The 72,089-nt window shown below is 39.8% G+C and overlaps 1 protein-coding gene across 1 annotated transcript; it reads left to right on the top strand.

Moving 5' to 3' along the window:
• The first annotated feature begins 18,060 nt into the window (after positions 1-18,060).
• Positions 18,061-57,528, top strand: ANKRD50 (ankyrin repeat domain 50). The gene is made up of 5 exons (XM_017829943.1): positions 18,061-18,135; positions 18,875-20,135; positions 41,518-41,747; positions 50,172-53,719; positions 56,032-57,528. Exons 2-4 carry the CDS (start codon positions 19,657-19,659, stop codon positions 53,714-53,716), a joined length of 4,254 nt encoding a protein of 1,417 aa, XP_017685432.1. The 5' UTR covers positions 18,061-18,135; positions 18,875-19,656; the 3' UTR covers positions 53,717-53,719; positions 56,032-57,528.
• The last annotated feature ends 14,561 nt before the right edge of the window (positions 57,529-72,089 follow it).

Raw genomic sequence — 72,089 nt, 5'->3', positions numbered from 1 at the left:
ACTTTATCGTGTTCTAGAAGTAGCTGACTGGTTTCCCAATTATTTTTTTCCACAATTATATAGGTTATAGCATGCTTTTTCGGAAAAAAAAATGGAGTTTTCTAACCTTAAATCTATGTCCAGTCAAATAACTCCTTCTTTCCAAGAACTAAATATACACTTGAACACTGAGCAGCCAACCAGACATATGAGTCAACAAAGAAATTGTGAGCAAATAGTGCCATACTGCTATCCCACGTAAGATACTACATGGTATAAAATCTTAAATATGGAAGTTACCCTCTTACCTAGAGATAAATACATGGTGATTTTTTTTTTCTTGGACACAACTACTTGCATGGGACAGGACTCCTTTTAGTGAGAAAGAGAAGGTTCATTTTCCTACAGATAGATTAATTTTTTAAGAATGCATCTAAGAACTTTACATGTTTAGAATACTTCCTGTTCATGAATGACCATAAATTTGCGCAGAGCTAGTAAGATTTTAAATGTACACATTTTTATAACCTTTCCTGACTCAAGGGTTTGTGTGGATAAATGAGATTTATCCCTCTATCCCCTACAATCTGTTCAGAAAGCACCTAACAACTTTCATTGCATCCTAGTAGAGACAATGGTCTGAGAAAACTGATGCTGCTCAGAGGTGGAGCTGTTCTCTCACGAAACCTAGAAAGAGGTATAAAGATCTTTGCGTTCCAGTCATAGTGGGTTTGAAATCTTGAGCATGTTGTTGTCCTAGTTCTGTTGCATTCACTGAACGTCTGCCATTCTCATTTCTACAACCTTAACCACCCAACTCTGATAGAATAAGGGTTTGTGTATCTCACAGGATCTGTCTAGTCTCCTGCTGTCATCGCCAGAACTATTTTGTCTTGTCTTAATCTCATCTGCCTCCCTCTCCAAAGCCTGTTTCTGTCATGGTTGGTCTCCTCAAGTCATGGACCACTGGCTACTTCTCATTGTGGTGTTGTCACATTATGCAAGGACAAGGCTCACGAAAAAATACTGAATAGAAATATAACTCCAAGAAACAGGGAGATGCAAAGCCTTGACTAGCAAATAACAAGCCTTCAAGGTGTTCCCTTTCCCACTGTTTACATGACAGGCATTTACAGATGTCATGGCCAAGAACCTGTTGTTTCAGAGTTTAAAAATAAATGCTTTTTTTAAGCTTTCCTGGAAAGACCCAGTGATGGTTTATTACCAAGAAATCTATTCAGATATGATTTCTGCATAAGGACAGTGAGCATACTTTCTCATCCTCTGGCAGACTCCCATTTCAGACCACTTACCACTAAAGTGGACTAAAATCTTTGGCTAAAGTCCAGGAAGCATGTTCCTGTTCATGTTTATGGATGTAAACTGCATGAAGAGTGTGTGTGTGTGTGTGTGTGTTTAAACTGCATAAAGATTTGGAAAAATGCTTTAATTGTGGCTAAGTATGTAAAAAGAGCAAGAGAATTAGTCTTCGCAGGGGAAAAAACTGTCCTAAATTTCCCAAAGTGGTGTCTTGAATTTTACCTGAATCAGACTATCAGTCTGTTTTCCTTCCAGCATCTCACTCCAGACCAGGGTAAAAAATAAACTCACCAAGATTTCTTTTAGACTTTTCTTGGATACCATGAAGTAACTTTAATTTTTTTTTTGTTGCCTTTGGGTTCACCATAAGGAGAAGTAGTCCCACTCGGCATCTGTCAAAGCATTTTCCTCTGAGAAATCTGCAGGGCTGTTACCCAAAATTCGCTTCACACATTTGCAGAGCTCTGCACTTGTCCTTGCCTCCAAGAAATAATGATTGATTTAGAGGGCCAGCTCTATGCTCTGTGTTTAATTAAAGCTTACCCTGCCCTCCTTTTTGCTATACTGTCTTTCATGTCCCAGAACTCTTTACAGAACACATAGTTGGTGTTGTAATTAAATTCCTCCATTCTGGGACCTTGTTTCTTACTACTAACCACTGGTTTTTTACCTTTAGAATGAAGTTTTGTTAATCCACTCATGTCCTTTAGTACAGACTTTACACTTTCCTATCAAGGTTTCCTAACTTCTCTCCCCTGCCAATTTTCTGACTGCAAAGATCTTTGGCATATCAATAGTCTTGGTACGCTGCTCTTGCTTGGGCACCCTTGTAACATGTCTGCTTGTGGGTTTTATGACCATAAAAAACAACTTTCCAAATATCCCTGTGTCTAGCATCTCCGGAACTCCTCAAAATGCTTGCCTAGACCCTTAATAGTCACAGCATTTCTAGTCATATGTTTCTTAAAGATGTCCTTGTTCTTGATGCTGTGCTGCTGCATCTTGCCTTACTGTAGGGCGTACCCACAGCATTTTCTACAGATAAATGTATTTATCAGCATCTATTTAACAAAGGTGTGTTGGTGTTCACTGAGTGCTGGTTCAGAAACATTTCTCAGTTTCACTGAGACATGGGTAAGTGAAGGGGTATTCATTCCTAACCAAAGAATTGCTAGTTAATAATAATTTCTTTTTTACCAAGCAGTTTGTAAAGTTGTCCTCTTCGTGTTGTAAATAGGCAAAGACAAACAAATTTGATATTCAGTGAAGTTTTAAAGGGTTCTACACTTCAAAGAAGACTCATAGTATTTTACATATGAGCATATTTAATATGTACAAATCTGAATATTTGCACATACTGAATACCAAAAGAAAAGCAATTTCAGAATCAAATTCTTAATAGGTGTCTGTCATCCATGGTATTTTGTCTTGAATAACCTGGGTTCTCATTGGCAGACTGACATCTGTGACGTAGATAAGCATGTCTGTATGCTAAATGTCTGTATGCTTCCTCTGGCAAAAATGTACACCTAAAATACACCAGTGGAAGTTTGAAACTTAGGTGAAGGTTACTTCAGGCTAATGCTGCCATTCTTCAAAATTAACTCCTCAAAGAGGGCTAAAAATGCTGATTTTAATATGAAACCTTTACTAAAAAATAGCATTTATAGTATTTATATATTATCAGACCCCCTCGCTGAGCACAATATGTGTAGCTTAATCCCCTTTTATCTTCATCCTCTGTAATCTGGCTCATTGCTTCAGTGTGGGAAAAATACTGGGAGTTAGAACATTGCCTTTGCTTCACCTTCTTCTCCAAATATTGAATCTGTTTAATTCTGCAAAAAGAGTAAAACTAATAATGGATGTAAATATTGACACATTTGAAATGCATCAGAAACCCTTCCTCTCAAAGTATCCTATAATTTTGAAAAACTAACTCTAAAAAGAATATACTGTGGGGATGACAATTTGGATTTTTCTCCCTAACTTGCTAAATGGGAGCTTTTCTAATTGCAATGAGTGTAGTTTAAATAATCTGAAAAAAGAAATTTGATTAAAACAAAAAATTGGTTTCATTTCACTAATTTAAATTAAGTATTTGAAGTACCAAAAGCTTAAACAGGAGAAAGCAGATTTAAATTAGCATAGATGCTATTAGTAATAGAATATAAATTTGCAACTCACTGACAATGAGGATCATGCTTAATTATTAACTCAGCAGGATTTAGTCCAATGTTGAACAACATTATTTGATGTGTGTGCTCACTATATCGACAACTTCAAGGTGTGATTTGAATAAAGTGAATTGTCATAACATTTTTCAAAAGAAATCCTGTTTATAATTCTGACATATAAGAATCTTCAGTGTCTCAAATTTTTTTATTAATGATGACTATTTCTCAAAAATAATGACTAAATGATTTTTTTTCTGGGTAAAGTAATCCAAAAATACCTGGCAACTGTGAGGGATGATATGACTGAGATTCCAGCTTTCCTGGGATTTTGCTTCTGTAGTGACAGTAATTAATAATTACGCAGTCATTAGGATTAAATGAAAATGTCACATTGATGTTATTATTAATGAAATAGGTTTTCCTGAAGGTGACACTGTGCCTTGCTTACAAACCAGTGTGATGACAGCCATTATACATTTTTGTGGCAACTGGTGTGGTCTAAATTTTCTACGCTCCTAGGAACAGCAGCAACATGTGTTTGAGTCATCTGGCTATATAATCAGAACATGAATATAATCATACACACACACACTCCTCTGACTCCATACCCACGAGGGCTGCTGCTGCTGCACTCTCCCTGCGGCATCCAGGGCCATCTCCCTGCTCCGACTGCACGCTGCTTCCCAGACAGGGAATGTTTTATGCTGGGGTCTTGCCCCATTGTGGAGCTGGAAACAGTTCCAGCTCAGCCATAAGCTAAGGAGAATCTGGGTCTAGGTTCCTAAAGTACTTGTGTTGCATTTTCCTGACTCTAATTGTGCTCATTATTCCTGCTCCCTCCTGCAAGCTGTTTATCAAAGCAGGCAGTGGATTCAGTGTATTTAGGAATCTGATCTCCTGAGTTGATTGCAATTCTGATATAGTTAATAATGCTCCTCAGAAAGTCAAATTACCCAACTAATTATTATACATTTCTAATGAGATAACATTGAAGCTGTCAGTCAGCAGCCAGTGATGCTGTATTTATTAAAAATTAATGCTGTTTTTGCACTCTTCTCCTTGGCTTAAAGTGGTGGCTGGTTTAGTTTCGTTTTGTTTTAACTGCACAGCTTCCACTAATCTACTTCTCATTAAAAGCACCAAGGCAAATCCTTTCTTTCTGCTTTGGCTGGCAGTTTCAGAATTGTCTGTACATCCAGTGCAAACAAATTTTACCTTATTAATACCAACCACCCACCTCCTGAGCACCTGATTAATCCGCCTAATCTGTGGCATTCAAAAAATACCTAATGCCGTGGCATAATTAAATTTCCCGATTAAATATAATTTGATTTCATTTGGAGGGAATTTTCACGGTGTGGGTGGATCTCGAGGAGGGTTTAGAAAAATCACGCAAGCTACTTAACAAGCTAGTAGGGGATTTAGTGGTTGTAACCCTCTGTTGAGAATGCAAAAGACTACAGAACATAACCAGCCCATGCACATGGTTAAGGTGTATGGCAGAAACAAGTAGAAAATGTAAGTATGAAACCATTGAAAAAATATCAATGGGAGAATAGAGCCTTGCTTGGAGAAGTGCTGTGGTCACCACCACACTTGCACATTGCTCACATCTGACTTTAGTTTATGTCAATAGGATTATGAAGCTGTTGATACACATGAATGCTATCACCTCCAGTAATAAGACGCTGAATTAGTAGTAAAACACTTAATCCTCTTCCACTGAATTTAATGCTGTGAATAAAGTGCAAGAGAAAACACAGATGAGTCTAAAATTCCTTGGAAACAGTCATTTAACTACTGACTTTCTTTAGAAGCTGTTGTAAAGTAGAAAGCCTCTACTTGACTTTCAGTGATTTCTGAGATCTGGAACACTTGTCAAAAGAGGGAAAAGACTTTCTCTATTATGGCAATGACACTAATAAGTGTCTTAATATGGGGAGTTAATATAGTGGTTTCATACAAGGCCACAATTTATCATTCTTGATTAGAAAATCATTGAGTTTATTTCCTATTTTTTCTGACAAAACCTGATAGAACTTCTGATAAACCTTGTTTTAATCAGTTTGGTTTGATTTACTGTAATGGCAATAGTGATTGCCCTCTTGAAAGGGGAAGAAAATAAAGAGTTGCTAAGAACTGCAGCAAAACACAGCAGATATGATAGTTCCAGCCACCAAATGGATTCTTACTGTTTGTGAAATACAGATTGATCTGCAAATAGTTGCAAAAGTATTTTAAAATGAGACTGAGCAATGAGATTGCAAAGCTGTTGATGTCATGGATACATACTGATTTATAGTGTGTGCCTATTTGCTGCATAGGGAGCTTCCTCAGGTTTTTTTCAGACTACTTTCAATCCTCTCCTTTATAGTAAGATTGTCTTTGCCATGGTGACTAATGACTTTTTCCTATGTATGTCAAGGTTGATTTTTCTGCTGCCCTTCTGTCTCACTTTAGTGAGTCTCTAGTGAGACTCTAAAGGTTCCCTCTTCTCACACTGAGAATTATTCCCCAGGCCTTGGATAATGTGTATATGGAGAGACATAGTTCCAAGCATTTCCACCACCGACTGTGTCACCTGAAGGGGAATTTTACTTACACTAGCAAACACAAAAATCCCTTTAGACCCTTCACTTCCCTGGTAATTCACACCTGACTACCACCCAGATAATTTAATCTGTGGAGGCTTTAGGACTCCATTTATCATCTCTCTCTCTTCTCATTTACTAGACAGCTAAAGTTATCTCCAGTTCCTTCTGCCTGGGTCTCATCACCCTCTTAATCCATTTAAATCCTTCTATTATTTTTTTTCCTCTGCTAAATCCTCAGCTTCAAGGTCCTGTGTGCCACCTCTTAAAGTCTCCAAGTATATCCAGAACTACAGTACTAGAGTGGTTTTGCCACGACTCAGCAGAGCCAGGAAAGACAATTTCTCTTTTGGCCTTTTGTCTACTGCTTATGACTAAAGACTTTGTGCTTTTTTCGAGTCTTCCTGCAGGTTCAGGACCACAGGAATTCACCTACAAGGAAGTGAATTATGGTTGGACTCAATGATCTTAAGGGTCTTTTCCAACCTAAACGATTCAATGAATAGGTCAGACTGGTAAATCTGTTTAGTTGAACACACCATTTTCAATAATAGACTGGTTTTTGTTTCTTTGTTTTTCCAGAGGAACTGTAACATTAAATTAGTGCTTTTTTCTCTTCAACTCTATTTGTATTTTTTAGATCTTTTTTATGAGACTTGTCTTCAAGAGAAAGCTAAAATGCGTCTTGCTCGATATCCAAATATCCTTTAATACTTTTGGGCAGTGTATTCTGTAGCCATAAAACAACCTCATAAACTATCTGCTTCATAATCCAAGCCTTTACCTCTTCTTACAGGTTCCATTTCAACTGTCTTCCTCATAAGAGTGTTAACAGGATTTTATGAAGATGGCACATGCATGGAAAACAGCCTGTACCCAAACCCTTTGATCTTAAGACGTGCTTAGATTTTGACTTCAGTTTGGATTTCTAGAGTGTGCTAATGCAATTCACAAAGGGGTACTGGGTAATGCAAGTTGAATGGTAGGAGATCAGTTAATAATGACTAAAATAGTGAGTAAAAGTAAGATATTCAGAAAAACATTTGTTTTCCAGGTTCCCAAGTGCAGTCCTTCATCAGGCATGAGCTTGTGTTGACCACAAGGAAGGGAAGAATGAACTGACTGTCAAACAGAGGGATAAGACTGAAATCATTCACATCACAGACAGCCCAGAAGGAAAGCGGCTGGGCAGGATAAGAGGATCCTATGTATACATTTAAAACAACCATGGATTGATTATGATTCTTTTAAAAGAAAGCAACAATTTCCTGCTGGAGCTGATGTGAAATTTGCAGAGTGACATGGAAGTGTATGATGATGTTGCAGAGCAGGGCATGATTATCAGTCCGTGCGGTGACCAGAGTGGAGCTGGAAGCATTCCCTCCTCCTCCTTCTGATCAAGAGATTTATGATGAAATTGATGATGAAGATCCTATAACTACCATGCCTTCTTCCACAAAGCAGTCTGGAAAAGATTGTGCAGAGGATGTGTATGACGATGTATTCTTCAGACTTCCCTCCGCCACCTCCTGATCCCACTGCACCAAAACTAGCAAGCTTTGGAAAATGTTAAATCGGATGAAAAAGAGGTACAAAAGCATAAGAAGACGGAAAGAGGAGAGAGAGTTCTGAAAAAAAGTTCAAATTTTTAGGTGACCTAAAAGTTCTATACCACCACAGTTCAGGATTTGCCCAAGAAAAAATGGAGATTTAAAGAATTACAAGTTAAACCAGGGGAGGCTCTCGATATTATAGAAAGTACATGGGACACCAAGGTCCTGTGCCGGCATGAAGAGGGAAAACATGGCAACGTCTTCAGAAACACAGAGGCTTTTCCAGAGGAACTGCCTGTATCTGGGAATTTTTTGCCAATTACTTTAAAAAGAAAAAGCAAAAAAGGGAATACGTGGGAGCTGTTACTGGTATTACTACCACTATTTAGGTTGCAGTGGCCTATGGCACACTGCATAGGCACAACAAAGAAGATTTTGTTGCCTCTGTGGTTGGAAACTGCCCATATTTTCCATTCCGTACTGCAGCTCTATGCGCATCTCCACTGCCTATCTGCAGGCATTGCCCTTCAGAGAACAGGGGGTATGTGGATTTCTACCAATACCATTTAATACCCAAAGTTAGAATCTGCCATGAATCAACTTTATGTACTTTCTGAATCTCTCCTGAGCTACGTTTAGCTTGCAAAGGGTAAGTAAACCCACAGCTTATGTGTTTGGTAGGTGCAGAAATAACTGATTTTACTATTATAACACACCAAACTACATTTTAGCCCATAAACCACCAATTTTTTCATGTTGGAAAATAGCAAGTGGAAGAGTTAGTTGCTTTGCTGCAAGTATGCCTCAACAGTTTTGAGTTATTGTGTTGTATGAGGAAACATAATTTGATTCCTTCCTTCTTATTCCCTTTAAAAGGAATTGTTTTGGATTTTTAAAATCCATTAGAACAGACAGTCTGGACGATGAAAAACAGAGTGAGTTTATTTAGGGAAAGGGAATGAAACTCTGCTTATCAAATGACACTCGTGACCAAACTAAATTCACTTCCACACAAAATGCACATGCTGTTTTTCAATCAACATTAATTTGTCTTTCTCATTTTATTTTCAAAGTCTAATGGGACATTTCTAAGAATATATTTTAGTTGCCTCTTCTAGATTCAGAAGATCTGCAATTACTCTAAGCAAACTTATCCAAAATATGCTCTAAAAATTCATCATCTCACTATGTATTTTCTCTGTGTTTAGAAATGTGTTAGAAGGGGACTAATCAAGTGGTTTCACAGATGCAGTGAAACAGATTAAAAAATCTTTTATCTTTACCCCTGTTGATTATGATTTGTCATGAATAATTTTATTTTCTGAGTGTCTACGACAGTTTAGTGGCCTCAGCCTGTAGAAAAATACAGTTTAAATTACAATTTTTTTTAGGATTATGCTGATTATTTTTATTTATTAACTTATGAAGCTCCTTGTAAGAAAGGAGGATCTGTATTTTCTATTTTAAGCATGCTTTATGCTAAGGAATAAAGATGGGCATGATTGCATTCTATATTATTTTCCAAAATGCTGATAACTCTGGAAGCTGAGCTTATAGATAAAAGCAAATTTGCATTTGATAGATGTAGTAGTCCTGCAGATAATGTCATGGATGGTAGAATGCTGACCCAGCTTCAGAGGAAGCTGGCTGCTCCCTGTTCAGGTGAAGTTTGTTTAAAGGCAAATTTAAATCCTTCTCACTTCTAAAATTATGATTTACAGAGCACCCACAAATTCAGAAGAACTGCAGAAGGGCAACAGTAAGTGCCTACTGACCTGGGGGATTCTGTGAAATGGGCAGCCTGCCTGCTTAAGGATTGCAGAATAGTGTTTAAAATGCATGAATTCACAAATAACACAAAACTGTCTTGAGACAGGGTAAACTAGATGGAGAGAAAATGAATTAAATTGACTCTTTATAGTGTATCAGTGTGACTTATTCTTGCATAAAAGCTTTTCAGCTACTACAGGCTTAGGGCAAAAGTTTGTAAGAGCAAAAAGGTATTTTGGTTATTTATTACTTCTGGTTTAGCCTGAAGAGTTCATGATGATTCAATAACACATCAGTCACACTTAGCTGGTTAGAGCAAGTTTATGGCTATCCTGCGTTACTGAAGTGGAATAAAATATTTTGGCAAATCCTGCTTTAGCTTGCCATTTAACCAGGCATAAGAAAGCAGATAAGAAACATTTATTATTGTACTGATGGAGAAATAGAAGCAAGTGAGGTGACATGAGTTGCTCAAGATGACAGAGCGGTCCGGGCAAGCATTCAGATACTGTCTGCAACACAAACTGATGAAAACAGTGAGGTTACGTGAGGAACATATGTGTATATATATAGATATATAGATATATAGATATATAGATATATATATATGCCTTGCCGATTTTCACCTGATGTATGGCCTTGAGGGTTTCTCCCAAAGTGGGGGCAGTGTCCAGTTCATACTTTACTGGTTGTTGTGTGATGGACTGAATTGCTGAGTCTTGGACTACACGGTTGGTACTGAAGAGAGTCTGAAAGTGTTCAGACCATCGATTCAGAATGGAGGTTTTATCTGTTAGAAGCGTTTGCCCATCTGCGCTGAGTAGAGGGCTTTGGACCTGGTATGTAGGCCCGTAAGCTGCTTTCAAGGCCTCATAGAAACCTTTGTGATCACCCATATCCGCGCATAATTGAGTTTTTTCAGCAAGATCGATCCACCACTTGTTCTGGATGTCACGGAGTTTCTGTTGGAGCTTGCTGCATGCAAGACGAAAGGCTGTTTTTCTTGTGTGACAGGATGGCAGTGCAAGGTGTGCTTGGTGGGCGGTTCTCTTCTTCCTCAACAAGTCTTGGATTTCTTGGTTGTTTTCGTCAAACCAGTCCTTGTTCTTCTTGAGGGAGAAACCTAAGGATTCTTCAGAGGATTGCAGGATGCTGTTTTTAATATGGTGCCAGATTGTTTCAGGAGAGGAATCTGCAGAAACTGTGGGAAGGTTTTCGAGCCTAGTTTGAAGGTTTGCCTGGAAACTGTCTCTTACTGTGGCTGATTGGAGATTGTTAACTTGGAGTCTTCTCCTTGGGATGCTGCCCCTTTTTGGTTTGAATTTGAGCTTGAAATTGAGTTTACAGCGCACAAGCCGATGGTCTGTTTGGCATTCTGTGCTGGGCATCACGCGGGTATGGTGGACATCATGGGCATCTCTCCGTCGCACCAAGAAGTAATCAATGAGGTGCCAATGCTTAGATCTGGGGTGCATCCAGGTTGTCTTCAGACTATCTTTCTGCTGATAGATAGTATTAGTGATGGTGAGCTGTTGCTCTGCACAGAATTCTAGCAGAAGTCGACCATTATTGTTGCAGTTTCCAACACCATGCTTGCCTAATACTCCTTTCCAGGCTTCAAAATTCTTGCCTACTCTGGCGTTGAAATCACCAAGGATAATGATCTTATCGCCTGCGGGAACCTTTCGGGTAAGGAGGCGCAGGTCAGTGTAAAATTTATCTTTTTCAGCAGGGTCAGCTTGGAGAGTTGGGGCATATATACTAAAGATGACAATATGTTGCTTGTTGTTTAGTGGAAGGTGTAGGGAGATAATGCTGTCAGAGTGACCTGTCGGCAGATTTTCGAGTTTAGGAACAATGGAGTTTTTGATCATGAAGCCGACTCCTGAGAGGTGTTTTTCGGTTCTGGGGCTGCCGCATGAGAGGAGCCCCGAAGAAAAGATACAAGGACTCCCTGAAACAACATCTCAGCCTTGGCCATATTGATCACCATAACTGGTCTACTCTGGCCTCAAATCGGGAGGCCTGGAGACACACCATCTATAACGCTGCTGTCTCCTTCGAGAACACACGCAGGATCACTCTCGAGGAGAAAAGACAACGCAGAAAGAACCGTGTATTGCAGAATACACCATCTAAGGAGTCTTTCTGCTGTGCCTTTTGCAATCGGATATGTCTGTCACGTATTGGCCTCATAAGCCACCAACGTGCCTGTAGCAAATGTGGATAGAGCCTTCCCAAATCTACGTTCGCGAAGCCTAGCCATGATATATATATATATACAGATAGATGTACTTAAGCTATTTCTACACAAGATTTCCCAGAGTTTACATCTTATTAATTTCTCACATAAATCAAATATTTTGTTAGATTTTACTGAGTTTATGCAAGATCCTGTGCCAGCATAAAATCTTCTGTTAGTGTAGTTATTTTGATTATTCACATAAGAATCAGTTGCCTAAGAATATAATAATTTCTTTCATACCTGGTCTGAGAGTGATACTTCCAAAATATACTTCTGGACCAACTCACATAAAAAAGTCACCTTCATGACTTAGTTTTCTCTTACTGCTGTGGATTTTTTTTTCTTTCCACTCCATAGACATTTTCATGTCATCATTTAATGCCATTTAAACTCTTCCCTTCCCAAGGAACAGATATGTTTTCATCCAACAGAACTAGTTATCAACTGCAGCACCTGTTTTCAAGAATTTCAGTGTTAATTTTGGTTGGCCTTATGCATTGTCAACTGTTATTAAATGGAATGGTGATGTTATACCATAATTTATATTGCACAAATACTGGTAACATGTTACTTCAATGTAGGAAGAAGCTAAAGCATATTCATGTTCCTGTGTACACAGTTATATTCAAGATCAGAATGACACAGGCTGGACAGAGTGTAGCACTCCAGAGCACTACAACAACATCTGTTTCTTGGATGCTAAAAGGAGTTGGTTTGAATTTTTTTGTTTCCTTATTTAGCTGTCTAAAAATTGTGATGTGTTTTCTAGACACCCAGCTAAACCCATGCCCAGTAAGTATCAGAAGTTGGGCATCAATTATTAATTAGAAGACTCATATCTTCCTAGTTCTGTGCAGAAGCATATTCGTGTCTTTGTATAGATATAGATAGATATACAGATATTAAAAATAAAAAAAGATGCTGCAGCAAATCTTGAAAGCCAATGGCTGGGGTTTTGCTCAAGAGACATAAAAGTGTCCCTAAGCCTATTGACTAAATTTAGTGTGCAATCCCACTGCTTACACTGGGAAGATGGTGCTCTCACATCAAGGCAGAGCAAGAAAAAAGCTGCTCCAGGAGCAATTCAAAGCATTTAAACTGGTCTCCTATTTTGAATAGAGATGGGGAGAAGTGTTTTCTTTGACAGCAGTGATGAGCAATTGTACTAATAGGATGACAGTACCACATAGCAGTAGATATAATCACAGTTATAATTACATGTGATACAAATGGTCTTTTCCAGATAGGGCAGACTTTTGAGTTTGTCTTCAATCTGTTTTAAAACTACAAAATGAACATCCACCATTGCTGGCTATTCGACACATGAGTGTATTTGTACAAAGGATGAAGATATGTGGTTGCAAACCTCCTCCCTTCCCTTTTCTGTGGCTACAGGACAGACTCTGCGACTTGTTTATCAAGAAATAGATAATTGCCTTTTCTAACCCAAAGCATAGTAGCCATTTTTCTACTAAAATGCAACTAGAATATGTTGTGGTGGCAGTTCTGTAATGACCTAGAAATGAATGCTGTCAGCCTGGAAGTGGGAACTATTTTCTTTTCAGGGAGAATGAGAATACAGCTCTTTCCTCTTGTGGCCAAGTGTTCCAGCCACCACATGATCCTATCCCAGATCTTTTGTTTAATTTTGCTTCAGCTCAATCATTCTTGTGTCCTTTGTTCACAGAGATCCAGTTTCAATAGATGGGATAGATAATACTCCTACCCAAATTACTGGGTAATGAGAAAGGGTGAGGAATGAGCTGAAAGGAACTATTATACTTCCTAGCTATATTCTTATGTAAAAGAACACTATTGCCTTCATTTACTGAAAATCACAAGGATAAGGGAAGACTCTGATAAGTAAGAAAAAAACCCCCAAACCAACCAGCATTATGTTCCTCTTTTAAAAAGGCAAGAAGGAGGATGCAGGGATGAAGTGGTCAGCCTCACCTCAGTTCCTGAGGACTTCACCCTCTTGGAATCCATTCTCAGGTATGTGACAAAGCGACCAGCACAACTCACTCACTCTCTGGAGGATCAGCAAATGGTGAATATGAAGTAATCAGACCATAGTGAGGCCTTTGACATCCCCCGTAGCATCATCATTTAGGAGCTGAGGGATTATGGCCTGGAGCAATGGATGACCAGGAGGACTTGAGACTGGCTGCACAGCTTGGTTCAGAGAACAATTAGTGCACAATATCCGTGTGGCAGCCAGTGACTGGTGGGGGGCTCCAAGATTCACACCAGGAGCTGATGTTTTCCGGCATATTCACCTGGATGGTGACACAGAGTGCAACTCAAGGGTACCGTGCTACACAGGAGATGTCTCTGACATGGCAAACAGCACACTCAGTCCAGAGGGAGCTTGCTGAATTTCAGAACTGGACTGGCAGCAACCTCGTAAAGCTCTACAAGGAGAGGTGCAGAGCTCTGTGTGTTGGACAGAGCAACCCCAGGCATCTCCCCGGGCTGAGACCAACCAGCCCTGCCAAACGGGACCCACAAACATGGCAGTGGATGCCAGGCTGAACACAGGCTGCCCATGTACAGAACTTCCAGGTGATTTTGTAGAGGCACCATATACTTACAGGCCCAAGAAGAAAGTGCATCTCATCCCAGACAGATTTTCGGACTAAGACCTGAAACATCAGTGTCAGTGAAATGCCTTTGCCTAAATACTTCATGTGATAAGACTTCCACTGTTCGCTTGGGAAATTATAAAATTTTTTAGGTTAATGTTCTTATGTTATCCTAAGTTTGCATTATCTTTATTTACCATCAACCTCACTAATTTTACCTGTCAGAGAATGAAAGTATCTGAATTAATACATAATTACGCATGAAAATCAGTGACTTAAAAGTTACAAAAGCAGTTAAAACAACTACTACTACGTGTTTAAGTAGATAATCACGCCTCAGGCCCACCCTTGCAAAACATTTATTTTTGGATGTGAATCACTGCCCTACCAAAAGCTTTACCAAAGACATTACAAGCTTGCAAGGATTTGCAGCTCCACTCCCTTTCCATGCAGAGCTGGCTCCGAATGGGCTGGGATGTGCGTGTGCCCTGACCACGAGACCCACAGCGGGTCTGAGTCACGGAACAAAACAGAGGCAAAATGGTAATAGTGCTACAAACTACACACAAAGCAAACAAAAGCTTATGTATGCATATGATGGCTCAGATTTGGATGACTTTAAGTATGCCTCATGCTGCCCTTCTCATTGTAATCTATTATGTCCCCTTGTCCATCCAGATTGCCTACTTTCATATCCAAATAACATCATATTGAAACTGTCAAAATAGTTGAAAAACACACAGTACTCTTTCCTAACACTGTGCAAAAGATATGGCAAATCATTTGGAAAGCATAAAAGGTCTTTGTTTAACCCACCCCATCAGGTTCTTCAGTGTTAGTACAGACCTCACAATGCTACAACTTTTTGTGCAGTCTTTTTACTAAAAGTTCCTTCTTTTCTTAGCCCTAACTAATATTTAAATAAGTATAAATCCATATGTAAAATCATGCATGACACAAACTTCCCATCAGCTTCAGACCACTGAACTAAATGTAGAGAGAGGGGGATTTTTTTCCGATAGGAAATTTTTCTCTGTTTCATCTTCTTTGTGCCTCTTTTAGGCCTTATCTGTCAGTCTTGCAGCCTGCAAGGTTGCAGCCAATTAGATCATGGCATTTGCTATCTGTGTCAAACTAAGTTATACAAAACCACAAAATAAAGTTTGGTTCTTCTCCTGATACTGTCTCATTAACTACAACATTGCACAATTGTATCAGAAATATCTGACCCTTAGCTATAATATTTCACTAAGCTGATGTCATCTAAGCTGTCACCTTAGGTATAGGAGGTACTATGCAAATAAACTTGATAACAAAATGCCTCACTTGCTTTTGAAGGTTGACTACAGGGTCTTAGTTTTTTGTGTACAAATGAAGGACCCTAGCCTAAGCGGCTGTGCCTCTTCATGACAATCTCAGGTTTTTAACCCTTTGAACTTGTTTTTAGGATTTATTTTTTTAAAAAAAGGATTTATCACTGAAAGTGTCTATATGCTTTTGCTTCCTAGTAGTAATATGGGGGGGTTCAGTGCAAGGCCACTCCCAATCTTCACCTTTAGGTTGTACAAAGAACTTTTTTGAAAGGTCATAATTTAGACTCTGCAATATTTTACCTAATTATACTGTAGGCCAGCCACACTTTTTTCCTACTGCTGTTCTTTTTCCCCTCCTTCTTCCCTTTTACATTCCCAAAAGTACTTCATACTGCTCATGTAAGCTGTAGAAGAGAAAGGGAAGCTTTGCTCAGATGCAGTGCCCACAGGTTAATTTTGGGGGGTTAGTGATTTTGTGTCCTCTGTAACATGCTGAAACATGCTGAAATCAAGTTATTGTCATCTGTTTGCTTGTAGAATTTATGTATTAGCATGGAAAGGTAAGTATTTTCACAATTATTATCTATAACTCCATCGTGATTATGTTTAAATATCTGATTTTAGCAAACCATGCTGTTACTCCACCTGCTTCAGAATACTCATATTGGATGTTGTGAAATCTGACGGTGCCTTTTCATCTAACTTCAGATTTTGTTTGTGCCGTGGTCAACAGGAAGACAGAAGTTTCACTTTCCCCCCAGTATCATAATTTTCCTCATCTTTTTTTTTTCCTGGATCATCTACCATTCTAATGTTTGTGCCTAAGATCTGTTTCTTAACGTGTTGAATCTGAAATTGTTTCTTGTGGGGTTTTTATAATTTTTTCTGTCAACCTCTGTTTTGCCTCCAGCCTGCTCCCCAGTCCAGAGCTGCAATCCAGACATTATCTATCCCTATTCCTTTATTGTTAAAAAAAAAAAATAAGGAAGAAGAAAATATTTTACAGTTCAAAGTCTCTTGAACTTGTATTAGCATTAGTTTTGGAAGTCTTGAGTTTCCACAACATTTTGAAATGGAAGGGTGGTGCAGCTGGGAAAAAAAAAAAAAACAAACCCAGAGAAGATTATTTGCCTAAAGTGTACGGTTAAAAAAATACAACCAAGTAAGAAAGGTTAAAAAAACCCAAAACAAAACAACCACAGAACGTTTTCTTTCTACTAATCTTATTTCTGTTTCTCCCTCACTCCCAATTGCTTTGCGAATTTGTAATTCACTACTTCCAAAGGTTCTTCAAACTTGTTCTACTGGTTTTCAGAAGCAGACAGACTTGTTTTTCTAAGCTCTTCAGCACACCAACTAAATTTATTTAATTTATCATTTTGCTCCTACAAAGAATCCTGGGACGCTCCTTGAAAGGTCCTAAATCACTCTGTTGTATCCTATGGATATATTCAGTATGTACTCCACGATACTTTAATTACCTGGTATATGAATCTGTGCTAAAATGAAGGCAATATTTAGCAATCGTGAAGACCTTGATCCAACAGCTAATGGAAAAGCACATTATCATAAATAATGCAGCCGGCTAGGAGGGGAGCAAATTTTAATGAAAATCCTTCCCTTGCTGTGTCACAAGACAAAATAAAGGGTGAGAGTCGTAACTTTGTTGTCCTGGGTGGAGGGGGCTTCACAAGGGCCTCTTAAAGGCATCCTGGAGCAAGTTCCACCCTGCTTTCTTCCATGTTAAAGTTGTCCTGGAGCAAGTTCCACCCTGTTTTCTTCCGTATTAAGGTCCATGTTTCCAAGGGCTTGTAGGGACCCAAAACTGTAAAGCTCTGGGGTTGCTTTAATGTGCTGGAGGAGAAGGGTGTGGGATACTCCAATGGAGCCCTAGGAGCTCTCACAGTCTTGGAAACACAATTTTTGGGTCCGTGCATACCCTGAAGGAAAGGGCAGGGGTTGAGGGGGAAGGTCAGAATTGGTGCAACTATTTGGGGAGGCTGTCTCTCCTCTGTCCCTATGAGGTCGGTGCTTCTTAAAGAGAAAAAAAAAAAAAAAAAAAACAAAACCAAGGAAGAAATACGGTTTTAACGTGAGGGTCTGTGCCCCTGGGCTGGGGTAACTGCGGGTTCGCCTTCAGGCAGAACCTTTTCCCCTCAAGTTTACCGCTGTGGAGCGGGGCCAGGACGGCGCCTGAGGGCGCGGCCCCGCCCGGCGCGGGGGGCGCTGCCGCCCCCTGCAGGGCCGCGCCGGGAGGGCGCGGGGGGAGAGGGCGGGCGGCCCGCGGGGCCGGCACAAAGCCCGGGGCGGCGGCCACGGGGAGCCGCCCGCCTCCCTCCGCCCCGCCCCAGATGTCCCCGCCGCCCGAGGGGAGAGGGGCGGGCCGGGGCGGGCCCGGGGCGGGCGGAGCGGGCAGCGAGGGAGGCGCCGAGCAGGGAGAGCACCGGGCGGGCTGAGGCAGCCGCGGAGCGGGGTGGCCGCGGCCCTGGCACGGCGGCGCCCGGGGGGCGGGAGCCCAGGGGCCGGGAGGAGGAAGAGGAGGGGCGCGGGCAGCGGGGAGAGGACAGAGGAGCCGTCTGGAGGAGCCGAGGCGGCGGCGGAGGTGAGCGGGCGGCGGCGAGGCCCCTGCCCGGGCGGGGCTGGCACCGACCCCGGGGCTCGGGGGGTGCCCGGGGGTGTGAGTGGGGGCGGCAGCGGGGACAGGGCGTGTGGCGCCGCGCCGGGGGGCGAGCGGCAGGGGAAGGGCTGGGGAGGCTTCCCAGCTGCTCGGGGGTTTTCCCAAAGGGAGGTGGTCGCGCTGCCAAGCGGCTGCTGAGCCGCTCGTGTGAGGGCTCGGGGCGCGGGGCTCAGCCCGGCCCGGGATGGAGGGGCTGGCGCGGGCGGGGCGGTGGCAGCGGGTGTCACGCCGTGACCCCGGGGCTGCCGGCGCTCGGCTGCCGCGAACAAAGAAGTGTGCGGGGAGCAGCAATGCCCTGCCGCACGAAACTCCCGAGAAACGCCCGCAGCCGGCGATTGGGAAACGGGGTGAGGAGAGGATTCGGTGATGGAGCCTCGTCAGGAGGAGTGTTTCTGAGATGAGAGGATATATTCAGTTCTCCTCGGGAGAGAATGTGGGTTTAAGGCCACTGTCATATCTGTTCATTGTTTATTGTTATTTTTTCTTGCATGTGGCTGATCGCACCTCGTAACAACGAATTTTCTTTAAAACAGCTCTTTAATTTAAGGATATTAGCAAAAATAAGGAATAAGAGCCCTTGACTTTACTCTTTGTTGTCTGCATTTGCCGCTGACTGAATTATGACTTGCATGTAGGGTTAAAAGTGCTGTCTCCTTTATTTCAGAGCTCTAGGGGAAGATGTTGTCTCTTCTGACATCTTGCGATTGAGATACCTGAGAACAGGTTCAGTAACAATCCCAGGTTCCTGAAGAAGACACTTACGAATGTATTGAAATAAGAAGCTGTAAACATTTTTTCCCCCCCGCCGTCTATACTGCATAAGAAACCGTAATATGAAGAACTTCTCGGACACTCTCCCAGATGTATGAAGTCTGCAAAGCTCGCTGTCCAAACTGGCTCTTTTAGTCAGTGGTACTTACCACATTTGTGGTGTGTATACAGTACTCTGAAGAAAAATCACTTTCTTTATAAAACTCCCAGAAGGAACATTTTATTATGGACAGCTTTTTCTGGATGTATATCCAGGGAGATTAATGCCTAGAGTTGAAAGGCATTTAGTATACACTGCAAAGTTGGCTTTCCCTCAGTTTTTCCAGATGTATTATCTCCCCTGTACACTGGGAACACGCACAGCCGCGTAAGCTACAGATGCAGCCATGGAGCTGTGTGAACTTGTGAGCCACACAAGAGGTGTTGCAGAGCGCTGGTACCAGACACGGCTTCACGATGTCAGCTGAGCTGTGATTGTGCCATGCTGATCACAACAAAGCACACAAATGGAGTGACACCCTTCCTGCCAAGAGGCTGTTAAGTTTTATGAGGAAGGTTAACTGATCTCCGTAACCTCTGTCAAGTTCTGTGCGAGATGAGCGCGTGTCTCCCTGCTCCGGGATGTTGAAGATGTGCTGCTGCTTATGACACGTCCAAGAGAAGAAGCTTTGTAAAATGGCTCAAACCAGCTTGCTGCAGGGAAAGCAGTTCTACTGTAGGGAGTGGGTTTTCCACAAGCTTCAGCACTGCCTCCAGGAGAAAGCTAACTGCGGTGGTAGCGCTGCCAACAAACCATCTCTTGTAGCGAATTCTGGGAATAATACCGGTAGTGTCTCTGGGAAAGGAGCTGCCTGGGGTGTATTGTTGGTAGGAGGGCCCGGTAGTGGGAAGACAGCCCTCTGTACTGAGTTACTGTGGCCAAGCTCACCTGCAAACCTCCAGAGAGGCTTACATCGCCAGGCTCTAGCCTTCCACTTCTGCAGGGCCCAAGACTCTGACACACTCTGTGTTGGAGGCTTTATTAGAGGTTTAGTCACACAAATCTGCCGCAGTGGACTGATCCAGGGATATGAGGACAAACTAAGAGATCCTGCTATTCAAAGTCTCTTGCAACCCGGGGAATGTGAGAGGAACCCTGCTGAAGCATTTAAAAGGTAAAAACAAATTATAAAAAAACTCCTATCACAAATAAAACACAAATAAAACAAAAAATATCTGCTGTTTAGTTCTTCCTTCCAATGAGTCTAAGATGTAGATAGTTTAAAACATGTTTGGTTCATGGCTTTTTATCTCTGTTCAGAGCTTGCAGACCTACCATGGAAAAATCTAACTTTGTAGTTATAGCTGACATAAATAAATATTTACTTTTAAAACAAAGTTTAGTATTAATAGTGAATTTATTTACATTTGTATATTAATACCCTCAGTTGTAACTAGTGTTTTGGAAGGACTTTAAAGTAATTGACTTCAGAGTGGAAAATACCTAGTCTGTGGCCTTCATGTGCCATAAAGGTAGGGCAGTTGTCCTTCACAGACCTGAAACAGACCTTACAGGACCCTTGGAAAAGCTTCCAATAACATGCTCTGTCTAAGAGGAAACTGGGCTAATGGATCTCTGGGTCTGATCCAGCACATCGGTTTTATGTTGGTCTAAAAATATGTGGTAGGAAAATGCCAATTAACTCCTTATGTTACTTTTCACAATATGCACAGATTATGTCAAGTCTTTATTGCCACTTATTTTATAAGTCCTTCAAAGTGTTGAGCGGATCAGAAATTGAACAGGAAGGCTCACCCTGCCCCTTAGAGAGTTTGTCAGCTGTCTAAGCTGAATGGAAAAAAATATATTTTTTAATTAGTGTTCCCTAACAAACCAAAGTCTCCTGAATGTGTCACTGATAATTTTGTTTCTGTAAGCATAAGGATGTGTATAAGGATCTATTATGTGTATATAACAGTGTATGTGCATAGAACAAAGTACAGTCTTGAGCACAGCCTGTTCACGTGTGTCTCTATCAGTCTTTATCCCTTGGGCTAACAATGAAGGAAAATTGATAAAGGATAAGGCTTGTCTTCGTCAACAAAGATTTAGTTGCCAGTATAGAACTTTTCTGGAATATTAGTTAAGCAGAAATTTTTTAATGTTGTGTAGTGATGTAACTTTTTGTGGTACTTGAGGGTTTATTGGCTGATGTTTGCAGTAAAAAAAAAAAAATCCTGTTTTCTCATTTTTTTGCTTTTCTGACCCTTAGGACTGGGAAAACAAGTACTGAGGTTGAACCCTAGTGCTTGCTCTTATTGTCCTGGTGGTGTAAAAGAGCCTTCTAGTTCTGATGGCTGTTATGTCTTTGCCTGCTGAATAAACAGGATGCATGTCTACATTGTTCTCAGTGTAGTGTCTTAAATAGTCTAAACCAAGACTACTACTGGATTTTTTTTGTTTTTTGCTAAGTGAATATGCAACTTCTAACAGCTATTAAGGCCCTAATTTCAGAAGTATTAAACCCTCTTAATTTCTAATGAGTAAAATCTGGGTGCAATTAAGTGTCTATAAATGGAATAGCAGACTGGCCATCTACCTTTAGGCAGTCTTTTAAAATCATGAAAGTGGATTAATCTGGTGAGTAAAAGCTTGTTTATGTTCAAAAGTCTATTACAAGGAAATCTTACTAATTTGGCACAGGCAAGTTCTCTCGGCTGGAATCCTTCCTCTGTTCTAAGCATGATTGCCTTACTCCACAGAAGAGGAGCTAGGTAAATGTCTTTAGACAAAAATGCAACCTAGAAATAGAAAATCTAGAAGATACTTGTGAGTCAGAGTCAGCTTTTTAGAGTGATTTTTATGAACACAGGGTTTAACGATGGGCTCTTTGAATATTTAGGTCAATATACAGGGTTCTTGGTTTTGTACTGGAACAATCAAATGTGACACAACATCCGGTAATAGTTTTTTCCTACTCAAATTTTGCAGCAGTGATTCTGAACAGTAAACAGTAAAAATACTTTTGGTGTAGTACAACAACTTCAGTTGAGGAGATTGGTTTGTGGGGTTTTTTTGGCCCTTCACGTATTCCCTTGCTGCCCACTTACCCTGATCTCCTGCTCTCAAAAGCAGCTGTGGTAGATGGTTTTCATTCTCATATTTCAGATTTAAGGGAGATGAGGTGTTAGAGACAAGGTGCTGTACTGGGAATATAAGTTTTCAGCACTGTGGCAGGGGACCAGGAGGTGGCTGTTGACAGCAGTAGGGTGAGCTGGTTCTGCTGGATGATACAATCTCTTGTCCACAAACAAGAGGAACTTGGCAACCCCCTTCCCACCATCAAATGCCTCCTTCATTTGTTAACTGAAGTTTTGTTAATATATAAAGCATGCAATAAATATTGAACAAAAATATAAGTTAAGATGTTTCACGGTTTCTAAGACTTACCACTGAGCACTTTAGTCTTCTGCTCTGATGCCTTTATATATAGTTTATGTTGAGTGAAAGTTGTTGTAACGTGAAATGAATTCTAGGAAGACTTAACAGTCAGCTGATTGCCTCTTGCTTTGTGTAAAGGCACTGAAAGGGCATAAAGCTCTTGTCTCAATGCTCCATCGATTTTACCTTATTTTGATTTATTCAGTATAAGAGGGGAAAGGTTTTTCTTTAAAGGCGCTGTCAGATTTTTGCTCTGCTTTTCACAGCTGCTCCAGACCCAACCATGTATTCATGGCCTAAAATGGAAAGACTTCTCTTCATAAGTGCTAAACAAGATTACACCACTCTATTTTTGTGCTAATTGTCCTGGAAATAGTGAGAAAGAAAAGCTTTTTAATGTTTTGTGACATTCTAATTTCTAAACAATATAAAGTTTGTTAGCTAAAATAATGAAATCTTTTCCTGAAGAATGTTTTTAAAGAGATTTTTAGCAATCCTGATGGTCATAGTGATGCATGTGCAAGCGATGACCTGGAGAGTTAAGATATTCTCCTCCTGTTTAAATGGCTTATCTTAAAAATTTCTTATGCATTTATAAACTTAATGTGCCCTAAAAATTCTTTCAGGGGCAGATGTTGCAGATTTGAAGAGCTGGAAGGGCTGAACTTTACAAATCCATTTAAGAAGTATTTATTGCTGCACTGACAGCTGAGAGAAAGAACAGCTACTTATGATGCTGCTTCTGAGGCACTTCTTTTCTCAGTCACACAGTACTGGAGCAGAAAGGAGTCCTAAATTTAAGGGAGGATGCTGAAGCCTCATATTCAAATTTGAGGTGAAAGTGAAGCAGAAGGGAAGCCAAAGACTGTTACAAACTCCTAAAGAAATGATGTGTTAAATGGAGAGAATTTAATTCAAAAGATCCACTAGACTCTTTTTCTCTATTCATATAGAAAAATTAATAACCCAAATTTTGCAATACTATCTCTAGGGTTGTTTTGGTTTTGCTGCAGCAAGTTTATATTTCCAGTGATTGGTGGGAATACAGGCAGATACCAGTTATCCAAGGCCGTGAGGACCTGAGGAATTCTGATATAAACCATGGATAATACTGAAATTTGTGTAAACTAGGCTGTAGAAAGGCATTTCCCTTATGTTCCTGGTTTATGTTTTTCAGACAGAGGAGGTGACATTAAACATCTTCAGACAGTAGGGAAAGGCATAGAATTCCCATGTGTTGTGCTGCAGTTCTGATTATTGATGGAAGGCAGAGCTTGGTTGATTCCCAGCCCAGAAAGTGGCTTTTACTGAAAGTGTGGGCATAGTTTACCCTGCAGAGCTGGTTTGTTTTGCAGGCATTGCTCTTGAGTTTGAGAGATCCATGACAAGAGCTCCTGGGTCAGTTTAGAGAATTTAAAGATGGAATATGTCTGTTAAATAACATGTTTTTAAATTTGCACTAAACTCGCCTTTAGTGTGTGTTGATCTACTGCAAACTTAAAGCAAAATTTGAATTTTGCCTGGGTGTATTGCTGAAATTAATAAATCACAAAAAAAAGGTGAATTTCCACATCTCCCAGCCAGGTTGGTGCAGATAGAGCAGTTTTGCTCTCACTCGCAGGTGAAGTTTCCTTCCATCTTCTTGCATGTCGTTTCAGGAAACTTCAAATCTTGTGAGACTTTTCACATACATCTCAGATACTGAATTTGGTTCAGTGATTTTCAAGTGTTTTTTTGCTTGTGTAGTATCCTAAAATTTTGTTACCAGAGTATTTCTGATACAATTACCTTTATGGAAGAGGGTCTGATCAAAGTGATTTTTATTGGAGGAAAAATGAAGCTGTGAATTCAGATTTCCACTTATTTGCATTCCCATGCAAGTAGATGTCCCTGATCAGTAGAGACCCAAGAAATGAAAAATTTAAAAGAAATAAAACCACAAAACAAACAGAAAGAGCTGCGGAACAAATCCGTGATTACTTAAGAACTTCATAGAAGTTTTCTCAAATGATGGTTCATCCTCTTTACCAAAATGAATATAGGGAAGCTGTGCCTTTTTTTTTTTTCTTTCAGAAAGGACACCAGGTTTTGTGCATGCTAATGCAAAATTCAATGTGAAGCTTTTCTTCTATTTCTAACTACCAGTCTTTCCTGCTCGTATTTGGAAAGGGAAACCCCAGAGAGTTAACCAAGCTGGGCCAAGGTGACAAGAGGCATCCACACCAAAAGTTTAAATTAATGGCAGTAAAGGATTTTTTGATGTTGCAGTTTGTTCGCACTTCAGTGCTCTGTGAAGCTGAACTATGTATCTGTGATGTAGCTCCTATGTCTGCATGGACAGCAGGTTTGCCTTGTAGTGGAACGTGACCAACAACGTTAGAGTGATACAGAAAGCAAAACAGTTTTACAGTTCTCTAGAACATACAAGTATCTGTAGACTTGATGGTAAAAAGTGTGAGAGGTCATGTAAGGTTTTCTGCTGACTGCAAGTTTGAAACAGGGGTTTATGTTGATTAAATTTGAAAGCCTTGTATGAGTCACTCATTTGGATAGCGTTAAAGTGCAACAACTCTTGTGCCAATAGCTGTTATCTTATGTAAAGTTACTTCTGCCTGTTTGGTGTTTTGTCTTTGGCAATATGACTGAAACCTCAAGAACAGCAGAATTCAGAGTAAAAACCTGTGAGTGTCAGCCAGTGCTAAAAAGCATTTCCTTCCTCCCAGCCCTTCACCTGTATTGGCTTTCCATGCTACTGAGTTTTTTTTTTTCCTTCCTTGTTTCCCCCAAGAGTTGTGTATTGCCAGAAAGTTGCAAATTGTAGGTGATAGAGCTTTTACTCTTCTCTAAGTGATATGGGGAAACAAGTTTTAATTCAAGTTCTGGATTGTTTGTGTGGCAATGTAGAAAAACACAGGTTTGTTCACCAAATGTTACGTGACTTGTCCTGGGACTTGCAATCTGCAGTATTGAAATGCCATTTTTCTTGCTGTTTCTTAGGTGTAGATGAAGGAACAGGTTTAGACATTGAGTTGTATATAATAACAGATGAAGTGTGAAGAAGCTGGTTTTTTTTTTAGAACTCCTTGTGCCATCTTTGAAGTCAGTGATATAATTAAAATGATAATGGATTGTGTGGGCTTTATTAACTAGTGAGCTTTTCACTGTTTTGGAGTAGCCTATTCTTAATTGAAAAACCTTCAGTGTGTTTTGGAGTAAATTTGAGATGACTTAGAGTATCCTGACTTTAATGGGGTTTTGGTATTTTACCCTACGAACTTTGAGTTTTCTTTGCTATTGAATTAACCACCGTACATGTTTCTGCTGCAGTTTGCAGCACCCAGGTTCTGAGACCACTGAAAAGATAACAGAGAGAGGCAGCATGTTGGACATAGAGATGCCTCAGCTTGAGCTACTGGAAACTTCAAAGCTGTTGGGATTTCTCTCAATTTACTCTATAAGACAGTAATTCAGTATTAATCTTTTATAGGTAATAAATGTCTCAGTTTTTCTCACCCAGGTCTCAGACTGTCTGGAAGTGATCTGCATCTTTTCTCTAATCTCAAAGGGCTGCTATAGAGCCTTTCCCTCTGCTTCCACAGCTCCAGTGCAGTCTTGGTAGTTGTAGCTTTGCAGTGTTCACAGGGAAGGTGTGAGTATAGATCTTGTCCAAGTCTCCTAATGTTGTAGAGCTCCAAATGGTAGAAACAAAACCAAGGACTAACTGTATCCCATGTCATGCAAAGAAAGATCTGAATGCATAATAAATTAATTTACAAGACCCTCTAAAGAAGAAAGTTGTTAAACCTCCAGTGTGTTTATTCATTTACCACATGTAAAGTTCAAATGTGCAAGTGACTGATTTGAACGTTGAGAAGGTTGGAAGGGGACCTCAGAAAAATCAAGTCCAGCATCTCCTTCCCCAGGCAGGAGAAACTGAGTCTGGTTTTGAGAGATGCACAAAACCTCTGCTCTTACGCCTCACAATTCTTATGGGAAAAAAAATCCATATGTCTAACCTGAGTTGTTTTTTCCTGCTATAATCTGAAATTGTTAGTACTTACGGTGCTCTGCAGAGACATGGAGAATAGAGTCTTTCTTTCCTTTTTGGGACAGCCTTTTACATGTTTGAATATGGCTTTATTCTCTTTCATCTCATCTTGAAATTAAATAATTCCAACTTGTTACTTTTCTCAGAGGTCACACCTAAGAATGTGACATTAAAAAATCCCTTAGCTAAGAAAATGTTTTCCATATTTAAAGGAAACCAATGTTTTAGATGTGTAAATAGGCAACATTCTACTTCTGTACTTTCCCAGATTTTTTTCTATTCCTACATCTTTCAGTTATGCTTGACTAGAATCCTGAAGCTATTTGGATCCTAGCTCAGAGGAGCCTGATCTGGTACAAGATTGAATTCTCCTTTTAGTAGGAGTCATAACGATTTTCAGTTAAATCCATCTCATTTCAGTTAAAAGCAAGTTCTTTTATTTTTTTATGATTTATTTTATACTCAAAAATGGTAGAGGCAGGACACCAACTGAAAATTATACCAATTCATGGGTGAGATGAAAAACTATTTCTGTAAGAGTATACCAAAGGGATTAAAAAGAATCTGCCAACTCAGTCTACGTTTCCAGCTCAATGAAAGTGGAGTTGCAGAAGGTAAATTCAGTCTTGTGAGAGCATCTTGTCTCTCCTGGAGCTTCTGATTCTGAGTATTTACACGTAATGTGTAGTAACTGGGGCTTTCGACTTTTAACTGATGCTGGGTTTCATAGAAGACTCTGTGTTCTGGTGTTCTCCAGACAGTTAGAAAGCTGAGCATTGCCTGAAGCTTAAGTACTTTGTGGCATGTTTCTCTTTAGGCTTTTCCCTTAAATCTGTGGAGTTAACGGGTCACATAGCAGCAGTTAGTGTTTCTGCAAGAGCAAGTTGTATGTTCCTCTTTCATTGTATGGAAGCACAGCCTACAGACTGAACATAATACCACTTAAGGTTTTAACCTTTTCAGATTAAATTACCATAAGAAAGTTTCCCTAAGGCATTTTAATAATGACAACTTACATAGACCTTTTTGTCTTCTACTTCTATAGGCATTAACATTTTGCCTTTAATCAATGAGGCTCAGGCTTAAACCTTACAGGTTTTCCTATAAGCTGTTTAGTTAGATGGACCTTCGTAGCAATTCTTACTTGTTAATTATTTCCCTTCCCTTCAGTTTTCTATGCACATGTTCATAGCTTGTGCAAGGGTTTAAGTTTCTTTTTCTTTCTTCTTTTTCAATGAAAAAGTGAAAAGGATTTGGCAGATTGTGAAGTAGAAAGGACTTAGTGTGTCTTATATATTGGGAGAAGATAGTATTGAAATACTGCCTCCCGAAAATGTTAGTGAAGCAATGACTTGAAGAGGTTTCAGTTTCTTCTGTGTGATGATGTCTGCAGTACACTGGGAATGGTGAGAAATCTTCTGTCTTTGTTTAGGAGCAGGAATGTTTTGAATAGTTAATGCAAAGATGCTTCATGATTGAAGAATTACTGCTCAAAAACAAATAATTGGGCAAAAAAGGCAAGAAAATAATGATGTTGACACAAGGGTTGAGTTGTATGTAGGTGTTCAAAGGTATTGCAGAGGAGGTGCTGCAAAGAATGGAGGTGGGTAGGTTCCTGGCATGCTGATGACATCAAAGTGTGATGAGAGCATGAAAGAAGAACTTGAAAATGAAATAATGAGAAGAAGGCAACTGGGGACATTTACATAACTGATGAAGTGAAGGGGGCAAACCAATTGCAGTCAAAGCCCTCTATGCTGCATGTTTGTAGATACCTTCATACAAAGACCAAAAAGTCTTGTAGATAGGCCCTCAGACTTCCTGGCTCAGGTGTGGATGCTGTTGTTTAAATTGAGAAAGAATGGGAATAAAGGATCATATGTGAGTGGATTATACGGACCATAAACGGTGTCTTTCCCTTGGGTTTTTTACTTTTTCATGTCCTAAGAAGAGTCAGTAATACTGGTGGTTGTGTGAAGAAGGGGAGATGGGCATCTGGCTGCACAGATGCAAGACGGTGTGCTAAAGATCCATGGTATCTTAGCACCCGAGAGAAGGAAAGGGGGCATGGTGGCATCATATTTAAGGTTTTATGCAGTGTCATGGAGTTGTCCTCTAGGAAACAGAAAACTTCAGAAGTTCTAGGTTGGTTAAGGAAAACACCAGCAGTATAGAGGTGACATTAACCGGAAAGTAGGAATGAACCTCATGAGGAAAAATTGTTAAGAATGGGATTACAGCATGATTTCCATCTTAGAGCAGTTAATTAACAAGTCTCAGTTTTAACTACATTGGCTCTTCTGCAGCAATAGTGAACATGATACAATGACTAAGCTGTCTATCCCTTTTCTGCACTTTCCTGGAGTAGCATTCAGCAGGACACTGGAAAAAAGCTCTGTTAATAGGTAAAGTGCATCTGATCCATGATGAGAGAAATTGTGTGCCCTGTCTGATTTTGGATTACTGTAAATTAGCAAAGGAGTACCAACTCTGCCCAGTCGTAACAGATGGAAACTTCATCAGTCAACAGCACAACACCACAAATCATTCTGTGTGTCCATAATTTTTTCTTTAGTACTTTTGTCTATTTTAAAGTATGATGAAGTTGTCATCCACAGTAAACATTTTCTGTATAAATTGTGGGGGGGAGGGAGAGGAAGATGTGGTTTGTCACTTGTTCTAGTGTAGTTAAGGCTAAAAACAGATCTTACTATAGAATGAACATGAAACTATAGAATCAGTTCCAAAGCTAAATGCATCACTGGTGTAGGGTAATGGAATCAGGTTCACATGGTGCTAACCTAACAGTCTTTTTTGAAAGTAAATTATGGAGAAGATGCAGAAAGGATCAGCTGGAGATTTACAGTCAAAACAGATAAATTATATCAGCTTGGGGCTGGGGGGCTAAAAAACCAAACCACAAGATGACTAATACGGCCCCAGAGTGATGCATGAGGAACATATGCTGTGGATTCTGCTTTGGGGAGTATGGGAGAATAATTTTGAGTGGGACACAGGAGAGCTGCTCCATCTGTTGCCTCTTCAACTAAGATAGTGCAGTTAAAGGTTAGGATAGTCCATTTTTCTTGACAAAATAAGATGGAAAAAGATACGTGGTAACACAAACATAGTAGGGAAACTGTCTCCAGTGCTTGACTAGGAAGGTAATATCTTAACAGCTTTTCATCTGGTATTTGTGCAGAGGATTTTCTCGAGATGAGATTGGACAGTGTAATCCTGCAATCAGTTCAAGAGTTGAAGTGTGGGGTGCTTTATGATGATGTGCAGGAAATGAGATAGGCAGGTACAGAGCAATTTGATTAGGCATTGATCAAGATTTCAAAATGCCTACTGTTGTTTAGCGTGGTTTTTCCAGGCAGGCAATTCAGGAACCCCCTATTCTGAGGGAACAGCTACTGCAGCACCTCTTCTTCCTCCTTCCCAATCAGTAATGTTGGGTTTTATTCCATTTGGAATCAGATGCATAGGAAAAATCTAATTAATTTGAGGATTGTCAGACTGAACTGCAGTAATAATGGTGACTTTTGCATCGTGTGCATTAATCTACTATATTCTGTTATATGGTCATGGGATAAGTGAACATAGGGTTGGCCAGACAGTAAACTACCATATAGCCTGACAAAAGCCACACAAATGAGTGTATTCAGTGCAGTTTTCCACCTGTCTCATCTTTTGTTTCATTTTCTGGTTAGTGTTTCTCTCATGTCAGCAAATACAATCATGTACCTGGAAAGCAATATCTGTTCCATGTTGTGTTTATGTCCTGTACAAATCGAGACAGAGAAAAGAAATGGATCTTTGTCTATCTCCAAAACATAGGATAATACCTACAAATTCAAATGCCTGTAAAGCTACAAGAATTTCAATTCAGTTGTGTACTAATGTGTTCAGATAACACTGCTCATAGAAGCAGCTACATTTTTGTTTAACAAAGAAATATTTTTTATATGACTAAGGAATCAGGTAGTTAATAAGGAAAGCTGAAAAGACTATGTATATATATTTCACATGGTGAAACCTTTGGTTTCATAAATGATATAAAGCTAATTTTGTAATTTTAATACATTCTTTGCATATATAAACTTGGTAGTTTTCTTATTGTGGTGCATGTTGCATTTCAACCACATATTTTTGAATATTACGAAGTTATTATCCGAACTTTACAAGAATGGAAAATAAGATACAGTATAGGCAATTCTCTCATTTCTACTAATAATAGTTTTCAATGAGTCTGATTTGATGCTTTCATCTCATATACTTGATGTAATTTGTACTTTCTGTGACACCTTTTTTTTTCAAAGAATGAGGTGGATTTGTGGAAACCAATAGTGAAAACTTAATTGATGCTTAATAGAAAGAAAAGCATTGATTTTGACCCTGTTAAAAGAGCTCTGAAACAACACCTGGTGAATGGAAAATTCGAGGTGTAAATATAAATAACAGCAGCTTAAACAAACAACTCAGAAACTGGGGGTGGAGGAGGAGGGAAAATAGGGTTAGTCATATAGGTCATGGGATGGACAAAGAAGAAGATAAGTTAGTGAGTAATCAAATGCCTTAGGTGTTTTCATACAAATGGAAAAAAGGTAAGGGTGAACAAGCAGAACTGGAAATATTAGTATGCGCTCAAGATTGAGTTAAATGCTCTAAAAGATCTGTCAGGATATCTTGTATAACTGGTATGTTTAAAAAAAAGTAGTTTGTTTTGTACATAATGTGCTTGCTTGTATTCTAGAATAAGCTAAAGAAATTAAAGCCACTGAAAAATCTGTGATTAAAAAACATATATATAAAATTATAAAAATATATAAACATATATAAAGAAAAAAATATATAAACATATATACCATACGTGGTGATAGTTTAACATGGGATTTCTACTTAGTTTGTTGTTAAGTGTTATCTTTCATGGACTGTAAATAAAACTATCCACCAACTACCTGTCAGACCATCTTGTGTACCTAGAAGTTTACCTACTTTGTCCAAGTGTAGTAGTTGGTAACTAAGAGAAATTCCCACACCTCTAAACCGTGTCTTCCCTAAAATACAAGTGTTTTACTTCACCAAAACTGCAAGCTCAAGTAAACTAAGCTGCTTTAAGCTATCAAATGAAATTCTCCAAAGCGTAGAATTTGTATGATAATGTCTACCTCGTTGAAAACTTTGAATAACAAAACAAACAGGAGATAAGCATCAACTGGGAAAGCAAGATAGAAGAAGGAGTCTGCCAGTGACCATACTACTGATGTCAAAGAGGAGAAAATAGCTAGTGGGAAGACATAAATTTGCTTCAATCAGATTGGAAAAAGTCAGCTGAGAAAACCAAAGAAGTCTTTTGGAGACAATGACTATGAAATGATCTTGAATGTGTTGGGTTAATGGTTGGACTCAATCTCAAAGGTTTTCTCAAACCTAAATGATTTGTGATTCTTTTTATGGAAGGGGAGGAGAAAGAAGGACAAACTAAAATCGGTGGGCCTGGAGATACTGGTGACCTCGGGTAATTTGTAAGATCTCATGAAGACAACTATAATGAAAGGAATTAACTGAAATGAACGCCGAAGTCTCAAAACAGTGTATTAAATGTCCAGTTCAGTGAAACCGAGCTCCTTTTTGTTCGTGTGTGAAACGTGAGCAGGAAGACTGCAGAAAGCAAGTAGAGCAGCTACTAAATGTGAAAGTGAAAGTCTCATGTAAAAATGAAGGCAAGACTGAAAGTTCAGGGGGCATTAATCATGTTTCCCGTGAGATGTGTTTTGTTCGGTAATAAGAAGTAGCTCCATACCTGCTTTAGCAGAAAGAAGACAATGTCCACCAAGTGTTGGTTTGCTGTTCATTAGGGAGGGAAAAACTGTTAGCAGTGGGAAAGCTGAAGTGTTCAGTGCTTGTGTATGTTGCCCTTTCTTAAAAAACAGTCATTTTGCAGTCAGCTAACATGGTTAAAACTAGCAAGAAAGAGGGAAGATTAAAGAAAAACATAGCCTAGGCAAAAAACCCAAAACAAACAAAGAGAAACCCAATAGAATAGGTGAGATGTTTTCAAACTGTTACTGATTGTCTTCAAAGGACAGGTTATCTTTATCAGGATGGCTGAAAATTCAGACTTGAAAGAAGAAGTTGCATATTTAGTGCCTTGCTTTAAAAAGGGACAAAAAAGACGTGGGGAACTAGAAGCCTGTCAATTGAAATGAAAAATGCCAGGACAAATAATCAGCCAAACTATTTGCAAGCAGCTGGGAGATAACAAAGAGTTGAAAAACAACTACCAGGGTATGACATGGCTTGGTTTTGATAAATGTAATCTAACTTGTTTGTAAGAGTCACAGTACTTATGGATAAGGGATAACCATAAATGTCATCTTGACTCCAGGAAGGCTTTGCTGACATTAGACTCAGGCAAACAGGCTGTGCGCAAGGTAGAACTATATTTGGCTATGTGCATTAAGAGATGAGTAACTGAACTTAATTATCCTAGCTCACTTTGACACAGCACTGGTGGTTTCACAGAGATCTGTCTTTTCTCAGCCTGTTCCTTAATGCCATCAGCTGACTGAGTGGAGGGAAATGATTATAAATTTTGGATACTACGGGCTTCCTTGTAATGACCCTTGTGTTACCCGTGGGACAAGTTATAGGGCAAGAAGTACAAGTTTGAAGTGCAGGAAAACACGTAAAATTGGGAAACTTCCCGGTTACAAGAATATTGAAGCGCTGGAATGGATTGCTTAGGGAAACACTATTGATCAGTGGAAGTCTTTAGGAATGCCTGGACTTGTATCTCTCAGGGATGACAGATGTAGAGCCGATCTAGGTGTAGGCGGGGAAGTGGACTAGGTGACCTCTCCATCACTATAAAACAGACCTGTGAGAGTTTGTGTAGAATACCTTCCTTTTTTATATTACGTGATTGGCAAAAACGTTTGTATTGTCTCCTGTGCTCTCCTCCTCTCCGCCTTTGGGAGCACAGAATTTTGTATGTTAGACTTGGAGTAGTTTAGAACATATTGTATATGTTAGCACATATGTTTGTTTAGTATGTTTAGCAAGTATGTTCTCGACCTGGTCATGGTAGCAGTTGTGAATGGTTTTCAGCCACAGTAGTCCATCCTTTATAATAGCCAAGTTGTTTGCAAACTGTTCTGGGCAGTCCAACTATTACACCAAAATATTTGCTCTTAAGGCTTCTGTTTTCTGAGGTTTCAAGTAAATGTCACCAGTAGATCTGCGGGCAGTGCTTTATAGCCAGAAATCACCGACGTATTTGTCTGAGACTGTAGGAGGTCTCTAATCAATACACAGGGTCCAGTATGGCCTGTTTCTGTGTGACCAGTGGCTCTGGTTCGGCGATAAACTCTGCTTTTGTCTGGCCTGATGCCCTGGAGGTGGCTTTTGTGCTCTCCTGGTGGGGCTACAAGTCTGCCTTACAATTGCAGATAAAATCCAGGTTGCTACAAGACATTGCAAAATCAGGTATTGAGTTGCACAAGACTTGCCTGCTGTTTTCTAATTCACCGCTTCTGAAAAGGCCAGACCCTTGATTTACATCTGTGTACTTCACCTCGAGCTTTCCCAATAGGTGATTCTCAGGGTGGGCTTTTCTTTTCTTTCTGCTTTCTGCCTCATCCTTCATAAGATTAAGCGTGGTTGGGTAGAATTGTTAGAGCCAGTTTGTTGTCCTGTGCAACCTACAAATAAATAATTTACTAAAACAAATAATCTACATTACACTGTAGCCCATGAGTGTGTCTTAATTCCAATATTGCACTTTGTCAGAAAATCATAATCAGTTGCAGTACACTTTATCATGTTGAAAAATTACAGAACAGGCCCCTCAATAACCTGATCAGAGCTGGTGTGTACACACATCAAACTGCGTTACTTCACTTTTGCTTTATGTTCTATTTCGCAGCTTTTCTAAGTGTAAAATGGTTCTGTGCTTCACAGCCCTTGTATTTCTTAAATATTCCCAGTTAGTTAAAGGTCCTCTGTGGTGTTTTTCAGGGTGTTATTACCAGTCTGAGCAGCTGGGTGATTAGTAAGAAGCAAAGGCTTGTGTTACAAATGTATATAGTGCTGAGAATAGGGGCGATACTGTACAGAAAGCAGCTCTTGGACTTGATAATTAGTCTCCCTTTTAAACATTAGCCAGAATGCTTTATAAGGCAGGTAAACAAACTGTTTACTGTAAGTCATCCATAAGACGTAAATGCCTTGTCATAGGACAAAATAAAACTCACTCCTCTGCAAACAGTGCTATAAACAATTTGTAAAGATGCTCTGGTTTTTCTTTCTGTGTGAATACAGCTGCTGAAAGAGGGTAATATTTCATAGCTGAATAGCAGGAATTGTCAATTTTATTAGAAGTTAAATTTACCTTTTCATCTTCTATTGCGACCTGTGCCCCGTATGCAGTTTGGAAAACAAAAGAGAAAAATGCAGCTATTAGTCTAAGTCTGTCTTTCCTGAAGCTTCTACAGTCTTTAACAGCTTTATCTTCACTGGCTCCATGCTTTTAAATGCAAATTGGGAACTGGGGGTGGTGCGGACAGACAGCTTTAATGGATTATACTCCCTGCTAACCAGCCCGTGGATTATTACAATATACAAATGAATATGTGTCTCTAAACTCATGAAGAGGAAGGTGGGGTATTTGCTCTCACTCCTTAGAGTTTTTCAAGTACGGATGATTTTGAAAAATCTGGAGTTTTGCATTTTTGTTTTCTATTCTTAGGCATTTTAAAGTTTTTAAGTTTATTCCATGAGCAGTGGAAGTAGTGAAAACCCTGTTGTGTATAGATTTGTGCCCTTGGGCATCTCTGTCCTCAAGTATCCTGTAATGGCCTGAGCTCCCCTCAGTAGAGCCCGTTTAACAATTCCTTTCCCTTTCCCTGTCATGCAGCACCTCCAGCTCTTCACTGCCCTAGAGAGCCTTCTGCTTCCCTGCCTGTCCCCCAGCAGTGGGCTGGGGAAGCTTCTGCTACACCTGATTTAGAGCTGGAAGAGGCAGCTTCAGGTTTCCTCTTAGTGGTTAGGATCTTTGTTAGGTCTCTGTGTGTGATTTTTAGGCAAAAATCCCTCTTCATCTTATGTTGCTGGCAAAAACTACTACAACATTATGTAAATATAGTTGGCTTATTTACAGTCTCACCATGTACTTCGTTTTCTCTATTTTCAGATACAATTTAAAGGGAAATAAGTGTCTTAAAAATTACATGGTAAAGGGCTGTGATATATCATTTTGTAAAGCACTTATAAGAAGGAAGATGCTTGTTTGCTTTTCTGAAGATTGAGACAAGTGTCTGAAGAATTGTCGATTTTTTTTAAACACTAGAGGTAGTTAAACTCTCTATGTATAAATATATATGCGTACAAAGATATCCCTCCGATATATATAGGTATACTTCTCCATTTAATCTTCAATAATTCTTTAGATCAAATGTGCAAATGAGCAGTTTCCTTGTAAACTCTACCAGGTTTACAAGGTTTACCAGATGTAAACTCTACATTTCATATGGAGGACAGCACTTTCTTGTCTGTGTCACATAAGGTGAACGTTTTATGAGGGGTTTTTGGCAGATTTTTGCAAATATAATAATCAGGTAAAACCCAGTGTAACTTTGATTGCTGATAGCAGTGGGTCAGCTCCGTCATGTTGCTGGTAGTCACCAAATGTAGGTCTTACAAATACATTTTTTTTCAGCATATGTTTACAGTCCTAAAGGAATTGCTTCAGTTTCAAGGAATTAGAGTCCTCATGGAGTTTGCAGCTGTTTTCTGTTATTCCGTGTGATCACCTGCTACTGTTTCTTGTGACTCAGAATAGTGGTGTTAATATTAACTTAATTGTAAATATTACATGTGAACTGTCTCACCTGAATATTGCTTTCCTTTTTGAAATGCAAATAGTCTTTGGGTAAGATGATGGTCTAGGGGCATCTTGGCAGGGAGGTGCTGGTGAACTCAATAGGAGAATGCCAATTTTTAACATTTTAGAACTCCCCAAAACAGAAAGAAGCAGATGAGCTAAAGTCAAGCTTAAGGACAACCTTACCTGACAGCAGTAAAACAATTTGGAGCATTTAGCATCATTTTAAAAAATCGGTTTGGGATGTTTAACTTGCTTTTCCTGTGCTCACGTCCTGTAGTGATGTCTTTTAACATGCAACATTTCCAGTGAGAGATGCAAAATCAGTGTCACATTCCACCTTTGGAGGGAATGCAGGGGGTGTGCCCACTTCCAGAATTAATCCTGAAGCTGCTTCCCTAGCTGTAGTTTACAGAGATTATTTCCTCCGAAGAAAAATGTTTGGAGGCCACTCCTAGTTTAAAATGAGGAGGAAAAGTTAACTCCTTACTAATTACAGAAGGAAGAGGGGAAAGAGGTTATTACGAATATGACAAATAGCTGGTGAATTTCCTCAAGGAATCTGGTGTAGAAGCATTTGTGAAATAGCAGGAGATTGTGTGGAATAATGATGTTGTCTGCTTCTTTACAAACTTTCTTTGGAAAGAACAGCGTTTGTAAATTCCCGATGCAGACCTCTGGTATGGTGGTTCTTGCCATTGGCAGCTGCAAGTGGAATACAAGTGCTGAACTATAACCTAGTGGCAAGAAGGTGACTCAAAAGGCAGTTTGTTAAAGCATTGTTACACTGATTAGAAAAAGAAACGTAAGAGCTCAGGAGTAGCAGCAAAGCAGATTTCCAAATAAGTAATTTCCATCATGAAATTTGAAGTATTTCATGTTTTGCTAAAAGTAGCAGCACTTGGAGTTTGACAAATTGGGGATTGATTATGTTTTTCTTTATTTTTTTTTCCCTTGCTGCTTGTTGCCTGCTTAGGAGATAAGTTTTGTACATTTGTTCTGTGTGTTTGTCAGCAGTAAATGCCAGCAGCTGGGTAGAGAAAAGGAAGCCCTTTCAGGGATAAGCTACGTTCACCCTCTATCAGCCATCAGACAGTTCAAGTGGGGGCATAACCAAATTTCCTATACACCAGTGGCAGCCAAATATGAGGAACGCATTCATGAGAAACTAGGATTTATAATTTCTTTTGCTCCTAGAGCCACTCATTAATTGCTATTTGGCATGTATGTGTTTGCTTTTTTCTTTTTTTTTTCCTTTTAAAAGCAAGTATGTGCATTCCACTGTGGCTCTTTTCAGCCTTTGTGGGCAGCACTGCTATCTTTCTACTTTATTCTGTTGTATCTTCGTGTTTGTGTGGATCCAATCTAAAAATCTCAAGCAGAACTGCAGAATAGCCTGTGTATATTCCTTCCATGTGTGGAAAATCATGTTTGCATGGGTTCAGTCAACTCAGTAGCAATCCTGAAGAATTCTGTGGGATGGCTCATTGTTCTGAGGAATTCTTATTTGCTGCAGAGCATGTAAAACATCTTTGCTCTGCATAAGTAAGTCATTATATTGCCACTAAAATGAATTCCATCATTTAAAATACCTAATTGTGCTGTTTTCTCTGGAGATTTTGTATTTTTACTGACTAGTTAATTTTGTTGTTTTTAACGATAACCACTTTTATACCTGTATTGCATATAAAAGTTATAAAGATAAAGCTGTTACCCTTTCAGAAGGTAAAGAAAATCAACTTCTAATCCTTTGAGAGGCACTCTGCACATTAAGCAATCTGTTACAACAATCTGTAGATGAATCACCCTTGAGGGAAGTACTTTAAGACATTGTTAATTCCGTGTTGATTTATATTATTTTCCTATGTAAACCAGAAATAGGAGGGGAGTGGAATTACTAAGTCAGGTTACGGGGGGTAAGCAAAGAATCATAGAATTTTTTAGGGTTGGAAAAGACCTTTGAGATCACAGAGTCCAGCTGTTAACTCAGCACTGCCAAGTCCATCACTAAAACATATCTTGGGAGAAGAGACTGACTGACTGAGGGTGCCCTCGGTGCTCTCGTCCAGATCATCAGTGAAGATACCAAACAGGACTGGCCCCAGTACTGAGCCCGGGGGAACACCATTTATACCTGCCCACCAGCTGGATTTCACTCCATTCACCACATCTCTTTGGACTTGACCATCCAGCCAGTTGCTCCAGGAGAATGATGTGGGAAACAGTGGCAGAGGCTTTACTGAAGTGTGGGTAAACAACACCCACAGACTTTTCCCTCATCCTCTAAGTGGGTCACTCTGTCACAGAAGGATATCAGGTTGGTCAAGCAGGACCTGCCTTTCATAACCTTGGGCTGTCAGGCCTGATCTCCTGGCTGTCACATAATGTGACTTCTGGCAAATTAGCACAGCACTTACTGAAAAGTTTCACTTATTGTGTTACTTGGCATCCACTCTGAACTCGTGATATGAAGTGTCTAAGGAAGAACACAAGTTTATCCAACAGTTTCACAGGGCACTTAAAGAGAAAGTCCAGTCAGTGTCTTGTCAATGCCACACATTTATTAATATTGCTATAAGCTGGGAAAAGTCATTGTGCCTCATTTCTTATGTGAAAATATATATATATATATGCATATATTTTTCATAGTGGAATTTAAATTATATTAAGATTCAGAAATACATTACGAAATGAAAAAAAGCAGAGCACGGGGAGACAAGGGTCAGTGCAACAGCCAGTGCAACAGCATTTTATGGAGCACCATCCATATCCTAAGACTCTTCTGCCTGGAAAGAAATGGCTCAGAGAGGCCGTGGTACAAATGTCATAGAGAGGGGGAATAGGACATTACTGCTCACTGCCCTTTTAGTACAGAAGCTGAAGGATACCAAATGAAGGATACCAAATGAAAGGAGTACTTTTTAGGCTTTAAATTGCAAAAGGGAGTGTTACTTCATGCAGTGTGTAGCTAAGCTGCAGGATGTTGTGGGCGCCGGAGTCTTAAATCAGTTCATAGAAGACTTGGACAAACCTGTGGAAGTGTGGTCAGTTAAGGGATGTTAAATGCAAAAACTGAATCTCTGGCTCAGAAAGTCCCTGGAAGCACTGATTGCTGAGAGTGCTGGGAAGATGTGGTTTCGTGCTTGCCCAGTGCTTACATTATTCCTTAGAAATCTGCTTCCAACCTTGTTTAGAGGCAGGGTGAGCCTTTTGATTTGACTCTTGACATCCCACTGCTATGGACTGCAGGAATTCAGCAGGGTGATTTGAGACTCCTTCCCAAACATCAGTTACCTTTTCTCAGTGATGCTCCCAACAGGTAAATACGGACACAAGAATGTTTTCAGATGCTCCTAAGATACTTTATAGGCATTTCATGAGGGTCACACAGATTTTAAGTGAGATTTTAAGATACCATTTCTTCATATCATACTAACATTCATTCTGGAAAAGTAATTTTATATAGGGAACTATGTGAGAAGAAAATGAATTTTGATAGAAAAAGAAATGTTACTGGGAAAATGGCTTGACATAAATAGCTGAGAGGACAAGGCAGAATTGTGGTGGGGGAAGGGTGGAAAATGTGGTCATTTCCAACCGCCTCCTTTCATTGTGGGATTGGCATCACTTAGGAGAGTAATTTTAACCTTATGGCTACTTTAATTTCCTGTTCTGTAAATCGGTAGCTGCTTAACTTCCCAGCTTACTGAACAGTGATTTTAGTTGTACTTCTGGCATCTTCTGAAAGAATACCTACCTGGGGAAATACCAAAAGAATTCTCAGTAGTCTTCTGCTTCTGAAAAAAAAAGGGGTGAGGGGATGCAATAGGATTTTAAAATCCATCTAATGCTGAGTGCTTTCAGAACACAAGAATTTTGTACTTCCTTTTCATACCTTTGAGGACATTTCTCTCTAGTCTGCTCTGCTATTGCTGTCAGATGTGAAAGGTGCACCCCTGTTTCCATTTTGCATTTTCTCAGTCAGAAAACCAGAAAATAACAAAGCTTCCCCTAACAGGGCTTAGGAATCGTTTCTGAAATGGGTTGTGTTCTTCCATTAACAGGCAAGATTTGCCTGTATACCCATTTGAATGCTTGGTAGGTGACAATGTATTGACCAAAGTCTTCTGAAGATAAATTTGTTCAGTAAAAGAAATGAAAAAAGATTCTTATGGACTTGAGTAAACGAAAAAGTACAATGTGTGTGCCTTCTGGACATGTGCACATAGCAAATCTACACAGGAGAGTAAACTGTTAGATATGTATTTTTGTCACCTCATTTCATTTTCCAAATCTTTGTACTATAAATTCAAAATTTGCTTGCCAAATGTATTTAAAGATAATTTAGTCAGTGAAACTTACAGGCCTAAATCACTATGAATTTTCCTCGAAAATAGTAGTGTAGCATGGAAATACTGAATAGATGCATGATGGTTATGTAGTAGCTATTTAAAGATACATGTAAATGCAGAGTTAGATATATTTTTAAGAAACACTCTTAAGGAGAGCAACAGTAGATGCAAATTTGAAATTTTTAGCCACACAATCAGATGTGGTGTTAGAGCTCCTAGCATCCCAAGGATGCAGATAGTCCTTTTTCAGTAATAGAAGCTTGGCAGCTTCAATATAAATAAAAGCTAATACATCAAAGTCACTACCAAATGCCTCAGTCTGCTACTAATTTGCATTTTATTTGTGAAGGTATGGCAGAAATTCTGTTCTTTGTAAACATTTTATTCATTCAGACTTGAACTCTTTGAGCTTTAGTATTTTACGTGTATTGTAGACTTTTGTTTCATGACAGACTGTTGTTCACTATTAGTTTGGGATAAGCCATGACAACAGCTGTGGCAGAGACAACAGCAGTGAAGTTATTAAACTTTAGGCCAAGTAGATTCTTTCTTAGTGAAGCAACGTTTTTCCAAGTCTTCTGATTAGCCTTGAACACTGGGGCGTAGTTTTAAAGTATTGTTATAAATTATAAGTTTGTGAAAAAGTAATGTTGCCCAAACAAGAATTACATCGCTGCCTGTTCAAAGTATTTCTGTTAGTTCAGTCTACTTCAGTATTTTCCATGGTAACTATTTAGTTTTGCATTTTAAGTTGATCATAGCTTCCCCTTGAATAACTGTATTGTTAAATGTATTTAGAATACCGATTTTTGTTTGCTGTTTCTCACAGGTGCATTCTACTCCCTCTCCTGGGAATGAAGCCCCCTCAGCAGAGCCTCTTCATACTCGTGGATTCGGTTGATGAGGGCTGTAACGTTTCCGAGGGTGAACAGACTTCCACAAGTTTATCTGGAACAATTGCAGAGATTTTAGCAAGCCACTTCGAGTTCTTCCCTCCCTGGCTGCTCCTCCTGTGCTCTGCCCGCAAGCAGAGTAAAGCTGTTACAAAAATGTTTACAGGTGAGTGCAGTGCATAGGAAGTGTTTGGTACCATAACTAGGACGTCGTGTTTACCAGACCCTGGGTGTGATGGTTGCGTGCTTAGTTCTAAAAAATGAGAAAAAACAACAATGCCAATTCTAAAAAACACACATCCCACTTTACCAAGGACTACAGATAGCTTAAATCACACAAATATTTTGGAGTTAAATTATGTCTTTGCAGTGCACCTGCCAAGAACAGGGCTGCTTTGAGTTTTCCTCTCACTTTACTTGTTTTTATGAGGCTTTGAAACAGCGAAGGTGATGTGTAAGTACAGAAGTATTTCGGCTGCATACACCCATGCCTTACAACCTCAAAAGGATTTCTTTAATCTCCCATTAAAACCTCTTCCCGTATTTGCAGAAAGTGAGTAAGAAGGTGAAATTGGAGAGAGGAATAATGTAGATGTGGATTCTTGGTGCGTGCTTTTGGCAGAGGTTGCACAGTAAAAAAATTCTTTACAGCTTCTTCATCCAGGCTTTGCCGTGTCATGAGAACATTTCTTCACTATAATGACATTGTTACTGGAAGTTCTCTGAAATTTAATAAAAGGCAATATCTAGACTGGATTCCAAGCCTGTGTATAAAGCCCGTGTGTATTAAGGACACAATTAGGACAAAAATGTGATTATAGAACTTAGACCCATAGGCTTGCTCATTTGACAGTGGCAAAAGGTCAATGGGATAATTGCATTTTGGAATGAAGTACTGTATTAATCAGCGGCAGACACGAAGACTGGTATTTGGGAGTATGCGAGAACTAAAAGAAACTTTGGGGTAGCTTCACTTTGGACATTCATATGAGAATAGTTTTGTCAAAGTTTGGCTGATTAGATATGTTGTCATTGCCAAAAAACCAGACAAAACTTTCTTCACAGCAGCTCTATTTCCTTTCCACTGAATCATATAGTGTTTCAGACTAGTCCTAAAAAATTGCTGTTGTTTTCTAAGTGTGTTTCCAGATGGAATTCCTGACAGGAAAAATCAGCAGAACTAATGGATATGCCTTTAAAATAAATTTGATTTCAGTGAGTTAATTTCTCATTTCCACAGAGCATGAGTTGATGAATAGTATAAAGGAAGTTGATGTATGATACTGTAATCCCATCTTCACTGTGAAAAGGTATACCAAAGAAAGAATTGGATACAAATTGAGAAGGAATTTTAGGGTCTATTCGGAAGAAGTGGTGGTTTAGCCGCTGGGAAAGAAAAATGGGACATTACAGCCAATGTGATGGCTGCCCATTTAATACAGTGTTGGATGATTTTCCTGTTAATAGCCAACACTCAAGTTTGCAAAAGGTATGGTCAGGGTATGAGGAGCATTGCTGAAGCTCCTGTTAACTTCAGAAATGTTGCAACTTCGTGTTGTAAAACTGGAGATAACGTGGATTTCTTCTCTGGTTCTAGCCTGAAAAGGATTCACTGACATTAAAGTTTCTGCTGGGGCAAACTCTTCTCCTCCTTTGTGGTATTTGAATGTTTACTTTTAGCTGAGCCAGTTTTTAAAGCTATTTATATTTAGTTGGTGGGCAGGCAGAATTGAAGATCAACAATAAGTATTTGGAACAAAAAAAAACAAAAAATCAGCTTCACTGTAACTTAGTAAGATAGATTGGAACCCTTTTAGGATTGTTTTAGGAAAATGTGCCCCATCTGTAGCTTTTTTTGCTAAAAAAAGTTTTGGAGTATAATATGAAATATATATTAACCAATATTAACCTGATTGCAATAAGGTTATATCTGTTTTCACTTAAAATTTTCATGCAGTGAAAGCTTCCTCCAAATCTCTCTGACAAATAGGTTTAGCTCTCATTTTAACAAAGTGTTATCGATGACTGGATTGCTGCAGTGGCCTTGTCCTGTGATGCTCTTTTTTGGGTGTCCAATACAGATGAGAGTTCTGCAAGCATCTCCTGAGCCAAAAATAGCCATGACGTGGAAGAGAGAGTCAAGCTTTTCTCACCCACCCTCATCCTAATGGTGAATAATCCCTAACAGTCTAAGAATGAGAAAAGGAGCAGGGTAATTTAGTCTGATCCTCTTTATTCTTTCACTTCTGTTGGTGACTTATTTATTAAAATTGAATAGTTGTGCTGACTCTCCTGCAGCTTGTTCTCTGGGCCCTTCTGTATTCCCAGATTCTGTAGTAGCACAATGTGCTACAGATTTTTTTCCCCTTACAGAGATTCTCAGCTTTCATTAATTTAAAAAATAAAAAAAAAGGAGAAAAAAAATGGTTTTGCCTCTTGTGACTGCAGAGACAGCCTCAAAAATATGAACCAAATGTAAAATGATGCCTGCATGAGTCTGTGGTCACCCTCCACAGAGAGCAAAAAGCCAGCCAACTGAGTAAAAAAAGGAGGGGAACAGATAATGCATGGCCTTCTCTTGCATGTGCACTGTCACTCCCACATCATGCCTGTTTGGTTTTCGTAATGACTTGCCCCCCAAATTTAACAATTCTGTCTTGCACCCATAGTTATCCACAGGGTCTCCCACATCATTATTTGTTATCATTTGGCTACAGGCATGGACAGTTAAGCAGCTACATTAAACACAGTCTTTCCAACCTAAAAGTGGCACAGAACATCCATTTTTTTTTTAAGCTTCAGCTAATGAGCTAATTAAAATGCTTCTCCTAAAATGAGACTAAATCTTGAAGGCATAGGAGTCACTCTTACAAAACCTATTTCCTTTCTTAAATGTCCGTGGTAGTAGTTGAAAAACTTGAGGCATTTTAAAATCAGGCAATTTGATTTAGATAAGTGTGAGTGAAGAGCAGATAATTTCTCATTAACAGCACAAAGTTAAATAGATGAAAGTGCATATGTACAAATACTCTATTTATTGGGTCAAAGAGGCTTTTTTCAATAGGCATTTACTTAATTCCTTCTTTTTTGCTGCACACATAAATCAAGTATCTGTGGCATCTGACTTGATTATACCCCTCAATTAAACACTGTCATTCTTCCAAAGAATTCCTTCTCGTGCATGAGGCATGAGTGCACCAGTGAGGTACAACACCTGCAGATGTCACATCTCAGGGATCCATAGTTTTTATTTAGTGTTAAATATCAGAAAGATACTGAAAACTCCAATAAAGAGAATCAAAAGTGGAGGTGAAAGGGTTTGGTTTAGACTCAGAGGTGACTTAAGTTCCATTCACCCACTTGTCCATAGGCAAAACTAGACAACGTCATTCATTTTTCGCTCTTCCTTTTTTCTGCCATTGAGTTTCAGCCAGATATTTTTAAGAGCTGATATTTATCCAAATTTATTATTAGAAATATTGGGAGCATGTCTTTTTCATCTCTCTGCTATTTACTGGTTCTGGTCTGAATAGATGTGGAGGGTTGATTTTCTTATACTGTTTCCGAAAGCTAAAATATAAGCAATACTTTAGAGAAATACAGTAAAAAAATCACAACCCAGCTACTCTGCACCCAAAAAACCTCACTGTTTGGTGATTAAAGCCACTCAGGAAGTCATATTGCTGAATACCCAAATTGAAGCAGTTGCCTGATTTGGAGCTGAGCCTTTCTGATTAGCTGCCATTCCAGAAAAGAAATGGCATGAGACCACTACAGGAGATATTGCTTTAAGAATGAAGAATCTAAGTTGTCCTCTAATTTTTCATTGTAGTTTGGAATTTATTTGGATAACCTCATGTTACTTTAAAGACTTTATGATAGTTGGATTTTGACTATAAAAGACAAATTTTATGTATTTCTGTAATTGTAAAATTTGCTTTTAAAGTACTAAAGCTTTGAAAAACTTTATTTGTTGTTTTGGTTCAGGTTTTGGAAAGGACAAATGTTCAAAAGGCTTGGGAAATCAACAGAGAACTTTTAATTACTGTTTCTTTTTTTTGTCATTACCACTTTGAAAGCACTGTACTAGGGAATTTCATATTTTCTAGTAAAAAACTGTGTGTGAATTTGGAACTTAATTGCCTTGTAATTAAAGAGGGAAGACTAAATTGTTTTAAATGAACTGTTACCTGTAAATCTAATTAAATAAACTTCTGTGCAATGACACGGACCAGTGAGAGCAGCAGATTTCAGCCTCAATGTCTTGTAGCACCTGCAGTAGATGCAGTGATATTTGTAATGCACAATATACTGCAAATGCACTAAAAGCCAAATGTGCTGCTTGAATTATCAGGTGCATTTTACTCTGCTGGATAAGTTATTCTTTTTGAGCAGATGTGCATAAATGGCCACAAAAATACCTGATTTATTATATGACAGATCAGCAGTGTAAATTATTAATGCCAAATCATTGTCATGTTTGTAATCATTTAGATTACTCTAAAGTTAACCATTCAGTTAAATATATTAAAATGTGTTTAAAACTTTAGTGATTTACTTATGTAAATTCATCTAAAGATATGGAAGTAGAAGGATTTTTTAAGCATTTACTGGAACTTGCTAGTTAATAGCTTATTTTTTATTATTAAAGTCTGAGAAAGTTGACATACTATAAAAGTATTTATAGCCAAGATACTTTTTTTCTCCCGCTTTGAATGACCCTAGATCTTGCCAAGAAGTACATTTGGAACTGATTTGTTTACAGAACTGCCAGAAATGTAATAAATCAGGACAATCCATATTGGGGCCGTTGTTGGTTTGAAAGTGATGTGTTGTATGAAAAATTTTAACAACACAAAAAGCAGGGTCGTGGGACTGCAGGTTCTGTCTACTGCAACTCCTGTTTTGCTGAGCTGAAGTAGTTCATGGGAATGCTTCTGAAACAAAATGAGCTTTCTCTTAATGTTTTGGTGCTTCTTTTCCATGAAAGTGACTTATTGTATGGGGCAGGGTTGAAAAGCAAGTTTGCAGGATCTTTGTTTGGAAATGTAAAATGACCTCAGTTAGATAGATATTTGGGGCAAAAAAACCAAGGCTTTGTCTTCCTTCTTCAAGCTAGCAACAAGAATTTAAGACTTCAAAAAACTATGGTTCTATCTGTGAGGCCTTTTTTGAATTATTCACTTATTATAGTATGACATGGTGCAGTGGTCAAAATTAACAACCTATTTCTGTCCAAAAGTCTGTTACAATGGCAGTTTGTTAATCCCAGCCCTTAAAGTGCGTTTCATCCCTGGAATGTGTGAAGGCCTGTGTGAGTGTACTGTGCTTCTTGGTATCCAGACTTATTTTGAGATAGAAAATATAGGATCTCACTTACAAGGAATACATGGAAATATTGCAGAAAAAAAAAAACAACAAACAATTGTTAGCTTCCATGAACATACAGCCACTCAAATAATTTTAAAACTGTTCTGAAGTCTTCTGAAATTTTTTTACCTGTCTGAAGTGCTTTGATATTTCGTGTGTCTCAGGTAAGTACAGATCAGGGTGATATTTTTAGCCCTAATATGGAACAAAGTAATCAGAGGATCATAGACTGGTTTGGAAGAGACCTTAAAGATCCTCTAGTTCCAACCCCCCCACCATTGTCAGAGACACCTTGCACTAGACCAGGTTGCTCAGGGCCTCATCCAGCCTGACCTTAAGCTCTTCCAGGAATGGAGCATCCATAATTTCTCTGGGCAATAATGCAACCTTATTTAAAGGGAAAAAAACCCAAACACACAAACCCTTCCTTTTTCACTTGTTTTATTTGGAGGGCTTGGGTTTTTATATCACATCCGAAATTATTTTGTTTTCCTACCCATTTTGGGAAGCAAAATGAAAATTGCTTTTTCAAAGAACACTTGCAAGATAAGAAAGAGTCTTTTGCTTTTGAAGCACATGTACAGGGACTGAGGCACTTAAACAGTTATCACTCTGCAAGTTTTCCTGGGAAGGCTGGGAGTCAGGAGAGGTGAAGTGTAGTCATTAGTCAGGCAACACTGAACATCAGCTGAAATCCCAGGATTGCTGTTGTGCGAGTCCATCAGGGGGTTTTCTCGTTATGGTGAAATGAAACTGCTGAAAAAACACTTGAGTAATGTAAAAATAGAAATAGCTTACATTGCAGGTATATAGTAGAAGGAAGGATGTGGGCAAGGGATTAGTGTGAGATTTTGTGAGCAGGGTCACTTGTGACTAAACACATAGAGAATGAGTTTGCAGAGCTCTCTGCCTGTCCTCATTTAGCCAAGTGACAGGTTCAAATCAGTACTGGGAGAAGCAGAGCAGTTCAAAGGAAGGTGAGTGAACAGGACTGTGTATTTGCTCCAAATAGAGCAAAACAGAGCTTTTCCCTGTGCACATGAGCCAAGCAAAGGGACACTTGTCTCTAATTACAGCTCTGTGTCTGCACGTGACTGTGAATCCATGCACCAAGCAATGCCCTGTTTTTAATGTTATTTTTTCACTTGTGTATCTTCTGAAGGATCCTGACCTAGAAACAGTCTTTCACTTCAAGTTGAAGCTTGGGATCTGCAGAGTTGCAGGGCACTGTCTGTTCTTACTCAGCAAAGTTTTTTATTTGGGTTATGTGCAAGAATTAAGGGCTTTACAAAGTTACATACAGAATATTTTAATAAAATACATAGTAAATAGATGAATTATCCCATTCTGCAGGTCAGGTTAGGATGTTACTCGAATTTGTGGCAAATGATGGTGGATAAAGATGATTCTTTTGAGAGCCAGGAAAAAAAAAAGAGCCTCTGGAACAAATATTCCCCCCCGCCCCCCCCCCCAAAAAAATAATTATTTTCTTTCTCTTGGCCTTCTTACTCAAAAATCTTCAAGTAGTCAATCTTATTTGTGTAGTCTTAGCCTCTGAACTGACTGTGCAAATCCTCTCCAGTGGAGAGAAGCATGATTTTATTTTACGTATTCTATTGGTTTAGCCCTGTTCGGTTTGTAATGCTTCCTTAATTAATAAGGGAAGCAGAAATATTTTAGTAACACTTCCATAGCTTGCCTCTCAGTTCTGATCTGTTGTGTTTGTACAATGCTCATGTAGACTAAACAATTAACAAAGTGAGCTTAATGGGACATTCAGAACTTCTGTTGAAGCCACTGGGAAACAAAAAACACAGCTCTGTTATCAGCCTGAATTTGCTGTCAGAACAAGCTCCCAGACTGAGCAGTTTGATCCACAGAGTGTTCAAATACAATAAAACTATAGATTTAGAAGCAACGTTCTTCAGAAGCTCACTTAAAATTATTTGTTCCAGGGAGATAGGGCCAAAATTGAATTGAATACATTGATCTATGGTTGCTTTTCCTTCTAAATTATTTAGACGTTCAGTAACTGCTTTGGTTGGAAAAGAAAAATTGGGTTTTTTCCCCTGACTAACTGAGCTGCCTGTAAGGAAATGTGTGCAGTGTGCTCTGGAGGATGGGATTACAGCCTGTCCCTGGAGGAGTGAGGTACAGTTCTGGCCTGAAACACAGTTGTCGAAGCTGCTGTGTCTGTGACCTCTGTGGTTTTCCCATGGCTTCGGGAAAAGCAGTGTTCAAACACTGTAATGTGTCCCTATAGGGTAGGTCTTCATCAAATGCTTTCCTTGGCCCTACCAAAGCAAATGTTTGAAGCAGCAGAGATAGCCGTGTATCCGTGAAACTATGTCTTTATTCCACCTCATTCCCGAGAGTCTTACGGCTGCTGAGGTGGCCGTAGGGAATTCTTTGCACGTGCTTCTAAGAATAGTGTCTTTTGCTTCGAGAGGGGAGGGAACGGGCACAGTCTGCACATATGAAATAATTTCCCTTTTTCCTCTGAAGAGTAAACAAGTTGGAAAAACAATGAGATCATACAACTATGAGAAAACCTGTTTCCTTATACAATGAGTCACCTACCAAAGAACCAGGGTGTTTATCTAAAACTCAGTCCTCACTTGAAAAAAGTAGGTAATTTTTGGTGCACAGTGATCTAAAGATATTTAAAAGTATTTTGGAGTGTCTCTTCTATATCATAACAGCTTTTAAAAGAAACTGTGGTGGTCAGGTTAGTGTTTTATATATATTTCATCATGCATACACAGCAGGTGTGAATAACCTCTTCTGTAATTAAATTAATATAATAATTTTCTTAATATAAATAACTGAAAATTGTTTGGAATTCCAGTGTTAACCACATCGGAGAAGGGATTATTCCTTTAATAGTATAATAATACTTAATAATTTTATTTTGGTTGTAGTTCTGATGGTTTTGCTTAGGTATTTAGTATTGTCCAAGGTAGACACACAGTGCCTAATTCAAAGTGATTTTCGGTATTTTCTGTGTTAATAGCACATATTTCTTCTTATAGTAGATGATGATCAAAATGCATCTATTATCAAAGTTTTCTGCTGTTATTACTATTTTACATTCACAATGTTTACAGGAAGAATATCGTATTGTGGGTGTTCCCCACCCAGTCTTTTATTTACTTTTTTTTAACACTGAGTTAAGCAGAACTGGATCAGAAGTAATTATAACTTTCTTCCCTCCTTATAGGTTTTCGAAAAATAAGTCTGGATGACCTTCGAAAGGCTTATATTGTGAAAGATGTGCAGCAATATATTCTGCATCGTTTAGACCAGGAAGAAGCCCTGAGACAACATCTCACAAAAGAAACAGCAGAGATGCTGAATCAGCTTCACATCAAAAGCAGTGGTTGCTTTTTGTATCTGGAACGTGTCCTAGATGGAGTTGTGGAGAATTTTATTATGTTGCGAGAGATCCGTGATATTCCAGGAACATTAAACGGCCTCTACCTTTGGCTCTGCCAGAGACTTTTTGTGAGAAAACAGTTTGCGAAGGTCCAGCCCATTCTTAATGTAATTCTTGCAGCCTGTAGACCCTTAACCACCACGGAGTTGTATCATGCAGTGTGGACCAAAAACATGACGCTGACGATGGAAGACTTCCAACGCAAATTGGATGTCCTGTCAAAAGTCCTTATCGATGGCCTTGGAAATACAAAAATCTTGTTCCATTACAGTTTTGCAGAATGGTTGCTGGATGTAAAGCACTGTACACAGAAATACTTGTGTAATGCAGCAGAGGGACACAGGATGCTGGCAATGAGCTACACCTGCCGAGCAAAGGATTTAACACCATTAGAAGCTCAAGAGTTTGCATTGCATCTGATTAATTCAAATTTACAGTTAGAGACCTCAGAGCTGGCCTTATGGATGATATGGAATGGCACACCTGTCAAAGACTCCCTGTCAACCTTAATTCCTAAAGAACAAGAAGTATTACAGCTGCTGGTAAAAGCTGGTGCTCACGTCAACAGCGAAGACGACCGCACGTCTTGCATCGTCCGGCAGGCTCTGGAGAGAGAGGACTCCATTCGCACCTTGTTAGACAACGGAGCGTCAGTAAACCAGTGCGATTCCAATGGGAGAACGCTCTTGGCCAATGCAGCATACAGCGGCAACCTCGATGTCGTCAACCTGCTGGTCTCAAGGGGAGCAGATTTAGAGATAGAAGACACTCATGGGCAAACAGCACTTACCTTGGCTTCTCGTCAGGGACACACCAAGGTTGTCAATTGCCTGATCGGATGCGGGGCTAACGTCAATCACACGGATCACGACGGCTGGACGGCGCTGCGGTCTGCAGCGTGGGGAGGGCACACAGAGGTGGTCTCTGCGCTCCTTTATGCGGGAGTCAAAGTGGACTGTGCGGATGCTGACAGTCGAACGGCGCTGAGAGCAGCGGCATGGGGGGGACATGAAGATATTGTGCTGAATCTGCTTCAGCACGGCGCTGAAGTTAATAAAGCTGACAACGAGGGCAGAACGGCGTTGATTGCGGCTGCCTACATGGGGCACAAAGAGATTGTGGAGCACCTGCTGGATCACGGTGCAGAGGTGAACCACGAGGACGTGGATGGAAGAACGGCTCTGTCTGTCGCCGCACTCTGTGTGCCGGCCAGCAAGGGACACGCCTCGGTTGTCAGCCTGCTGATTGACCGCGGGGCTGAGGTTGACCACTGTGACAAAGATGGCATGACTCCACTGCTGGTGGCTGCTTATGAAGGACACGTGGACGTTGTTGATCTGCTTCTAGAAGGAGGAGCTGATGTTGATCACACAGACAACAACGGTCGTACACCGCTTCTGGCAGCAGCGTCCATGGGCCACGCTTCAGTTGTAAATACTCTCTTATTTTGGGGTGCAGCTGTTGATAGCATTGATAGTGAAGGTAGAACAGTTCTGAGCATAGCATCTGCACAGGGCAATGTTGAAGTAGTACGGACTCTGCTGGACAGGGGGCTAGATGAAAATCATAGAGACGATGCAGGCTGGACACCTTTGCATATGGCAGCTTTTGAAGGTCACAGGTTGATATGTGAAGCTCTTATAGAACAAGGTGCTAGAACAAATGAAATTGATAATGATGGACGTATACCTTTCATATTAGCTGCACAAGAGGGTCACTATGATTGTGTGCAGATGTTACTGGAAAATAAATCCAACATTGATCAGAGAGGCTATGATGGGAGAAATGCTCTCCGAGTTGCTGCCTTAGAAGGTCACAGAGATATAGTTGAACTACTGCTCAGCCATGGAGCAGATGTAAACTACAAAGATGCTGATGGCCGGCCAACACTTTATATCTTAGCGTTAGAAAACCAGCTTACAATGGCTGAGTATTTTTTAGAAAACGGTGCAAACGTAGAAGCAAGTGATGCTGAAGGAAGAACAGCACTCCATGTTTCCTGCTGGCAGGGCCATTTGGAGATGGTACAGGTGCTGATAACGTACCACGCTGATGTGAACGCTGCAGATAATGAGAAGAGATCTGCTTTGCAGTCTGCTGCGTGGCAAGGTCATGTGAAGGTAGTGCAGCTTCTCATTGAGCATGGAGCTCTGGTTGACCATACATGTAATCAAGGTGCTACTGGACTCTGCATTGCAGCCCAAGAAGGGCATATTGACGTTGTCCAGATATTACTGGAGCATGGTGCTGATCCAAATCATGCCGACCAATTTGGGCGCACAGCTATGCGAGTTGCAGCTAAAAATGGACACTCTCAGATTATTAAATTACTGGAAAAATATGGTGCATCAACTCTGAATGGTTGCACTCCATCTCCAGTGCACACAATGGAGCAAAAACCCTTACAGTCAGTCTCTTCTAAAATGCAGTCCTTAACAATGAAGTCCAATAGTTCGGGGAGTACTGGTGGAGATATGCAGCCCAGTATGCGGGGATTATCTAACGGGCCTGCGCACGCCTTCAGTTCTCCTTCTGAGTCCCCTGATTCTACAGTTGACCGTCAAAAGTCATCTTTATCAAATAATTCCCTGAAAAGTTCCAAAAATTCTTCTCTTCGCACCACGTCCTCGACAGCGACTGCCCAGACAGTGCCCATTGATAGTTTCCACAGCCTGTCGTTCACGGAGCAAATACAGCAGCATTCCCTGCCGCGCAGCAGAAGCAGGCAGTCCATTGTTTCTCCTTCTTCCACAACTCATTCCCTAAGTCAAAATCATAATTCACCAAGTAGTGAGTTTGAGTGGAGCCAAGTAAAACCTAGTTTGAAATCAACAAAGGGTAACAAGGGAGGGAAAACGGACAACTCCAGCAAGTCTGGGTCAGCTGGAAAGAAAATAAAGCAGAGTAGTTCCTCCCAACCCAAAGTGTTAGAATATGAAATGACTCAGTTTGATAAGCGAGTACCTATTGCCAAATCTGGCCCAAGCATGCCACTGAAGTCAATGCCGGCAGAGCCACAGTGCAAAATTTTGGTCCCGCCAGCTCAGCAAGAAGTTGGTCGATCTCAGCAGCAGTTCCTGATTCACCAACAGAGTGGAGAGCAGAAGAAGAGGAATGGGATTATGACGAATCCAAACTACCATCTCCAGAGCAATCAGGTTTTTCTTGGCAGGGTTTCTGTCCCACGAACAGTGCAGGATAGAGGGCATCAGGATGTACTGGAAGGTTATCCTTCTGCAGAAACAGAACTCAGCCTTAAGCAAGCCTTAAAACTTCAGATTGAAGGTAGCGACCCAAGTTTCAACTACAAGAAGGAAACACCATTGTAAAAGGTAACTTACCCTGTCACAAAGGAACCAAATGTCTGTATTTCATCATTAGCATTTAAAACATGCTAAATAACATTTTATTATCATTTCTCTTCATAATTACTTTCATAATGAAAACCACAAATGTTAAAATCTTAAACTGGCAACTGTTTGTTTTGCTGTCACTTAAAAGCATCAGCTGTAGAGGAATTGGGTCACTGTCATGTTTTCTGTTGAATTCAGATTGCTCAGACTGTGCCCCCACTGTCTTTGATATGTGAATAAATAAAAGAGCAAGTTTCACCTAGCATTGATTTCAAATTTTCAAACATAAGGATAGATGGGAAGTCTAATATGTGGTATTTTCGGGTATAGTCATTATTTCATTATTTACAAAAATACTTTTCAGTAAGCTTCTGAAGGTTCTTATAAGTTACAGGCAAGCACTCTTCTGAATCACAGTAGCACAATTATCTAGAAATTAAAACGTAAACATGCTATTCTTAAGCTTTGATTTTATGTTTCTGTTACTGTAAAGGTAACCCTTCTATAAAAGAGGTGGCTTTTCTCAGAGGAGAAATATATTCGTACTATATATGGTACGAATTTTCAGACCATTCTGTAGTTCTAAATCAGTGGAGGTAATTTAGATTTCTCACTTTCTGTCCCATACTGAATTTTAAACTGAAAAAGTAATTATAAGTAGCTTTTTTAGACCTGAACTGTCAGTGAGTCAGCTAAAATAGTTCTATTTTTCTCCCTGTTCCTATTGAGTTTAATCTTTTTTAGGGTGTTTGGAATGTGTTAATAATTAATATATTTTCTATTTGAATTTCAGAGAAGCAGCATCTGTATGATATGTATACCCTTCTCTTATTGCTTATTTGCTTATTTCTGAAAACTTTTTTTTTTTTGCGTAAATGCATCATTTTTGACAGCTCAAACTGCTGCTCCTTAGAACAAGAATGTTCTTGCCAGCTGACTCAGTTCTGCTGCAGGTCATCACAGACTGCGTGTTCTAGGACAATTGCAGGTGGTGCAGAATCCACAAATGGGAAGTTTTCAGCTGTCAAAAACACACAGATGGGAGTTTTCCCAAAGTGTCCTGGAAAATGATTTCACTTTAATGGAAGAAGTGTAAATGTAGCTGAGGACCCTTGTGAATTGGAGAGTATTGGAATATTCTGCAGGACCCTAAGTTGGGCTTGGCATTTTGGTTAAATTAACATATTTGAAACAATAAAGTGTTTCAAAAACATACGTACTACAGCCAGAACATTTGTAAAATGCAAATATTAGCAAAGGGTCAGATGAGCTGTAGGGCAGGAAGAAGGGATGAGGCAGCACAGCAGGAACCAGCATAGAAAGGAATCATCAGCTGAGAGAGAATGGGCCCTAAATCTTCTTAAAAGTTATAAGCATTTCAGATTCCCACAGTTGTACATCATGCCCAGACAGGATTTAAATTGTAATTTTTTCCTGCCTCCATAAAACATCAAAACATATAATTAAGAATTGTATTTCCTAACTCTTATGTACCTGCACCTGATGTTCATTGCTTGCTTTCATGTTACACTTTATTGTAAATCCATTGTTTGGTTCACCTGGGAAGTGTTGATCTACCTGACTTGTCATCAAAAAACTAGTTTTGATGATTTTTTCCAACTTTGTTGGTTTTAAAATATAAACAGCACATAAAAAAAATCTGAACAATCTACACATAACTTTAAAATTGGGCTTTGCTTTATCTGGAACAAATGGTGCATTACTGAAAATTCAGGGGTTTTCTCTGTGAAGTTCTTGGTTAAGAATAGCATTTAGCAAATGGCTAAACAAAGGAGTACGAATAACCAAATGGTTCCTTTTGCTTTTTCTCTTAACTGTTTTTCATTGCTTCATTGTAAAGATGGCAGTTTAAAACAATTTTGTGTGGATTATGAATTGCTTGGCACAGGCAATAATTTACCTCCTCTTTTGCCAAGTCTCAAGCACAGAAACTGTAATTTCCCTGACCAGTGAATAAATTAGTCACCTGTGGAGAATCCCATCAGAAATACTCTACAGGAGCACCGGAGGAATGGTTTTCCTTCCCTGGCTGCTGCTTCCCAGCGCTGTTCAGGAAGCTCTCCTGCTGTGGGGACCTCGTAGCTGCTTTGGATGGCAGAGAGCACAGAGAATCAATCATGGGATTTGGGTTAGGCAGGAAGCACTTTCCATCATCAGGTGCTTGTTGTGTGCTGTAAACTTTAATTAGAGATGATATAGCTCCCTTTCTGACGGTACTGTTTGTATTATGGACTATTTCAAAACTTAATGTTTTTATTTTGTCCTTCCAGGCCAATTCCATGATGCTGTGAACAGAAGCCCTTCTGCTCCGAAAGATTTATCAGCTGGCTGGGATGAAAGCATATAATGCTTGTTTAGTCCACCTAGAAATTCAAGAATGTGATTACTACAGTACAGTTACCTTAATTACTGTAACGTGCCTACATTTTCAGGCTGCCTTCTCAGTATAACCCTCTGTGCTTCGAAATTTTATTTTGTGTACTTTGTATTTAATACACAGAATGAGCACTTTTTTTAATTGCAGAAAGATATATGCTGTATTTCCCTGACCACAGCTGAAAATGGTAAGAACCAGGAATTCTGATTTCCTATTCCAGATCGCTTGTTAGAGGTGCATGTGCCACAGTGAACTGTGTATGGAGAGGCAGTGCTTTTTGTATTTATTTTTCTGTAATAAGCAAAGAAAATAAGCAAAGAGTTTGTCACGTTTGCATTGTTGTCCTGTAAGGTCAGTTCCCTGTGTACTTCAAAAAGTTCTCTCCAGAATTACAAGTCTCGTAACAGTATTTTATAAATACTGTACTTGTGTGTTCTGTCTGTGTAATAGCTGTTCAGTGGTAGCAAAGGAGTCGGACTGCAACCATCTGCAGTGTCTTTGGGATTTTTGAGAGGCAAAAATCCACTCTCTGGTACTACAGCACCAAATCTGGATGGCAGACTGGGACCACTGAAAGCAGTAGGTGAATTTTCTCTTGGACACTTGGTCTTCAATAGCCTCCGTTATTGTTACGGTAATGAGGTAACTAATATGGGTATGTTTGAGGTGCTAAAGGTCTGATCCTGCTTTCATGTATATCTTTATACATTAGAAACGGCTCTTTCTTTATTCCAAGGACTGTATTGAGAATGTCAGTAAAACAAACGGTGGAAAATACAGACACTTTGTTAATGGGGCTGAGGGAATACACAGCCGGAGTACAGTGGAAAAGCACACAGTCAGTGACAGCGTTGCCTGGGGAGTAAGTACAGAGATTACTGAGTTAGCCCTGTCCTGAGACAATAACTCTTTAAAGCACAAACTTGTATGAATGTGGTTGCTGCTTCAGGTGGCTCAGGTAGAGCCAGTGTGAGTGTGTCTGTACCTGGAGCTTGGTTAATCAGCAGTCTGGACAGTCCATCTACAGATAATGGAAAGCTGGTTTCCCGCTCTTACAGCAGAAGAATTTTACTTAAATGAAAGAGAGCAAAGTCAAGGTCACTGCTGTGAAAGTGAACAGTGTGAAATTTTTCCTTTGAATGTGCACATCTTACTTGCACAGTTCTGCAAGTGATAAAATAAAACTAGTGGGTTATTTTCTCCTACAAATGCAAGCTATATTCTACTATTCACCATTACACAGCCTTGCTCTTTAGAAAATAAGCCTATTTTTGTATGCACGTATTTCTTCTAAAGGCTTAGGTTTCATCTTTTTCATACTCTAATTCTGATCATTCCAGAAATAAGATGATAGAAAGCTGAGGTTATTTTTCATAGATGATTAATTAGATCCTTAAACTTTGATAAATGGCCCCTGGATGTAGATGTAGTGCATATTCTGAGGCACTAAAGGGCTTCATGTCTGGTTATTGTGATCCAACAGTCATCAGAACATTTTTTTTTAAATCTTGCACCTCCATTTTTATTTGCTTGCTACTAAATGTAAAAAGAATCTTTTATAGTCAGGCATTGAGCATATAGTAAAATTAGATGTTAGAAGTTAACACACGGCAATATTGATTATTCTGAATGTTTCATGTATTGAATTTCTTGTCCCCGTGGGACAATTATAAATTAAACATAACAGGAGTCTGGCAGAATGGCCTTAAGAGGCTCAGTAAAGAGAAAGTACCAAAATATTTTCAGCAAACTTGTTCCAAACCTCAAGTGTAGTACATTTGCAATACTGTGCAAGAATACAACTTTTCTTAGTTATTAGATGTATGTTTTGTTCTGTAGAAAGGGATCCCTGATTGCCAACATTTTTCTACTGACCTTGACTGTCATTGGGATTATATTTATTTAATTTTATTGTGTTGTTATTAATTGCACCTTGTGGACAGAGGACGTAAAACTATGGCCAGTTTCACAAGGGGCCACAATATATAGATAGATAGTCTGGTGGGTTTTTTGTGAATAATATTTACGTTTGAAGCAGTCGCTGGTGAAACCCTCCATCCAAATCAGCAGAAAGCAGACCTGTTGAAAATGTTTCCAGAATGACAATTCTTCCACACGTTGAATATCACTTTGGAACAGAGCATGGATTGCTTTAAATCATCCACTTTCTCAGAAGGTCTGCGTAATTCCACGTTGCTGTTGCGTGTGATTTTTAGCACCACCGTTTGTGAGGGTTTTGTGTGCCAAGCAAAGTTGCTGTTCCCCACGTTGTTCCCTCTGCTCTTCCCTTTTGTGTCCGTACAATGGAGTGGAGGTGAGCAGAGGTTCAGAGCTGTGACTCAGCACAGTTTCTTTTGCCAATGTAACAATTCTCACAGCCTAAAAATCCTGAATAAAACATGAATCCTCTTTTTCTCCATCCCATTTCGCTGGTCCTTCCAAGATCATCTCCACAAGACGTCTAAAATTCTTGATGGGAGAACTAGGGAAAAAGACTGTTTTGTGGACATGGATGTCAATACTGTGTGCATGTGGAAAAACACATCAGAAGAGAAATGCATTGAGATACAGAGGCACAACTGATGCATTTTTGTCTTCTCTGTGATCAGTATTGAAAGCATTACCATTTCTTTAAAACTAAAAAGGTATTTTCCCTCCTCAGTTACTCTGCTATGCAAATGTCTGTTATGCTTAATACTCCCCATCTGAACTCCTCAGTTAACTTGGTTTGCAGATAGACTGGTTTTTTCCTGGAGTGGGTTGTAAATAGCCTTTAATGTACATTGAGTGAATTTCACATTGTAAAATTTTTATTTTATTCCTTGTATTATATTAAGCGAAAATCCCTGTGTATATTAAAGTGCATAATAAATATATTTGCTTTTCAGCAGACATCTGTTTTAATTTTTCTACCTCATTTCCTGGGACATTTCAGGAAAAGGTTATTAAACTTGATTAACATTTGTGTAATACTAAATGAAACATTATATATGTGTCCAGTAAGCAGTCCAGGCTAGCAAACCTCAGACCTCAGTGTTAATTCCTATGACCCTGAGCATTTGCAGGAGAAAATTTGCTGTGTGTCCTTCTGTTTAAAATTACTGTTATATACTGTAAAGACCAGGAGGGCCAATAAATTCATTGTTTCAGTTGCTGTAAGTCCTTTACCACTTCAAATGGATTTTGTTAATTATCACCTTGATCAGTGTTACCCTGTAGTATTTTCAGTTTAAGCAAAAGCTCTCCTACTGATGGTGGCTACTCGTTTTTCTTGGACTTGTTATTAGAAAAGGCAGGAGAGAAAAGTTTTCTGGTCATTGCAATAATCCCCTTTGCCCTTGTGATCCTGTCTCACTTCCACTTTGGATTATAAAGGTGCTGTGATTTCTCTGCAGAGAGCTGTTGAGTGTGAAGGAAGAGTTTGGCTGTGCCTTCTGCAAATGATGGTTCAGGTTTACCTCCAGGTATTTTCATTCACACAGATTTCAGTGGTTGGTGGGCATGGATCAACTGATTTCTAAGGTTAGGAGAATGACAAAATTGTCACTAATTGTTGACTTGTTTTCTGTATATTTCTGTTGTTTCTCACAGCAATTATTGACCCTCTTTTGTTAAGTTTTCTATATCTGAAATAGCAAAGTATGAGGAGCGTTAATTCAGTGGCTATTTTTCATTGAGGCAAAGAATCATTTTCACTGAATTAATATTTGAGTAACTTCTATTATGTTTCAGATACAGACATCTTCTTCAGATAATCACTGTACTAATAATTAAATAAAATTGTCCAACACCTGTTTCAAATCTCTTATTCTATGGAATATAAACAATCGCACAGAATAGCACTTCACATCTTCTGGGAGATCTTTACTTACTAAAATTTGATTTGTGTATTACCAAGTAGTACCAAAATGTATTTTTCAAAAGAAAGCTGAGACTAGTTGGCTCAGTCAACTAAAGCGTTTCAGTTGGAGGCCCTTTGAGAGACAGCAGTGACAATTTGGCATTGATCTAAATCCTAATCATTTTATGCTACAAAGAGTCACAGAAATAGGGTGTGGAACTGAGAAATCTACTTGGCAAATAATTTTATTAAAGAAGTCTCCAAATGTATATGCAGGTAATATAAACAGATTGAACTTTAGGAATAAATCTAATTTGCTGGTGTCCCAGAAAAACCAACTGTTCTCACATCTATTCTTACAATTTTATGTTAGACCTGTGAAAGCACAGAACTGCAATTACAGGTGGAGTTTAAGCTGGAGAAAAACAGCTTCTATTGGACTCCTGTGACAAAATCATGTGTCTTCAGGAATAAAGTTGGTGTCCTGTCGTTTTTTTCAAATGGATTAAGAACACAGTAAAGGATTTTGTGGTTTGGTTTGGGACCTTTTTCCCTTCTCTGTGCCTCATTAGTTCATCTTGGACTCCCCAGCCTGTTCTGTAGTTGTCTCTTGGGGCTTGCTCAGGTGTTTGCACAGGGGATTGGCAGCACTGTGGTAGCTTTCAGCTCTTAGTCATGTGTATCCTTGAAAAAATGGGAGATGGGACCAGCTGTGCTAGATAGAGCTAATCAGAAACATAATTGCCACTTCTTTGAATGTGGAAGGTTTAAAGCAGTTGTCTCTGGTTTAAGGTTTGGGTTTTTTTCCATTGAAGCACTAATTCAGGCTTTATGTCTGAACCATGAAGAGCTGGATGGCAGGAGGGTGTTGGATCTCCAGGCAGGTGACCCTGCAACACTGGATGTTTTATTTGGAACTGCCAGAGAGGGCAAGAAGCTTTTAAAGAATCCTTTGCAAGATGTTTGGTGCCCTTCTCCAAGGAGCATGGCAGCAAAGGAACCTCCTGGTTCCTGATGGCATTACAGTTTTCTTGGTGAAGTTGATGCTCTGAAAACAGCAAGATTCCAGAAAGGAGAGTTTGGGGGATAAAACAGAATAAGCTATGGGGGTTTGGTTGTTGGGTTTGGTGTTTTATTTCCCCCTATAACTTCTTTGATGTAACTTATTTTCAGTCTCATTCTCCTAGGGGGAAAAAAAAAGGTAAGTAATAAAATTCTCTCTGAGTTAAGGCTGTGAGCACAGCTTTTGTCTGCTTTTTATGTCTTGGTGAACGTTAGGCAACCTTATAGGGAAACTGTTTAAAATTCAAAGCTTTATTCATAAATGACAGAGTGACAGAGTGGACCTTTATTATTATTTATTCTGTTGTCTTCCATTATACTGGCTCTTCAGTTTATCATTGTATTTTCCCCAAGAATAAAACATTCCAGTTTCATAATAGTTACCTTGCTGTTTTTCCACACTGCTCTCATAGAAGGTGTTACTTTTCACCGGTAACACCGGTAATCCCAAAACATTTTACAGAAAAGATGAGGAATGTTGAGATAAAGATACGTTTTCCCTGGCTAAAAACAACATCAGGAAAAGCCCCTGGGTCTCTCCCAGCCCCAGGCAATTCTGCCGCCTTGAATAACCTGTTGTCTGGCCTTAATTCATCTCCTGCTTTTTTTCAGTTGCTTTTTTTAGTTGCTTTTTCTGCATTTGCAGTGTAACTCGCTGGAGGCTGTCCATGCAGCTGGGTGCTTCCAGCTCCAGCTCTTGGCCGGCTGTTTGAGCTGTGTCAGAGAGGAGTCAGCTCCGGTTTGGAGGCTCCTCGGCGAGTGGATTCCTGCAGGGTTGGGCTGATGATCACCTCGCTGCATCAGGCCTCTGCTGAGCAGTGTGACACGTGGGACAGCTTGCCAAGCTCCCTGTGTAGTTGTGCTCATTTGTGCTGCTGCAGTCAGAACTTTCAAAAGCCCTCTGGAAAAAAAGTAGGAAAAAAAAAATAGGTTTGTCCAGGAGCCGGGTTGACAGGTGAGACCTTTGTGAGAAGGAATACTGAGCACCAATCTAGCCTTTGTGTCCTCTTGCCAGTCTTCTGAATTGAATGGAAGATAAAGCAACATGAATGTTTCTGTCTCTGCTAACATATAATGTCTCCCTTGTGCCTTGGTTAGCTGTCAGCCTTTTGACAAATTAATGGAGATGGCTGTTTCTGAAGGCTGTCATTTGATGGTATTTGTGGTATGGATAGACAAGATCCTTTTACAGGCACAATGTTCAAAGCAGAGAATTTTTTAAGAAGCTGGATAGGACCAAATTCTGTATTTATCCTTCCAGTTGTACTTTTCTGGAAGGCAGGAGCAAAAAGCACCAGAACCAGCAATGTAGAAGATTTAATTGTGTGAGAGAAAACAAGGAGGAAAGGTTCATGTCATCCCAGAAGTCTTCAAAATGCAACTCACTGTTTGCCACATCTGAAAACTTTATTGCTGAAACAAATCTTGAGATGCTTAGAGAGTGCATAATTTGTCCTCAGGAGATGTTCATTGCAGACCAGGAACGAAACAGAAGCACATTTGCTCTGACTCTGTTGCAATGTTTGCCCTAGTAACACCATAGTTAATTCACACTACTTGCCTTCTGCTGAGATTTCCCACCAGAGGACTGGATGTAGTTGTTTTTGAAATGCTTTTTCTAGTTGCTCTTTTAACATGTGAAATTAATGAACAGAATTATTCAGGGACATTCTTATTTACATGGGGTTGAGACTCCCTGCTTGAGCAGTTTCCATGGAGTACTTGAAGAGTGTGGTTCCCTTCACCTGAGGAAAGGTAGCAAAATCTGTGCTTAAATTGATATTAAAGTGCTTTTTGGCTCGTACTGCTGGCTCATTTACATGAAGCCTGCTTCTGTAAAGGGTGAGTCTTTCCCGTTTGCCAAGATGGGATGTTGGATTTAAGAACAGCCATTTCAGCCACATCAGAAATTCATCCAGCCCAGTAATCTGTCATTAGCAATGACCAATATCAGATGTGAATAGAAAAGTATCCTATTTATTCAATGAATTTTCCTCTGAATGCTCTCCAGCTGTTTGTGGTTCGAGGATTTCCAAACCCAGAGACAGTGTCTTTATCATCAGTATTTTCTATGTTCATCAATATTAACTAAATCAGCCAGGAACAAATGGAAAAACCACATTGTAATTTATAAATAGTATTTAATATTTTTTCTTGAAGGATAAGACCACTGGACAATCAGCCACTGAACATAAGTTTTAAACCCTAAGTAGATTTATACCAGAGCTCCAAATGTCAAAAAAATTTGGTCTGCAATAAATATGGAGCAGTTGGTATTAGCATTATACAATGCAGAAAGTAAAGATATTATTTGAGACAAAAGAACTTCCTCACATCTGCTGAAAACCTGTTTTGCAACAAACAAGAAAAAACATTGCTCTGCCCCAGATCTGTGTAGGAGAGTTGGTAGGTCTTTTTGCATAGAGACAAGACAGTCCCAAGAGCATCAGAGTTCTTTTTTCCTTATTAACGACATGAACAAACTTGAATATTGATTCACTGTCTTTCTGGTTAGTATTCAAAGCCATCAGGTGCTGGTAATAAGGAATGCATACTCTCAAAAATGAGTGTTTTCCAAATTAAAAGTGGGCACAAAGGGGAACGCAGGTGCAAGAGCATATTTCCATTGTGCTTCTCGGCAGTGCCGCCATTCAACACGGCAGGAACTGGGTGAAAAGGAAAATTAATCTAGCAGATGTGCTCCCTCCTGCATTTCCTAAGCTCCCAGTTTGCCAAGCTGTATTCCCAGCATCAAGCATTTCCCCTGCAGAAATAATGACTGTGTTTGTCTTTTTAATCTGTTTTCATTTAACTCTGGGATTTTCACAGATCACATGGACAGTGACTAGAAGTTGCCAAGCAGTGTCAAGCTGCTTTAAACTTGATATTCCCCACACTCCTAATCTACTCCTTTAGAAATAAAACAGGTTTCCACAACTTAGATAACACCATGGTCAAAGTATTCCTTGGCTCCTTCAGCATTCCCACTCTGGCAGGACCTCTGGGTTGTGGGCACTGTGCCTCACATGGCAAAACCACTCTCAAATCTCTGTTCTCATTTAAGTGTCCTAATTCGGTGGTGAGGTGGTGCTGAGCATGGAGATGGACAAACAGAGGATGGATGTGGAAGAGAGGCTTGATCTGTATGTGTGTGTTTGTTACTGCCCAGGGAGAAGTGTGGAATACCTTGTTTGAACACCCAGCTCCACAGCAGGCAGCAGCAGTGCGAGTGGCCAGAGTGAGAGCTGCCCTTTCATAACAGATGAGAGATGAGAGTGGGAATCAAAGCCTTCAAAAAAACATGAGTGGCTCATTTTTAACATGTCAGAGGAGGGTGGCATAGCAAAAGCCATGCTAGAAAAATTGTCCTTGAACCTTGACTTGGGATGGATATAGCACAAGAGGTCCTGCAAGGGAAGGTCTGAGTTGAAGACTAAGTTAGCGACAGGATGTGTTCATCTTCCTTCTAATATAGTCTGGGCTATGCCCTGCTTGGGAAGGGCTGGTCTGAGGGCATTGTTTGGATATTAGGGTGCTGCCATAGCCTTCGGGTAGAAAGCAGGGTAGCACTGTGTGACCACTCCCTTCAGAGGAGGACTTTAATCCATGCATTCATTAGTTTGAAATTACATAAGGCTATTTAAGATTTAAGTGTGTTTCTTCTCTTTTGGAGATCGTTTGCCTAAGTCTGTTGTGCAATTAAGACCAGCAATAGCTTGTTTTGTGTAACACTGCTGGGACTGCAGCGTGGTCAGTGCATCCAGTGCTGGAGCAGTAGTCTTCCTGGGGGTAACTCCCAACCCACCCCCAGACTAATGGCTGCGGTCAGGGTTGGCTCCCTGGGAATAAGTTCAGGGCTATTCAAAGAGCTTGAATCTCTTTCTAAATATGAAATGCAGCCAGCTTATGACACAGTTCATTCTCTGTTAGTTAAGATTAATAAGGGAGTCTCCAGGTACACTCCCTCAAACATTAGTACTGCGGGATGTGCGTGGGAATGCCATTTGCAAACATCCACATACAGGCCAGCAAGTTTATTAGCCCCAGGGCAACCCTGGCTTTTCCTGACCTGTGCTGGCTCCTACAGGGCGAATTACTGCAGACACTGAGCAGAGAGGAGGAGACAGCTGAGGCCAGGGCTGCTCCTGAGCTCACACAGCATCCTCAGAGACAGGACCAAGTGGAGAGACCCAGCGTGTCTCAGCCCGTCCCCGGGGCCCTTCCGCTCCAGCTCATCATCACCACTGTGCAAAGCTGTTTGGGTGCCTCTGTGCTGTCTTTTGCAGGTCTCTGTGCCACAGCTGAGAAGCTCCCACAAGTGCTGTGGGGCAGGTAGGAAGGCAGCAGCAGGGTGGGCCAGGGCTAGCTAACCCATGGGCCTCGGGTGTTTCTCTGTGTTCCACTGCCTTGCACTCCCTCTCCTGGAAACAGAGAACGAGCCTGCCCACTGTTGGATAGAGGTGCCTCCAGGCAATGATCCCAAGCTGTCCTTTGAAGCAGTGGAGACCTGTTGGTGCAGTTCTGTGCCTGGGCCAACACGCCCTGTCCCATTTGTGCCAGCTCTGCTCCTGCCAGCCCGGTTTATGTGACCAAGTGGGAGCTGGCAGGCCTGGCTGTTGATCTGGGGGTGGTGGAGCAGGACAGGGGGCCTGCAGTGGCCCCATCAGTGGTAAGCCCCTCTCAGACCCTGGTGACCTGACGTGAAGACCTGCTGCCTCCATCTCCTGTAGGCTTTGCAGTGTGTCTTTTTTTTTTTTTTCCTCAGAGTCACCCACGTTTTTGTGGCTCAGAAGCAAAATGAGTTTCCAGCAGGAGGTGTGTGCTATGATTAGCACAGTGCCTGTCTCCACTTTCTATCTGAGGTAGCTTCTTGGCAGAACTCCCCCTCTAGCATTACGTTGTTTAGGAGAAACCAGAAAAAACATACCTGCTCATTGTCCACAACCACTTTAATCCCCAAATATTTGTTTGGACTGAAGTTTACTGCAAAGTGAGAATTAGTTTACCTTAAGGTAATCCAAACAGAGCATGATGGAATACTGCTTCACAAACTGTTACTGCCTTGGCTGGCAGTGGGTGACAGATCTTTATAAACGTGGAGCAGGCTGACTAAAAAGGAAAATTACTTCACATAGAAAGAATCTCCATATTGCTTTTAAAAATTAAATAAATAAAACAAAAGAAGGAAACCCTGAGCCCCTTTCTTCCCACCAGACTGCAGCATCTCAGAAAGAACAATGCAATATGATGTGGAAAAACACAGGCATAACTCCCAAATGTTTTCCCTATCTGTTTTTATTGCTGCAATTGCAGCTTATGAAAGAGTACTGTAAAAAGACTCAAAACTGATCCTGAAAAGACAGAAAACAATAAAGTTAAGCCTATATGAATTACTCTGTCACTGTCCTTCAGTATTCCATTGTTCAGTGTAGAGGTGCAGAATGAATGTCATTCATTTATCACTTATTGATGGAACTGCTTTATTACTAGGCATTAATGTAGGAGTTCTGTAACTGAAATTCCAGTGAAAGAATGGTATTTTATTGCTGAGTTCAAAACCCATGAAAAAATACTTCAAGATCAGATTTAATCTGTGACAAATCACAGTGGAATACTCTTGGTCAGTCCTTGGCATTAACCAGATGCAGTGGGATTCAGGCTTTTCCATTGTACCAGAAAATGACTCACATATTCCTCTTTCATCCTAAGGGACAAATGAAAAACTGACTGTAGGCTCTCTTGCCACTATCCTTTCCTGCTCTTGGACCCATCCAGTGCTCAAGCTGGGTTTAAGGAGAATAAAAGATGCTTATGTTTAAGAGATTAAATATGCTCTGACTGTTATCACGAGCTAGTCCCTAGCTGTGGCACTGTGCTGAATTTGTGCTGTATCCCATTCCCAAGGCATGATAACAGTCTTCTTCCCATCCCATTTTAAGGTTGTTTTGCTTCCACTGGCTTTTCAACTTTCTTAATCACATGGCTGGCAAATTGCTGCTGCTTTAATATATACCAATATATCTACTTATATACTCTCTTTGTATAGATCTTATATCTAATGGAAGTTTGGCCCCATGAAGTGATGTTTCTAGTACAGTATTTTTATCACTATAGATGCTGATGAGGCTCGGAGCCTGATATAACTGCATCATTACAGACCCAGAGAAATTGTCTTCAGGCTCGTGCCAACAAATTGTGATTAATTTCTTTGTTGTGGTGCAAGCTGGTTTCTGAACATGTTCCCCATTAGCTCTGTGAGCATCCAGTGCAGTCACTGGCACGCTCTGCAGGACACATCCATCCTCCCTTTTGCAGACCTGACTGCCAAATGCAGGACCAAGCTCATTGCAAACCTCTGTGAGGTTTTCTTCCCTCTGTCTTTACCTCTAATCTAGGAAACACTTCTTTTTTTACTGCTCTGATGAGCCATTTGGGACAAGCAAAGATGAATGTCCTGGTCTTTTTATTATACATTATAGATATAATATATATATTATAATGTATATTACTATATATATATATGAAAATAGTGGCAATTTATCTAAATTGAAACTGCTCAATGGAAAGAAGATTCAGAGACAGCTACAGTTTTAATTTTCTGCAAAGTCTGAAATCATCAAAGCATTTTCTTTCGTAATTTTGTTACTTCCATTTTTTAAAGTAAAACTTACAGAAGTAAAAGACAGGCGTAAAAATGTAGGGCTTAAGATGAGCAGTCAGCATTTTTTTAGCTGATTTGATGCAGTTTCCTCCCCTTTAGATTTCTGGGTCAGGGTAGCTTTCAGATGTTGAGTCCAAAGTCTTCAAACATCAAAAGTTTAGCCTTTACCTGACTTTAATTTTCCTGTCTTTTCGCCATCCAGACTTCTTAAATCTGCCATGTGCCAGGTTTTCCTCAGTGCAGGATTTTGCCTCCTTTAGCTTGTTTTATTTAATCAAATCACTCAGAAGTACGACCAGGCATGTTCCAGTCTCTCGTTGCTCTGCTCTCTGGATTTCCTCTGGCTGCTGTCCATTATGGAGATGGAAAGAGGCACAGGCACGACTTGGCTTTGTGGGGAGCAGTGGTGAGGCTTCAGAAGCGAGACAGCACCAAAGAGCGTGGGGGAGGAAACTCATTTCCTCCTCCTGCATATTTTTCCCTTGATTTAATCATTCCAAGCACCCTATAGATCTAAAGTCCAAGCACAGGCATCTTATCTACTCAGGTATAAAGTTTCAGAGCTTCTGCTCAGAATAAGCAAACTGAAGCACGTGTACTTTCCCAGAATATATTAGTTCAAATTTCTTGAGCCTTTCCTGTCCTCCTTGGTCAAACTGAGGGGAGTCAGGTTCATGGTCATAAAAATGCATAAGCCTGGAACCTGGAGTGTCCAAGAGGCAGAGTGTAATGACTCATACTTTGTCCAGGGACAAAGGAACATGGGGAGGTCATATATATAAGGAAGAAGTTTTTTAAGATGAGGATGATGAAACACTGGCACATGTTGCCCAGAGAGGTGGTGGATGCCTCCTCCCTGGAAACACTCGAGACCTAACAGGCCCCCCAGGTTAGATGGGGCCCTGAGCAACCTGATCTAATTGAAGGTGTCCCTGCTCATTGCAAGGGGTTTCATCCCTTCCAACCCAAAGCATTCTGTGAATGCCTCATCTCAGATTGCCCAGAAAACCCATGCATCCTCAAGTATAACAAATTTCCTTTACAGCACCATACACCTGGAGCAGCTTCATTGAAGTTAACTTTAGATTGATTCAGTTAGAACCACCATTTAAAATCAGCAGCGAGGAAAAGAAAGGTAATCTCTGTTTCTAGGAAAATGTTATCGTGAACTCTGCTGACTTACCATAATAGAAATAATGCCTTTGTTCCTCCATAAGAATGGATAATTATGTTTATTTTAGTCACAGTAATCTGTTTGGAGCTGACTGCAGAAGATCAAGTAACCGAAGTGTGATCTCACTCTCCATGATTCAAGAGTTACATTCTTTTGTCCTAAAGACTCCACCAAAACCAGCTTCCAAACAGTTAATGTAACTGGTAGAAGATCGTACAAGTTTGGAATCTAAGGTAGCTTTAATCTGACTGGAAGTCATGTTGTACAAAAGAACTTATTTACAGCACTACAATCGTTTTTGTCTCTTACTTGGAGCCACGATTCTGCCTTAAGCCATATCACCTAATGCTGTGATCAGATTTCACAAGTTAAGCAGAGTCACACCAGATCTGGGTGTGATGGGAGTCCTTAAAAATACATCTAGTGCTGCAGGCAAAGGCATCTGAGTCTCAGCTGGATGATTGTGCTACTTCGTGGGGGTCTCTCAAGATGTATGAAAAGTTATTTTTGGCACACAGCACAAATGCAATAAGAAGGAAGAAGGGTATAGGGAATGCTCCCCCTCTCTTCTATCTCTTTGATCCCATTTTACCTTTGTCCTTCTGTCCTCTGCATGTTCTCTCTGTGGTGGGGAGGTCCTCCTGTTCTCCCCAGCAGTGATAAGGCATGTCTCTACCTCTCTGCTTGGTGCTTCTTCATACCTCACCACCAGCTTTCTGACAGAGAGGCACAAATTTCACTACCAAAGCAAACCTAGTTGGTAATGATATTATTCTTGTTATTATTATTTATTATTATTATTACTACTTCTATAATTATTATTGTCATTTTAGTTAAGGACACAAAAGCATGTTTCTTCCTAGCATAAGGTATTCAGAGGCTCCTTGAGTACTTAAAACCTACAGAAAATGATAGTTCACATCCTTCTGCATCCTTGTTTTATCAAAGAAAGTGTTAAAGCTAATTATATAGACCCCTGGGCAATTACTGGCTCCATTCAGACACAATGAGTGTTAATAAGAATTATGCCCTTTTTTTTCTAATTCAGCATAAACCAAGTCCTATTGCCTCCAGCTCTCTACTGCATAAACCCCGGGATGTATTTTTATATCTTTCTTTTTGGTTTAGCATTGTCTTGCAGAGAGTGTTTGACAATAACCTTTAATTTTAGGAGATGCTGCTGCAGCTTGTAATTAAGGCAACCAGTTGGGTTTTGGTATTTTTTTAAAAAAGCAATCAACCATCAGTGGAATCTTTTTAAAGACCAGGAGACCTCCTCCTTCTTAAGTTGTCTAGAGGACATATGGAGCTTTTTTCCTTGAGAAAATACTGTTCCTTTCAAATATATTAAATATATCAAGGTATTCTATAGATTATCTTCTTGAAGGTAATTTCTTAAGTTTTGATGATGTAACAAAAACAAAGTTGGGAAGTGTTTTGATTATAGCTGGGCTCAAATTTCAGTTTGAAAGAGAAAAAGTCTTTTGATTATTTCTTAAATAATTGCATGTCATATTACAAGCTCCTTTGTAATGTTTAGATAGAAATAGTTTATATATAAGTAGAGACATTTAATGTAAGAGTAACCTGATATTGTGTTTTGAACAGTGTTTTGTGTGTGATAGTTCAAGCTCTTCTATAGGATCAAAGCATTCTCATTTCAGTAGATAGCTGTTTAAAAAACAATTTTAATGATAATTGAAGGCCTAATTAGTTAGTTTGTAATACTTAACCAATATCTTTACCACTTCAAGACTTCCAGGGAAAGAGGGTCAATACTTCTGACAATTTAAACTGAAGGAATTAATAAAATATTAATTTAAATGAGCTATTTAAAAACAGAAAGGAAATATTCTCTTATTTGAAAAGAATTCCTTTTAAAATGAGCTAAATTACAAAGTACTTTCAGCTTTCAGGAGATTCTGGGAGTAGCAGTAATTGCATCAATGGATTTCCACACAAACCACAGCTGAGGCCAGTTCTGTGACTCTTGTTTTACAGAGAGGAAAGTTAAAGTGTAGAGGAGGGGCTGCCACTGAAAGCATCCTGTCCAGTTGCCAAGGTAAGAACCAATAGCCAAGTTCTGACTGAGTCTATGCAAAGGAAAGGATATCAGTTTGATATCTCCATCTATTTTGCATTCATTGGCTTGTTACGTCAGTGAGGATTATCAGTTATTCTGACACAGAGCAAGAGATTTCACAGCAATCTAATAAAAAGGGTTACAGTTGCTGTTGTTAGGATGGTTTCTGGGTGGAGAACAAGGAAAGATGTGAGATTTGTGGTGTGGAAACCGATATCCAGGCAAGATTTTCAGTTTTGTTTTATCTATGCTGCTCAACAACATTACAATCTCTATTGCTGCTACTGTGCATACAGTATTCCTTGAATGGAAAGAGATAATATCCCATGTTTTCTCCAAAACAAGCTCATCCTTGTAATGGAGATACGTACTCGTACAAAAACACACGCTTTTTTCTGAAAACATTTTTATTTTGAGGGTTCTAAAACAGAATCATAGAATGGTTTGGGTTTGAAGGGACCCTAAAGATCCTCTAGTTCCAACCGCTGTGCCATGGGCAGGGAACGTGACCTACATCGTTAGAAGTGCCAGATGAAAAAATAAAACATTCATGAATACGCTTCAAGAGGGTTTTCTGGCCTGATAGGAAACAGGTTTAAAGCCTTAAAGCTTCAGCTATCTTCAGGATTATAAAAGTTGAATATCCCTGAAGAGACTTTTGGTCAGTGGCTTAATGGTTACAGAGCACTGTGTCAGGGATTATGAACTCCCACGCCTATTGTGCTAAATTGCCTGTGACTTGGTTTAGCAGAGGAAAAAAGCTTTAACATTGCACCAACTTCTTTTGACATAGGCATAATAGTTTGTGCCAGGCAGCTGAGAGCCATTGTGCAGGAAAAAGAGAAAATGGGGTGGTTTAGATGGGATAGCAAAGTGCCGAAGAAAATTAGGCACGGCAATTATGATATATGTATTTTTAATTAAATTTCATAGGTTTTAAATGTCATTCAAATACAGGAGAATTCCCAAGGCTGGCAATCATTTTGCACAACTTATAATATCTGTAAAGTGCTACTACCTTTCATCAAGCCACTGAAAAAAAAATCCTTGAGCACAATATGGAAGATTTATAGCTCTGGAAAAGTTTGCAAGAATGACAATGTTGATATCCAAACTTCAATTTTGGCAAT

This window comes from Lepidothrix coronata, unplaced genomic scaffold (assembly GCF_001604755.1).
Source record: "Lepidothrix coronata isolate B3197 unplaced genomic scaffold, Lepidothrix_coronata-1.0 Scaffold171, whole genome shotgun sequence".
In the NCBI taxonomy this organism is placed as follows: Eukaryota; Metazoa; Chordata; class Aves; order Passeriformes; family Pipridae; genus Lepidothrix; species Lepidothrix coronata.
The sequence above is the reverse complement of the archived record's forward strand: the minus strand, read 5'-3'. Positions and strand labels throughout refer to the sequence as shown.

What these genes read in the sequence shown, in the direction of transcription:
- ANKRD50 (XM_017829943.1), top strand. Translation starts at nt 19,657, where the DNA reads ATGGCTCAAACCAGCTTGCTGCAGGGAAAGCAGTTCTACTGTAGGGAG. An exon ending in CCTGCTGAAGCATTTAAAAG is followed by an intron (nt 20,136 to 41,517) that starts GTAAAAACAAAT and finishes TGTTTCTCACAG; the next exon opens with GTGCATTCTACTCCCTCTCC. An exon ending in TGTTACAAAAATGTTTACAG is followed by an intron (nt 41,748 to 50,171) that starts GTGAGTGCAGTG and finishes CCCTCCTTATAG; the next exon opens with GTTTTCGAAAAATAAGTCTG.